This window comes from Lycium ferocissimum, chromosome 5 (assembly GCF_029784015.1).
Source record: "Lycium ferocissimum isolate CSIRO_LF1 chromosome 5, AGI_CSIRO_Lferr_CH_V1, whole genome shotgun sequence".
Classification (NCBI taxonomy): Eukaryota; Viridiplantae; Streptophyta; class Magnoliopsida; order Solanales; family Solanaceae; genus Lycium; species Lycium ferocissimum.
This window is the reverse complement of record NC_081346.1, coordinates 9,020,421-9,092,509: the sequence shown is the minus strand read 5'-3', so window position 1 is coordinate 9,092,509 and position 72,089 is coordinate 9,020,421. Positions and strand designations below refer to the sequence as shown.

The 72,089-nt window shown below is 34.1% G+C and overlaps 4 protein-coding genes across 7 annotated transcripts in view; 3 read left to right on the top strand and 1 right to left on the bottom strand.

The window, feature by feature from the left end:
* Nucleotides 1-22,743: 22,743 nt before the first annotated feature.
* LOC132055851 (uncharacterized) lies at nt 22,744-28,043 on the top strand. 4 transcript variants are annotated; one of them, XR_009414674.1, is made up of 9 exons: nt 22,744-23,051; nt 23,517-23,709; nt 24,080-24,189; nt 24,818-24,896; nt 24,979-25,046; nt 27,038-27,104; nt 27,347-27,473; nt 27,598-27,648; nt 27,751-28,043. XR_009414674.1 is itself a non-coding variant. In XM_059447853.1 (8 exons), exons 1-8 carry the CDS (start codon nt 22,812-22,814, stop codon nt 27,759-27,761), a joined length of 819 nt encoding a protein of 272 aa, XP_059303836.1. In that variant the 5' UTR covers nt 22,745-22,811; the 3' UTR covers nt 27,762-28,043. The 4 variants fall into 4 exon arrangements, 2 of the variants coding, with proteins under 2 accessions (XP_059303836.1, XP_059303835.1); XR_009414673.1 differs by having other exon boundaries at nt 27,598-28,043; XM_059447853.1 differs by lacking the exon at nt 27,347-27,473 and having other exon boundaries at nt 22,745-23,051.
* Nucleotides 28,044-29,416: 1,373 nt separating this feature from the next.
* Nucleotides 29,417-30,895, bottom strand: LOC132058168 (protein JINGUBANG-like). The gene has a single exon (XM_059450719.1). The coding sequence runs from the start codon at nt 30,605-30,607 to the stop codon at nt 29,420-29,422; it is 1,188 nt and encodes a 395-aa protein (XP_059306702.1). The 5' UTR covers nt 30,608-30,895; the 3' UTR covers nt 29,417-29,419.
* An 11,974-nt stretch (nt 30,896-42,869) lies between these two features.
* Nucleotides 42,870-53,272, top strand: LOC132055850 (alpha-N-acetylglucosaminidase-like). Its single transcript, XM_059447850.1, has 19 exons — nt 42,870-43,253; nt 43,464-43,540; nt 44,367-44,578; nt 44,671-44,792; nt 45,815-45,900; nt 46,252-46,346; nt 46,922-47,003; nt 47,225-47,331; nt 47,442-47,472; nt 48,521-48,638; nt 48,904-48,951; nt 49,185-49,295; nt 49,938-50,039; nt 50,497-50,595; nt 50,980-51,090; nt 51,958-52,202; nt 52,283-52,520; nt 52,595-52,673; nt 52,857-53,272. The coding sequence occupies exons 1-19, from the start codon at nt 43,029-43,031 to the stop codon at nt 53,111-53,113; spliced, it is 2,445 nt and encodes an 814-aa protein (XP_059303833.1). The 5' UTR covers nt 42,870-43,028; the 3' UTR covers nt 53,114-53,272.
* An 11,256-nt stretch (nt 53,273-64,528) lies between these two features.
* The window catches only part of LOC132055849 (aminoaldehyde dehydrogenase 2), a 9,339-nt gene continuing 1,778 nt past the window's right edge, over nt 64,529-72,089 (top strand). Inside the window, exons 1-10 of the mRNA XM_059447849.1 lie at nt 64,529-64,786; nt 65,087-65,220; nt 65,853-65,933; nt 66,019-66,167; nt 67,251-67,343; nt 67,424-67,547; nt 67,653-67,718; nt 67,814-67,883; nt 68,252-68,328; nt 69,959-70,072. Of these exons, the coding sequence (XP_059303832.1) occupies nt 64,669-64,786; nt 65,087-65,220; nt 65,853-65,933; nt 66,019-66,167; nt 67,251-67,343; nt 67,424-67,547; nt 67,653-67,718; nt 67,814-67,883; nt 68,252-68,328; nt 69,959-70,072 (1,026 nt within the window). The 5' untranslated portion in view covers nt 64,529-64,668. The remainder of the gene's footprint in view (nt 64,787-65,086; nt 65,221-65,852; nt 65,934-66,018; nt 66,168-67,250; nt 67,344-67,423; nt 67,548-67,652; nt 67,719-67,813; nt 67,884-68,251; nt 68,329-69,958; nt 70,073-72,089) is intronic.

Sequence of the window (72,089 nt, the reverse complement as noted above, 5' to 3'; positions counted from 1 at the left end):
AATGTGATGGAGGTGGTGAATTCATTCAGGCTGAGTTTGTCAAGCACTTGGAAAATTGTGGTATTATCAGGCATATATCTTGTCCACACACCCCAGAACAAAATGTCATATCTGAAAGAAAACACAGACATATAGTAGAGACTGGATTGACACTTTTGTTTCATGCTAGATTGCCTCAGTTTCTATGGGTTGAAGCCTTCTTGACAGCTGTGTTTTTGATAACTAGGATGTCATCTTTAGTTCTAAAGAATGAAGTTCCTTTTGTGAAGTTGCATGGTGTTGAACTGGACTATAACAAACGAAAGTCTTTGGTTGTAGGTGTTATCCTTATATAAAGGGACAAAACAAATTTTCACCTAAAACATACCCTTGTGTGTTCATTGGCTATAGCAGTCTACATAAGGGCTATAGATGCTATCATCCACAGACTAGGAAAGTCTATGTGTTTAGACATGTTATTTTTTATGAGCTTACTCTACCCTATGTTCAAACAGATCAACCAAGTGCCACAGTGTCCTTACCTCACCTAGCTACTTTCCATGAGTTCTTTAACATGCAGGAACAGGCTGAGCTTTCAGGTGATAGTAACATCTCAGGGGAAGTGTTGTTAGAATCTAATAACAATGCTGAGACAAGAGATGATGTGAGCCCTGTGGAAGAACAGCAGAAGACTAACACAAACACTGAGTTTGTGCATGAGCCTGTTCAAGCTGCTGCCCATGATGTGGAAGGAAATGTGACACAAGATAATGATCCTAACAGCAGTAAAGATGACACAAACAATGTCACAAGTGATGATAATGTTCATGCAGGTGATGTTCATACAGGTGGTAATAATGCTCATACACAAGAAAATGGTGGAACTCAAGGTCCTAACAGTGTTGCAGTACAGGATCCATAAGGCATGCAATTGGAAGTTGACCTGTCAAAATCGTTTAATGTCACTGGAGATAGTGACAATATACCTATACAAGTTCCCTCAGATCCAAGTGAAGCTGCTCAAACAGGTGAATTAGAAGCAACAAAAGGACATCACATGATGACTAGACACAAGGCAAAGAAAATGCCCATGACTCATTCATTGACTGCTGAAAAGATAGATGTGGAGCCAAAAAGTGTGAAACAAGCACTTGCTAGTCCCCAAGGTATGCAGCTATGTAAGAGGAGATTGATGCACTAAACAAGAATTAGACCTGGATTCTTGTTTCCAGAACTGCAGACATGAATATTGTTGGCTCAAGATGGGTGTTCAAGACTAAGTTGAAGTCTGATGGCACTATTGATAGATATAAAGCCAGGTTGGTTGCCAAGGGATACTCACAACTTGAAGGCATTGATTTTGAAGAAACATTTAGTCCGGTAGTCAAAGCTACAACTATAAGGGTGGTTAAATCACTGTTGCTATAAGCTTGTACTGGTCTATAAGGCAATTGGATGTTAAGAATGATTTTCTACATGGATTTCTTCAAGAAGAAATGTATATGAGTCAGCCACCAGGGTTCATTGATCCAAGATATCCAGATCATGTATGTTTCCTCAAGAAGGCATTGTATGGGCTCAAACAAGCACCTAGGCACGGTTTGACAGTTTAGTATTTACTTACTACACCTTGGTTTTAATGCGGCAAAAGGACTCATCATTGTTTGTCCTTAAGAAGAGAAGAGGTATTATCTTACTTCTTCTATATGTGGATGACATTATTATCACTGGAAGCTCAAATGAGTTCATTAGTGATATCATTTCTGGCCTTGCAAAAGAGTTTGCTATGAAAGATCTTGGACCATTACACTTCTTCTTAGGAATTGAAGTACATTATTTCAAAGGAGGGATCCATCTGAGGCAGGGGAAGTATCTTTGCGAATTGCTGAAGAAGACTAATATGGCACTTGCAAAACCAGTTGGCACACCTTTGGCACAGAAACATGGTCTATAACTAGCAACAGGAAACACAACTGATGCATCATTGTATAGGAGTATTGTAGGAAGTCTCCAATATCTGTGTCTAACTAGGCCTAATATATCACATGCAGTTAATCTAGTTAGCCAGTTTATACAGGATCCAAACACTGAACATTTTCAGGTTGTAAAGAGGATTCTTAGATAGGTAAGAGGGACATCAAACTATGGTCTGAGGTTGCTAGCTAGATCACCACTTAGATTGTATGGATTCCCAGATATGCAGTTGGGGGAGGTTGTGCAATAACAAGGAGGTCAACCACGGGTTACTCAATATATCTAGGTGCAAATTACATCTCTTGGGCCTCAGAAAGCTAAAGTTATACGAGTGTCAAGGTCCGGTCTTTGAAGCGAATATGAGCAATCGGCCTCGACGGTACCGAAATGACTTGGATAATATACATTCTTAATGATATAGGAGTGTATTTGAAGTCGGGCCAACACTATTTCGTGACAACATCAGTGCATTATACATGACGGTAGAATCGGTTTTACTTGCTAGAACTAAACATGTGGAAATGGATTATCACTTTGTGAGGAGAAAGGTAGCTAGAGGACGACTTGTGACACACTTTGTGAGAACTAAAGATCAACCGGCAGATATTCACGCTAAGGCATTGACAAAGCGAGAGTTCACAAGATTGAAGCAAGCTAGGAGTATGCATACCACCCACCGCAAGCTTGAGGGAAGTGTTACGAGATAGAAGACTAAATGCGTAGATATGGAGTCTTCCATGTATGAGATAACCTAGTTGGCTTACAATAGGTTTTTCTAGCTTAAGTGTATATGCAGTTGTATACGTGATATACAAGGTGTATTAGGAGTGTATTTCCTAGTTGTTTACTACTTAGGACTCTACAATTACTATGTGTATAAATAGAGCTAATCGTACATGATCAATTCATCAATAATACTCAACCTTCTCTCATCTCTACGGCTGTGTAATTCTACAGTATGAAGTTTGCCTACATAATAAATATCTTGAAAAGAAAAAAATGAATTAATTGAAATAATAAGTTCAAAATTGGTCATTTCATGATATTTTTTCAAAGTTATGAGTAAGGCAAGTTAAGTAGTTTGATAATCAAATTTATAATCACAATTTTAAAAGAAATGTTTGAAGATTAGCGTGAGAAAGAGACCCAAATATAATAAGTACTTTACAAACAACTTAATAGTTTAATTAAAATTTTGATACTAATAATAATACAAGTAAAATGGATTAAGACATATTTAAAATTTGAATCTCTACAGCAACAAAAAAAAAAAAAAAAGAGATATTCAACGAAGAGATATGAGGTTTGAAAATCAAATGAAAAGCTGAAGGAGGAAAAATAGATTTAAGAACTTTAATTTTATAGAATACTCCATTTGCTTCAATTTTTTGTCCAGTTTGAATTTTGCACATCTTCTAAAAATAATACTCCCTCCATCCCATTTTAAGTATTTTAGCTTGAATATGCACGGAGTTTAAGAAATAAAGAGATATTAATCAAATTTACTTGTCTTAGTTTTATCACAATACCCATATCAATCAGTGTTTAGCCTTAAGTCTTGTGAAATGATTTCAGGAATAAGTAAGTAATACTAAAGGTGAAACATGAAAAAATATATTATATTTTTCTCTTGATATACTAAAAGTGACAAGTAAAAGTCAAAAATATATTTTTAGCATAGTGGACAACTAAAAGTTACCGGATGGAGTAATATTTACAATAATATTGATTATATTTTTAATTATTGAAAATAATTTATATTAATTACAGACTATTTTTTATATTTTCAGAATACATGCTATAATCCGTTTCATCTTTTACGGTTTGATTTAAAATGAAGGGGTTTTATCATCGATGTGGGGGTGACTTTTTCCAAACCCAAGTTAAGGGTCTAATTAGTGTTTACTCTTCACTTTTGAATAAAACTTACATTGGAAACAAGCAATAGGTATAAATGAGTTACCAAAACTGGATTATGGCAATCCAATTTTGTACTCTAACCAGAGTTAAATACAGAGGAAAGAAGAAAACATGCAATCCACAAAAGCAGTGTTATCGGCTAGCCCTTCTCATACATCGGACTACGTCCTCATGGTCATTGGGGGAGCCTTGAACATAAGTTTTTGGAGGCCAGGTGATCTAAGCTGGACTAGGATTCAATGTGGAGGTCAATATCATGATGTTGTTTATTTTAATGGTCAATTTTATGCAATCGATCATTATGGCTGCGTTGTGGTTGTTTACAATGTTGCTGATCCTGAACCCTCCGAGACTCCATTAGTAGCACAGCTACCATCTGATGGTATGATGAACTGGCATTACATTGTAGAATCACTTGGATCATTGTTTGTAATTGTGAGACATTTTGAAGTGATAAACTACTTACCCCTAAATAGGGAGTACATGATTCCGCTAACACACATCCTAGATCATGATGGTGGGCAGTTACTGACTACTTATGCCGATGTCGATAGTGATACAACTTATGTCCCTAGTTATACAACTCATGTGACAAAAACTTTTCATGTTTTCAAGCTCGATATAGATGCTGGTACACTGATACAAATCCAGGACTTAGGGGACAGAGCTCTTTTTCTTGGTTCTAATGCATCTCTCTCATTACAAGCTTCTCAATTTCCTGGAATTAAGCCAAATCATATCTATTTTACGGATAACGATAATGCATCCCGCGTCTACAATGAACGTGGTGGCTTGGACATGGGTGTTTTCGATGTAGGAGATGGAAGCATCAAGGCGCACTACGAGGGTGTTTCCCTCAATCGTGTTTGTCCACCAAATTGGGTCACACCAACTCTTTAATGATTCAGACCCCGTTTTACTCTATATTATTACTTCATGTTTTTCATTGTCATAAACATCTTGTTGCGAAGTGTTGTGAAGTGCTTTTTCAAAATTTTATGTTCAGAGAATGTTTCATAATCTCCTTCTTCTATTTTTTTTTTTTTTTTGCTCTAAATCCTTGTTTCTCCTCGAGCTCCATCAGTTATCTGCTTAGGTCTATTGTGTTTTGGAAATAATGACTATTAAAAGGAGGTCCTAATTTGAGTAGAAATTGATTACTGGAATATGGTAGCAGTTTCCTTGCTGGTTTATGTTGTGAACCAAGCTAACTCCATAAGGGCCTAGGGGTAGAAGGGGTGAATGAGAATGATTCAATTAGGATATTGGCCAATTAAAATGTTGGAAAGTTTTATTTGGGATTCAGGCCCAATTAGCAACTGAATTGGTTAAATAGGACATGGGGTTAGACAGAAGAATTTATGCAAATTGTGATGTTTAGTGTTCTCTCTCATCGCTGCTCTATATCTGATTTCCTCACCCCCTTCTCTATCAGTCTAATTCTCATCTCCTTCTTCTTATCAGTTCTTTATGTCATTTCCATTGCTATTTCGTTGTAATTCTGTTTAGTAATTGCAATACTACAAGTCAGTTTCCTTGTGTGTGAACTGGTTATTTCGGGTTTGTTTCAGTTTATATTAACAGTCCTCAAAATTGAAAGACCTAGGAGATATATAAGCCAAGGCATCCAGTGTTCATGCCCGACTGACTATCCTGATCTATATATACTGCTTGAAAGCTGGTGTTATTGTTGTTATTGGTCATTGAGTATATCATTGCTTCAACTATATATGCATTAACTTACACCTCTCTGTATTGAGTTTAAGTTAGATTTTTTTCTTCATTTTTTTTTAGTTTATCATATGCTGTTTCTCTTGTTTCTTAGTTTAAAGATCCAGTTGTTATGGTGATTGGTTTGCTATAACATGTTGACTTTGTTAAAATAATTGCTCTCTCCTTTCATCTTGTTTCCCTGTTCTTGGTGAGTATCATATGTATATGTTTGGACTGTGTACAGTCTTCTAATAAAATTTTGTTATTTTTTTTGGTAAGAAGAAGCTCATGCTAGAGATTTGAGATAATCCTTGACTTGTATCATTTTTACTTCAAATCATGGTAATTGTTGTGGAATGCATCTTCTGCTTTCCGTATTTTAAATTAAGACAATATTAAGAGACATTCAAAATTGTGATTAGCTCCTAAATTCTCTAGATTATAGAAATAGAAGAAAGACCTCTTAATTGTTTAGAAGTCTTAAGCCAATTAATATACATCTTCACTTTTCCATCTGTAACTGTTGGTCTTAGTATTCTGTGCTTCTGGAAAGAATTCTGAATACTATTTAGCTTACAGTTCTCTTTGTTGTCTTCAATTTTGAAAGTCAAGCAGTGTGGTTAGCAATAGATAAGATCTTAATCACACTCTCCAGACTTTCACTTTTCTAAAGGTTTCTATTTTGCAGTCTATTGCGACTGCATTATGATCATTGATCAATCATCTGATGAACAAGGTCCTTAGAAGAAACAGATTTTCCTTTTCAGTAATGTTCCTGTCCAACCCTAGCAAATACAACTGATAAGTTTGTGACAGTAGCTGTACTTGCAGGTTCTTATTTGATAAAAGCTGTTCCGAATACGAATACTATGAATTATCAGCGTAGTGTAGAGGAAAAGGCTCTATATTGATTTACAATCATTGTTCCGTACACCTTGCTGTATTTCTTGTACTTTTGATAACTGAAATATTCATGAACATGGCCGGATAAGCGAGTTATGTGATGTGCATTAGATTTCGGTTAAAGGGGTACTACTGGAATAATTCGGATCTGGCATTGTTTGATGTTTACCTGCCTTCTTTTATCTCTGAAACAAATGCATATATGCCTTCAAATGCTATTTTCTGTCATGACCAAATACATGCAGTTTAGCCAAGTATATGCATTTGTTGAAAGTAACCAGTTTACTTTGTGATCTCGAATATTTTTGATGTTTTTGTTAGTTAAAGTTCAATGCTAATAAGCGAAGTCACATTCTAGAAGTTTTTTCTTCTGCTAATGCTATATCTGTTATATCCCGTATTTTCGCGTATTCGGAAAGTTGGAAATAATTTTGGGTTTGTAAGGAATAAGGTAATAATTGATTTTATTTAACACATGTGTTGTTTATGAAAGAATATTAATATGGAAGTGTTGAGGAAAGAAAAGAAATTGAAATTTCGGAAATTAGTTTCGGGAATTACAAAATGTGATCTATAAGTCATTGGGCTCAAAATAATGGATGAAAAATTAAGGCCCAATATATAGGGGGTGGCCGGCCATGTATGGCCAAGCCCACCAAGACCAACACATTTTTTTCCATGTGCTAAATTATTATAAGAAGTCTTTATCTATTAGAAACTTCAAGAATAAAAGAAAGAGCAAAACAAGAACAAGAGCAAAAACCTTGAAGGCCATTCGGCCATACACTCCCAAAAAAAAAATCACCCCTCAAAATCTTGGTCCAAAAATTATTATCTTGTGGTATTCCCACTAATTCAAGGGTCCTCTACAACTTGGTGTAGTTGTTTTGGAAGAAAGGGGACTTGTTTCATCAAGTTGACAATTTAGTCAAGTGAAGAAGATTGAAGAAAAAGGTAAGAATTTAATCCTTGTTATCATGCTATGATGGTTTGTTTATGTTGTAGTATGTAGAAATGAGTAGAAATGATGGAAATATGGAAGTTGGCAAAGTGGGTGTGCATGTGTGCATGTGGCCGTGTATATGCGATGTGGTATAAATAATATGATTTGAATTTTATGTTGTATCCTAGTTGTGATTATGGTGGGATTGATAATGGAAATGAAAGTTGAATGAATTTGGTTGAAGTTGGAAATATAGGTGTTGGTCGTGGGGTGTATGGAATTGGAATGGAAATGGATTAATTTTGTTTAGCATGTTAGTTGTGTTGTTGTGATCCTTATAATGTAAATGGAGGTTAAATGGCTTAAGTTGACATTGAAATGGAATGTAGGAGATTATGTCATTTTAGGATGATTTTATGATATTATGGAAATGAAGTGGTTAAGGTGCAATTATGATTATTGTTATTGATGGAATGGAATATGGAAATATGACATGAATATGTATGTTGAAGATTAGAAGTTTCGGATGAATTATGGTCTTGGCGGAAAATTTGTATATTTTGTGAATATTTTGTAAAATGATATGAGATGATTTCGGATTGTGTTGGAGTGACCTTGATTAATAAATGAATATGAGAATAATGATATTAGCTTGATATGGTGAAGTTGGAATGGAAAGTGTCGCTTAGGTAAAAAGAGGACTATTTATGCTATAGTGCGTTTTATGATAATTGTTGATGTTGTTGGATTGTTGGTTGTTGTTGATATATTGGGTCGAGCTAAGTCTCTCGGGGATGCTATATGTATAGGGGAAATCTTTGCGCGAAATTTCGGTAGACAAACATGAATTTGAGTTGAACTCTTAGAAGCCATAACTCACAATTGGTAAATATGACCATTTGTAGATTTTGGGCGAAACGGGAATCGAACTTGGACGAGCGTAAGGCGCAACTAAGGTATGTAAAGTATTGCCCTTCATTCTTTGGCATGTTCTAAACATAATAGGCTCGGATGCGAGCCTTAGATACGACCCTGTTCTTAGAAACCCGAGATTGAAATTTGCTCTATTTCATTCAGTAAGATTAAATTGGTCTTTTAATATTTCGTCGGCAAAACAACTTATATGTATGCAACTCCCACAAATGAAGTCGGAATGCCCTGAAACTCTCTTGGATGAATCCATAAGACCTATGATCCATAATTTACGTACACCACTTCGGTTCGGCCCAAGGTGGGCCCACTAAATTCTGATACTTCCTGTATGGCTTTAACTAACTCATTTCGTCCGAGATTCGCAGTAACTTTGATTATTATTTCGTTACTATATGACAAGTATTATGACTATATTTATGAGCCTTATGATATATTTTGACATCTGGAACGGTTCTGGACATGTTATTCTGATGTAATCTGTTGTGCCATCCCAAATGATCTATATGCGTGTATTATGAATATTGTCCGATTACTTTGATTTGACCTACCGTTTGACCTACTCCAGTTTCATTGAGTCTGTATAATGATCTGTATGCGTATGGTTTCTCATTAATCTGTTCGTGGACGCCTCAATGCTCTTTCACTACGCCCGGGCCAGGTTCTGTTATTCGTGCACATTCCACTGCATTGTTCACCGCGTCCCTCGGTGTGCGGGCCGGGATCTGTTTACATCTGTATGTGATCTGACGATGTGATGGTATGGGGATGGCGGCCAGGATGGCATATGATCTGTCTGTCCACCGCGTCCCGTACTAAGAGGGCCGGGATACATTACCGTGTCCCTCATCAGAGAGGGCCGGGATCTGATATGTATGTATATGCTATACGTATCTGTATATGTTTATGATTCTGCATGCATAATTCTGTCTAGTACACATCTGTATATCTGATCTGGATTAAGACTCTGTCTGTTGCACTTCTGTACGTCGATTCGGATCATGATTGATCTGTCATACTTTTGTACCTCCTCGACTCGTATTACGATTTTGTCGGCCACACTCGTACCGATCCGTGTCATGATTACATCGTCGTATTCTATACTCCGTGTCTCTCGATTCATATTACGACTACGTTGGCTATACCCCGTGCTTACTATCTATATTGCGGTTGACCGTACACTCTCGTATCGATTCGCCGGTTCGATTCTCCGTCCGCTATATTTAATCGTACGGCTCGACTATGATTATATTGGTTACATTCCTGCTTTACATACTCGGTACATTTTCCGTACTGACCCCCTGTTCTTCGGGGGCTGCGTTACATGCCCGCAGGTACAGACGCACTGCGCGATACGCCACCAGTTTAGGACCTCAGTTCTGCAGTTTGGAGTGCTCCTTGATCCGGAGCGTGTATTTTTGGTATATATCTTCCGTATTTACATATCCTGTATATATGATAACTTGGGGTACGGCGGGGCCCTGTCCCGTCATCTGATTCTGTTATGTCTGTTAGAGGCCTGTAGACATGTATGTGGGTTGTGGGTTGCTACTGTTCAGGTATATATGTACGCGTTTGTGACTCTGTCTGCTATGATAGCCTCAACGGCTTATGTGTCGGTATAAGTACGTTTATGTATCTATATTTCCGTGTGTTGTATTTAATTTGGTTTGAATTCGTGTACGTCCAATATGAATTAGCTGTTTGGTACGCCGACCCTGTTAGGTAGGTATGTACGGGTATCCAGTTAGGATACTAGTCGCGGCCCACGGGGTTGGGTCGTGACAATATCCCTTGGATTTTGAACAAGTGAGAAGAGATCAAAAGCTACTAGTTTATTCTCCATTCAACATCATGTTGACATGAGGAATATGTCGTTCATATTAGCCTTCCTAATATGTCACCTGTTTTATGATCTTTGAATATGTTTGTACCTTCATTGGAATGAATTGTCAATTCAACAATAAGCTCCCTGGATGCCCACATACCTCTGAAAAATTATGCATGTTCTAGAGTATTTGATGTAATGAGAGGCATTTGAGGTTTGCGGATATGTTTGTTTATAGAATCATCATTAGAGCTTAAAGAAACAGATTTTCAGCAGCTATTCGTGTTTTACTCATTTAAAAATAGGCCTCTTGTTCTTCTTGCACCCAGAGATTCTAGGTTCTTTTCCATAGTTTAAGTTTCTATATATATCGTCTCTGCTCATTCAGCCAAACTCGTAACTTGATACAATCAACGTAGATCATTGATAAAGTTTCTCTTTTGGTAATTTTGTGGAACTTTGCATCCTCTCTTTTTCTTGTCATCTGATATCAACAAACGGATGTATTCAGAGTGATAGATATATTTCAGAAACAGTTCTGGTTGTATATGTGAGCTCAAAGGAAAGGGGTCTCTGATTTGTGATGTAATTCAAGGATCGTGCTTGAAGAGTTAATTGGGCTTACTGGAATTTAAGTAGAGTATCATACGACATTCATATTCATATTCATAACAATATTAACCTTTTAGAAAGACCTATGTTTTCCGTAGACAGTCGACTTATTCGTGAGACGCGAATTGAGCCCAAGTGCTGGTGGATGCTTTTGAATGATAACTTTGCAAGGTAGAAATCGATCTAACATTACAATTTTTGTATACCTAGAAATAAAATCTCACACAAAAACTACTCTCCTCCTCTCTTATTACTGTAATAATTTTGAGGATGTTCGTATTTAAGTGCCAAGGTTCTGAAATGCGCTGGCCGCAGGGACATAATAGGTACAGGTTAATTCCCTCAATCAGGTCTTCATTTGGCTTCGGTTAATGCAGCAATATTGTACTACTTGTTCATTGCTACATTTTATCTCAACAACAACAACAACATACACAGTGAAATCCCACAATGTGGCGTATGGGGAGGGTAAAGGGTACACAGACCTTACCCCTACCTTCTAAGGTAGGGAAGCTGTTTCCAAAAATCCTCGGCTGCTACGTTTTATCTCAAGTTTAGAAATTTTGGAATCCCACTTCAGCGCGCAGTTCATAAACCGCTGCCATTTTTTTGCCGATTCCAGAGATTACTATGTCTGGATTTCCTTTTTCTTTTTATTTAATTGGGGACGGGTGCACCCATGAAGGGGAAAATTAACTGCACTCAGTCTTAGCTAGAAAATAGTCCCTAATGTATTAGCGTTGCTTTATTTTAGTACTTCATATATCTATCATCAACAGATACAGTTCATATATGTGAAATAAATAGATATTTATGGTTCTAGATTGAAGTAACAGATTTTTCAAAATTTGTTGTGAACTTTTTGACACTTTGGGCCACGAAATTGGAGCTCTAAAGTAGTTAAGTAATTTATGTAGAAAGATGCATGCCATTTCTTTATTAATTTGATGTAAAACATCGGAAATAAAAAATTTCACTCTGAAATAATAACGATATGTGGGGTTGGCTATATGAATCTTCATTAATCATAACTCTCTATTTAAATTTACCTTAGGTCAATATTATGCAAAATAAATTTCAAAATAAAGAGTACTAGAAATTCTTTGCATTAAAATATTCAAACCTAGGTCTGTACAGCGAAAAATGTACTATTCTACCACTAGATAACTGGTGCAGTGCATTGGATTTGACACACTGCAAATAACAAAAGTAAAGCCCGAAGAAGAGAAAAACTAGATTTGAATCATGCAGTACTTGAATGTACAATAATGTTGTAACATATGGACTACGACTCTAATCTATCTTAGGATTCAAGTACAATAATGTTGCAACATATGGTCTACAACTCTAATCTATGTTAGAATCCAAGTACAATAATGTTGTAACATATGGACTTAGACTAAAACCCTAGTCTATGTTCGAATTCAAGTGAAAACTTTAAGCATTTAAGCCAGTGCATATCGATTAGCAGCTACAAAATACGGATACTCTAAAGTATTATTTACAGTAATAGGTAAAGAGGACGTTTGTTGGCAGGGATAAGTATAAAAAACAAGATCGGAATCTGCAAAAAAAAATAATGCTTCATTCCCGTGGTTCGACGAACATGTTTGCCACAAAAAAATTCACTGAAAAGGTAGAAGAAAGTGGAATAAAAGATGGGTGGCAAAAGTAGGGGTAACTTTAACATGGGTCAAAACAGAAGTATTTTTCACCCAGCAACAAGAACCAGAAATCCTTATTCTATTGTCCTATGAAGAATTAATTTACTTATAATTAGTGCGATTTACATGCAACTATACCTTTTGGGTTTTTTGCAGTTCAAGATAGCGTTGCTTATTTTCAACATTCACATTTTATCTGCCAGTATCTCCGTTTTTTTCTCTCCAAAATTCTCTCTGTTTCCATTTTTCCCTTTAAAATACAGTAACATCGATTGAGAACAAAGAAATAAAAATCTTCAACATGAAGCAGAAAGTTGGTTTACTTGGAGTAAAAAGGTAGCCAAATCAGTATCCGATGGAATAAAATCGACTTTTTTGCAATTCAGATTTGATTTGTTTAGTTTAAAATTTAGCGCTATTAAATAATGACAATATTGCAACTATTCTCCCTACTCTTTTGAGCAATATCTGGGGTAAAAATGGGGAAAAAAAGTGTTCTAATTGTAGAAATACTTAATCTGTCACAAGTCGCAGGCAGAGGCAAATTGATAAATAAATCCATTGATTCTCTTATTTCTGTTATTACGAAGTTCAATGATTCCTTTCTCATTGTTTATTCCGAATGCTACAATCTTTATCAAAACCCAATAAAGCAAGTATGAGAGCATATTCATATACAGTCCACAAACAGCCTTTTCCGGAGTTGCCTACCATTTATTATACATAAATAATAAAATATAGTAACTCTCTTTTCAAAAATTGCAATTGCTTTTTGATATCCAGCTATATACACCTTTACTCACATCCAACATCCAATCATGTTTTTGCAAAAATATGATTCTTTTTAGTTTACCAGGGAAAGCATAAATTCAAAGTGTTGACCAGAAATTAAAATCTACCATCCTCGGTATTTTGTACCTTGTGTTGCTTGGCTTGTGCAACATTCAAATAAGTAGAGATCGATATATATGGCTTTTCTGTGCATAAAATTGTTGCAAATGGTCAATGAGCATTGAGCAGTTGTTTTATTCCCTGTCAAGAAATGTTTCCTCGTGCTGCAACTTCTAAGGAATAATTGCATAGAAATGATACATCTTGATGGTAGTGTCTAGTTAGGGTCAAAACATATAGAGAGGTAGCTAGTACCATGTGCGCTCTGATGATTTTCTATATTTGAGAATGTGGGGGCTCCATCAGGGGTTGGTTTTTTCCCTTTTTAATTATCTGGTGTTCAAAAATCAAGTAGGCGTTGGACCATAGATTTCAAACGTTTTATTTTATTTGGAATTCATGGGATTGGATTTGTGTTTGGTTATACTTTTTGCAAAGAAGATTAGGAATATTATTCATGCTTGAATGTACTTAAATACAATTTCTAAAGTGAATGAGTTTGAAAACACGTTATAAGTTGTTTTTCAAATTTGAAATACAACTTCAAGCTGGATTTGAAATATTTAAGGCCAAATACTAATTTTCAAATATAGTGAAAAATTATTCCTAAAAAAAAATGAATAAATTTTATTGTCAAATGGATCATAATACTAAGAGGATAAAGTGCTTCTTACGATTTTTTTTTTTTTTTTTTAAATTAGGACTCAAATTTGAGATTTCTAATAAGGGTAGAGAATCTCAACCACCTCACACAACGCTTGATGAATGGTGGGAGCTTGTGGATGATATATAATTTAACTTGAAATTTCATTTTACCTTTAGTGAGATGTTTCATAGCAACATAAATTAATGTATGGCTCATTCAATATAGTTGCTTATAAGTAACCACAAATTTTAAAAGTCTTAGGCATATAAGTAGTTACTATAAGTTTCAAAAGTCTATCATTTTTTTTTTATATAACTGTGGTACGCAGGGGTGAAGCTTGCATGACAAGTCGGGTTCGGAAGAACCTAACAACTTTGATCCAAAGTCATGTATTTGGTAACCATAAATTTCAAAAGTCATCTGATCTTTTTTTTTTTTTTACACATATACAATTGTGGCACGCAGGGTGAATCTTGCATGAGAAGTATGGGTTCAGAAGAACCCAGTTACTTTAATTTGATCCAAAATCTTGTATTTGTTGAGAAACCTACTCAATATATACATGTAATAAACTTTAAATTCTAAATTCGTTTTTAGTGGTGGAGTGTCTATGCCAGCTAGTGTGCACATCCCACTAAAACAATTACTACAATATAGCTTAATTATCCTTCGAATTTCATTTTTTTTAATTTCATATAACAAGCTAAATTATGTCATATAAATTGAAACGGGGAAAGTAACTAGGTTTGAGAGAGAAGGAAATTGCACGAGAGAGTATATATTATACATTGGAATTCTCTTCATGCTTGGAAAGGCAACAACAAAGAGCAATCATAATGTCTTGTAATTCCAGCTTGCTCTCTCCTCTGACTCTTCCCCACCATCATTGCACCCTCTTTTCCTGCCCTTTCTTTATCATTCACCAACCTTATCACCATGATCACTTCAAGAGCCTCATCTCATCAACACTCACAGAAGAAGACGAAGAAGAAGAAGAAGAAGAAGATTCAGATCGATATATTATCATGTTGAAGCTGATGAAGTTCATGAACAAGAGTACTTTGCCTGTTGGAAAACCCTAAGTAGTACTCTTGAATCTTAACTGATCCAGGCTCTCTCTTCTTGACGGGGAATCAAGCATCATGGTCCGATTGATAACATATGTGTGTTTCTTCAACTCCTTAAAGTAACTTATCCTTTTTTGTTTAATTTGCTTTCCAAAAATTCTCCTTCTTATTTATTATTTTTATTTTTGGGTTTGCGGTGTAGTTGTGTAGACAGCGAGAGAAAGAAAAAGCCCGTAAGCTTTTGCTGTTAGGCAAAAGCTATGGATCTCGCTGTTTCAGTAAAGCTAGTGATCATTAATGATAAGCCTTTTCTGATTTGAACTTTTAAGTGTAATCCGATGAAATTGATTTACTTAAGATTCTTTTATGAAATTGATAGCCATGGAAAAATCGTACTTATATCTGTCCACAGAAAAGAAAATACCCTCAGCAGAATTATTGGATCGGAAGAGACCTTTAGTAGATTGCTTTTAATTAGTTCCAAGCGGTGAATCACAAAGCTTGGTTTATAAAAAAGCGGGGTTCGAATTCCTCTCCATGCGATGTCATAAGTTCTCTCTTGTGTTATTTATAGATAAGAACGAATCGGATCGACTGGACTGATATGATAGATGGAATGGTAGTTTGTGTTATACTACTATTCATTTCCACAACTACCTGCCAATTACTAGGGTTTTAGTGTAATTTTTAACACGCCAAAAGCCCCGCATCCCTTCTCTTTAATTCCGTTTTATTACATATAGATCTGTTTTATAAGATTTCAGAAACCATGATAGTAAAATTAAAAATGCATGTGCTCAAACAGCAGGGATAGCTGAAATTAAGTAGCATTCATTACATGCTTTCATGTTTTATATGTAAACAAGAAAAAGTGTTATCATCATCTGGTATATACGTCCTATTTGTACTTTAATTTGTCTGTGGCGTTAGCATGACTTTATGTTAGTTCGCTGTCTATATTCTCTGATCTTTAAACGTACGTGCAGAATATTGAGTTTTCCTTTTCATGGACAGAGATTGAGAGAGAATATTTGTTTCTTTTGACTGAATATTCAGTAGTACCACCGTGACTTTCTCTTGTTATTCTTCTGTTTTCTCTACTTTAATTTTCGTTCTTCCCACAGCTTAAAATTTAAATTCATCTGCGGCCGTGGATAAGCTTCTCTTTTGTTTCTATACCTTTTCTCTTCTTTCGTTTTTTCACACGTCTCGAGAAATAATTCATCTGCAGCTATCACTAAGTTAGTTTCTCGTGTTTATTTATTTTTTATTTTTTTTGGCTTTATTACCATACCAACAAATCAAAACTTACACCTAAAAGAGTACTCATAAACTTAGCCAAATTAGCTAAGCATTAGTGAGCCTCTGAAACTAATTACATAGTGAATCAATAAGCTGAATAAACTTCCTACCCTTTTTGGAACTCCTATACATGTTTAGCCTTTCTCTAATTACTCTTTGAATCTGTTGTAGTATAAAATTGCCCTGTACCGTTTGCCCTCTAAAAATTTTGTCATTTCTTGCAATCCAGATGTGATAGATGGTAGCACCATAGATTGTAGCTAGTACCTCCTTCCTGAACTTGCTCCACCTCTTAGTCCTTATCCCCATTAAAGTTTCCCGCACATTCAGTTTCTGCACCTTGAGTCCCAGCCAGTACTGCATTTCACTCCGTACAGTCTTAGTCCAACCACAGTTAGTTTCTGGTGTTGCTGTACTCTAATTTTACTGCTTTCCCTTAATTCATGCCATTAGTAATTTAGTTCATCTTCAACCATCAAGGGAAAAAAAAAATCTATTTTTTTTAATAAAAAGTTGCATAGCAATAGACTGCTCCTATTTAATTAGTTGTAATTAGTAATTCATCTTTATAATTTGTACGCGTGAGGTAGTCTGATCCGACGTAAAACTTAAGAAATAAGAAGATTTTTGAAATTGGCGATCTTAAATATACTAATATGTGTGCGGTAATAAGAGTTTTGAAACTTGTGATCTTTATATGTCATAGCATTTGTATGGCTATAAAAACTTAGTAAAATGAGAAGTATAAAGTTAAATTATTTCCAAATATATATAAATGTGTTATTCTTTTGGAACGAACTAATAAATAAATTGTGTCTAAAATTAATGAAACTGAGAGAATAGATATAGAATAGATATATTTTTCTGTTGTGATCGAAATATTCAGGGCGTCATGCGGAGGCTAAAAATTGTAAAACCTTGAACGACGATAAATCAGACGACAACAAGAACTATACTAAAATAAGCATAATATTCTTATATTGTTTTGTCAATTGACCTACATATGAAAAGACTAATAAGAAAACACAAAAACTATTGGGAGAATAATCTCGCCCTAAACAAAACATCTCTAGAGGATTGTATTGTGGATGTTATTGTGTTTATTATGTGAGAAACGGATCTTCAATTTATAGAAGTTCGAAACTTTTCCTCCAAGAAAAGGATAGACATGGTAGAATCCTTTTCCACAAAGAAAACTTTTTCTACCAAGAAATCATTTACTTGGAGGAGAAGTTTTGAACTTCTGTAAATAGAAGATCTTTTCTTTTCATAAATAACACAATAGCATCCACAATGTAGTCGTTTAAAGAGTTTCGTTTAGGGCAAGATTTTTCTCTCAAATAGTTTTTATGCTTTTAGATTAGTTTTGTTATATGTAGATCAATTGATCAAACCGTATTAGAATATTACGAGTCTTTTAGTATGTGTTTCTTTGTTATCTGATTTATCGTGTTTAAGGTTTGCAATTGTAAGCTTCCGCATGACGCCCTATTATTTTAATCGCCAACTATTGGTATCAGCACCAATCGTTCAAAAAGGGTCGAAGACGGGTTCAAGGTAGATTCAAATCAAGCTATAAACCAATTTCACGATAATGAAGATTTTGTCCGACTGCTACATGTGGAAATGAATTTTCGACCATATTTTCAACATCCATGCTGCTGCATCTTTAAAAATAAAGCAAAAATATTTATAAACCTATTTTTAACAATGACAAGCAATGTTGAAGATTATAAGTAGAAGTCTCAAGATTGTTTTTTGCTAGAAAATTCAAGCCAACGGGAGATTTGTTAGGGTTTGTCTTGAATTTCCTAACTTACTTGGATTCTACCGTAATTGTGTTTTACTTCAAAAAGGATTTATTGGTAGAAAAAATTTCCTTTGTGAAAAAAGATTCTATCATGTCTATCCTTTTCTTGGAGGAGAAGTTTTGAACTTCTATAAATAGGAGATCTTCTCTCTTCTCATAATGTACAATAGGCTACCAGCTTTCTCCTAACTAGAGAATTTGTTCGCGTTTCGCGCGATTATACTAAAGACAACAATAAATTTAAAAATGATGCATTATTTATATCTTCTAAGGATTGGAGCAAGTTGAAAAACATATTCCCTTAAATGAGAAAAAGTTATCATTTTTTAAAAATAAACCCAAGTACCTATTTCTTCTCCTATTCTTTTTCCTTTTTCAATTTTTCTCTTCATTGTTTCTTTTTCTTTTTCATTCCTATTCCGTAATTTCCCTCTCAATTCTACACTTAATAAAAGAATAAATATCAATAAAATGTTCACGAAGTCATCAACTAAATCAACTTGAAAACAAGGAAAAAGAGGTTGTTGGAGCTTTTCATAGTTTGTACCAATAGAAATTTGCTCTCACCGCATTTTTGTATCAAATAAATGAATGTATTACTCATATCTTCCATACACGTATTTATCACTAATCATAATTAAGCAATGTTTATTTTACTCCTTTTTAAGTTCTAAGATTAAATTAATTGGTTTGACGTAAACACCCGATATACATAAGTATTTACTATTTTTAAGTTCTAAGATCAAATATTTAGTTTGAGCGACTAAAAAATATGTGAGAATATTTTGTTGAGTAGAGTTTACCTGTAAACTTTTCTATATCAGTTATAGTATCAAGAAATCATAGGCAATAAATTAAATTTGTTTGTTAACATGAAGAAATAGAAAAGATTAGTAATGGTATTCTTTACCGAGAAATTTATTCTGTAATTTGTCAGACTTGCCATATGCATTGACATACCTCCAATTCTTCCTTCTATTCCAAACTTCTGCCATGGATTATTTTTTTTTTTTCTCCATTGAACTGGAAAATATCTAGGCTTTCCCCCCTTTCCTTCTGCCATTGTAGCATACTTTACCAGTATCCAACTAATTTCACTAGGTTCCTATGATCTAGCCTTCTCTGCCATGAATTGTATTTTCCATAAAATAGGAAAATAAATCCCATCATTAACTTTATTTAATTAAACAAAAAGTCTTTAACTCGTGCATGCGTTGTTCCTTCTGTTCTTTTTTATCCTTAAACACTCATTGGCCATTCTCCAAAACGCATTGTCCTCCAGAGAGACGCTTGATGCTTTCCAAATAATGCTGGATAAAGTGAGATGAAACTTCTTTATAAGCTAAAAGGAATCCCTTAAGGTCATTTTTCCTTCCAGGTGTAAATACTGCATATGTTACAACTTTAATGAGTAATCATTAGGAACATTATGTCACTTTGTTTGCCTCCCATTATTGTAACCGTTATGTTCTTCAATTACTGTCAAACTTTTTCCAACTATTATTGATAATTAGAACATATAACTTAGTTGGAAAAAATGAAAAAAAGGAGAAAAAAGATAAATATGAATGCTATTACATAGAGAGTGTCACATCACCTTATATTTAACTTTATATTATATATAGATTTTCTTTTAAAAAAATTAAACTTATTTTTCGTTATTCTCTGTCTTCTCTTCCTTTCATCCTCAGTTTTTTTTTCTTTATCCCCTCTCTGTTTCTTCCCTTCAACTCCTCTGTCTTCCTCTCTCCCAATTAGTTCAATCGAGTTTCTCTCTCTTTGTTGTTTTTCCGCTGTAAGCTGTTGTTTCTCCTTCAAATCCTCCCTTGTTCTAAATGTTGATTCACAAGTAACAAACTTCACAAACTCTTATTAAAAAGTGATAGACTTATTTAAAGCTTTCTATTATTAAAAGCATTCAACATTAGTAAAACTTTGATTCTCAAAGTTCCATTCTAGCAACCCTAATAAGATACAATAACCCTTCACATGCTATAGACCCAAAAAAAGCCCCAACATTATTAATAAGGACTTACTGTCGAACAAGAAGTTCCCCAAAGTTCAGAATATATGAGGTGTTTAAAGAATTACTTATTACAAAGTTCATAATGTTTGAAGGTTAAAGAATTATCTAGGCAATGATATTGAAAGAATAAAGAGTAGGAACTAATTTTAGTTAGAGTAAAAATAGGACTCTACTTAATGTTAAATTAGTCTTTCGTAAATTACAGTTTCATTAGAAAAAAAGGTAAATATATTTACTTAGGACAGTTACCTTATTTACCTTTAAAATGACCTGATAGTAAAAATTTGTACACTGACACCTTCGAATCCCGCTGGTCACATTCTTTTTCTTAGAAATTGCAATTTCGGCTGTATTTCTGTGTTTTTAAATACAACGAAATACATGTATCATAAAAACAGAGTTGAGTAAATCCTTTAAATACACGAGTGAGTTGTGTATTTTATTGTATTTATATACTGATAATCCTTTTGTTTTGGTTGTATTTAAATGTGCAAGTTTCTACTGTATATAAATGCAATCAAAACAATTAATTAATATTGCCATGTCAGATTATTTTATTTTATTTTATTTTATTATGAGGCCCACGTCTACATGGCATAAAATAATTAATTAATATTGCCATGTCAGATTTTTTTGATGACATATGTAGTTGAGTGATTTTATGAGATAATAGGCCAAAGTTGAGTGATTTTATTGATATGTAGCAAAATTCAATGAATTTACTACATAATTTATCAAAGTTCAATGACCTTTTAAGATATTTACCCTCCCAATTTGATGAAATTGTACGGCTTGCCTTCAATTGGGCTGGTCTTTAAGTTTTGTCATTCAAATGGGCTGGTTTTTATTTTTCATCTTTCAAAATCGAACTTATGTCTAACGAGATATAAGTTTTTTAAGGACAAAAATCATGTAGGACATAATTTGTGGGATATTATGATGCAGAAATTTAAACTAATGATATGCAAAAAAGTTATTTGCCTTGAGGGACAAAAATCAAAGACCAGTACAAAATGAGACAAAGTTGCAAATTACCCTACCAATTTCAGATAGGGCAAAAAACATATATGTACATGGTAAGAGGGTATATTTACAGAACATGACGATATTTTTCAGTTTACAAAATATATCAATAGACTTGTTACAAAATCTATACCAATTAGGTGAATTAAAAAGAAGCAAATAAAAAACATTAAATAAGGTAAGGAAATCGTTTTACTTATTTTATCCACTTTTCTCTCTCCATTCAAAATTTCGAAATATAGTTCTCTGATTTTCTCCAACTTTTGCTTCCTTATTTCGTCCACTTTTTCTCTCCCCATTCAAAATTAAGAGATATTATTACCTAATTTTCTCCAACTTTTACTCAAAAAATTCCATTATAATCGGTAATTTTTATGTACAAAGTTCATACACCAAAAAACATATATGTATAATTTTCGTATGCAATATGTATAACTGTATAGATTCTTATAATTTTTATATATGAAATATGTATAAAAATTGTATGTATATTTTGGTTATTATAAAGTACATATAAATTGTATAAAATCTATTCAAAGTATGTATAAATTTTGAGAAAAATATGTATAATAAACTTGTAATTGATACAAACTAGATTTCATACAAAGTTCATACACCAGAAAATAAGTATATATTGATTTTTGTATGCAATATGTATAAATGTATAAATTCGTTATAATTTAGTAGCGTATAAATATGTATAAAAGTTGTATGTATATTGTGATTATGACAAAGTACATGTAAATTGTATAAAATTTGATCAAAGTATGTATAGATTATGAGAAAGTATATATGTATAATAAGTTTTTTGATGGATACAAACCAAATTCCATCCACATTTCATACAAATATTAGTTTTCAACATTTTTAAGAGTAATTGATATCGAATTTGTTCGCATTTTATACACATTGTACCGCATATATCTAAAAAATGACATATAGTAGACTCCATACACATTTCATGCATATATAAGTTTTCAATATTTTTTAAAACTACAGTTTATATAATTTATACAGATTTTCAAAACACACAATGATCATATATATCTCAAAACAATACAAATCAATTTTTATATACAATTAATACACTAGTTAGTAATCAAAAATACTTTGTAATATTGGTTTGAAAATTTATACTAGAAGAGAAGATGGATTTAAGTATTAAAATGGGTTTTGATAAATATCATAGAGGGGGAGAGAGAGAGAGAGAGAGAGAGAGAAATATTTTTAAAAAGAAGAAGAAGGTGTGTTGAATGAAGTAACTATCCTCCCTATTAATTAAGTCCACATTTAAAATCTATTGATTCTAACCCATGCCATTTTCTTCCTTAAAAAAAGTCTAAAATTGTGGGTATCCCATTAAGCCCAAATTTAATATGTTTTGTAATTTTATAAATAAGAAAAAATATCATTATATTTTGTAATATAGATTCTTAAATAAATATTATTAAGTTATTTTCCTTTGAGGATATGGCTTTTGAAGTAAAGGCCGTTAGATTAAAAGGCCCAATAGAACAACTTGAAATTGAACACATAAATTTACTCGCTCCTGTGTAGCCCCTCCTAGTGAGCGGTCGAAAATGTTACTTTGCGGAGGCCGTAGATTCAATATATTGGCGCCACCAACCCCATTCTCATTTGGGACTTTCATCAAACACCTTGCAACTCCTTCAAAATCCTCAAACCTTTCACTCACCGCAAAATCATTTACCACTAGCGCAAGCACAAATGTCTTCAGCTCTTACCGTTTTGAAGCACTAAACTCGCGTCAAAAAGAACAAGTGCATCTCTACATTGATTCCCTCCTTGAATGGAACCAGGTTCGCTCATTCTCTTCGTGTATTATGTACTTGCTTTGTCTCAATTTATGTGACACACTTTACTTTTAGAGCTTGTTTGGATTGGCCTATTTTAGGTGCTTTTAAGCACTTCTGCAATGTTTGTGTAATATGAAAAAGTACTTTTTTAAGTGCATGTTTTTAAGCCAAAATAACAAAAATAAGCCAAAAGCCATTAGTTAGGAGTTCTAACTTTATAAGCCCACCTCAACAGGCAATTTGTTGGTCCCAAAATGAATGTCACCTTTTTATAATTAGAAATAACTTAACTTTAAAATTTCTCTTTTACCCTTAATGAAATGACTTATATCCACTCAAATATTCATTTCTCAAGTTTTAAAAGTGTTCCTTTCTGCCAATTCAAATGGTGTCACATAAATTTGGAGGGAGGGAGTATATGTTTGTGTTACCAAATTATATATACTCAGATAAAGTGTTTTGTTACAGAGAATGAATCTTACTGCCGTAAAAGAGGAGAGTGAGGTTATGGAAAGGCACGTTGAAGACTCACTTTCAATCATAGAACCGATTCGGACTTCGTATGTTTCACATTGTGGAACTTCGTCTGAGAATCTCAATCTCGTTGATGTTGGAAGTGGTGCTGGACTTCCTGGAATAATTTTGGCCATTGCTTCCCCTGGTAGCTATTCACATTTTTTCTTCACAATGTCAAGGAGTAACATCTCAAAAGAAAATGCCTTTGTAGAATGTGTTGCATTTGTGTATATTCACTTATTTGGTTACTAAACAAGAAAGGAAAGAAAGAAAAGAGTAGATCATCAAATGAAGAAATAAATAATGTGAGATTTCATTTTGTTAAACGGAACAAGTTGCTTTTACTGCTTGAGTAGTTTGTTAAGAGATTGATTTACGTAGTTTCTATAAATGTTTTAAGGTTTGCTTTCAAATTCATCTCATTCTATTCTTTCCATATTTTTCTCTCTAACTTTCTTAAATTTTCAATGGATGTAGAACTTTAGTATGATAGCTCAATGAAGTTGTATGTGCAGGTTGGAAAGTGACTCTTCTTGAGTCTATGAATAAGCGTTGTTCCTTCCTGGAGCATGTGGTTAGTGAGATTGGTCTATCAAATGTTCAAGTTAAGAGAGAAAGAGCTGAGGTTAGTCAAACTCAAATCATTAGATTACATGTCTTTTTAATTATTGATTTAGTAATTGGTCAAAAATATTCTCTTAATTTAGTCAATATGTGTAAGTGACATTGTTGCAACATGAGCCGTATGCATTCCTAGCAAGGTCATGTTTATTTTGTTTTCTGAAACCAAATGGGAGTTAAGTTCCATGGCTTGGTTTAATTATTGGCATAATACCTAAACATGTCCTCAAACTTGGCCTCAGCTGGCAAATATGCCCTCCAACTTGGGTGTGCATAAGTAGGCACCTTAACTTGTCTCCACTTTGTCAGATGAACAGTCCAACTTACAAAATGATCATCTAGACACCTCCTTATGTCAAAATAATCAGTGCAGAGTCCATTCTTTTATTCAGTTGTATATGTTCCTTCGTCTAGTAAGAACATCTGATGGTTTTATCTCCTTGTGTATGATACTTCATATATCAATGTCTGGGGAGGAAAGTTCTAAATTAAAATTTGCTGCAATTTGATGCCTGCTGTTCCTCCTATTATATAGTAGTGTCGTCGTTTAGATTTTCTTCTGGTAGTACAATTTTTAAATATTCATTTAACTTGTGGACTTGATGCACATTCTTTACATTGGAATAGGACAGACGCTGGGGCAAGATGTCAACTTCAGAGAGTCTTTTGATGTTGCAGTTGCCAGAGCAGTTGCAGAAATGAGAATTTTAGGTATACACATTTTCTTTCTTCCTCTGTGTTTTATGTTCTTTAATATTCCTTGACATCGTTATCAGTTTCTGTCATCTTGCAGCTGAATATTGCCTTCCTCTAGTCCGAACTGGTGGTATCTTTCTAGCTGCAAAAGGTCATGATCCTCAGGTTTGTCTATTTTATGATTCATAGTAATCGTTTAAGTTACTTTGTAAGGCTTGGCTTTTGTGCTTTAGTTAAAATATGTGTGTGATTACTCCACTACTCTTAAGCTATGCTTAAGGTGGGAAGTAATTATCCTCACTTGTCAGATCTGATATGTTTGATTATCATAGAAACGCATGTGAGGTCTAGAAAGGTTTCCGAGGATGGACATATGAGGGATTGAGGTTCAAAGAATTTGGCTTTATCTGGAGAATCCTCGGATAAGAAAGTACTTTTTTTCTCACATATTCTGCTTTCATCAAACAAGTTGTGTCTTGTGGGCGCTCTTGTAGTTTCTATTTTTCTTTCTTATTCTACTAGTTGGTAGGTTCATTTGCGCACCTCGGCTACTCCAACCAATACCTGCTACCTCCCACTAGCACAGGTACCAACTCTCCACTCTCTCCCCACCAAGGCTTAGTCAAATGGAAAGAAATAACCTAGTGTTTTTTTTCTCTGCTAGGATTTGAACTTGAGATCTCGTGGTTCTTCTACCACTTTATTGACCAGCAAGCAAGCCACACCCTTGGGTGCTATTGGGAACATATGATTTTATCTTTCATCATCTCCATTTCATTCTATTTTCCTATAAAAAAAATTCTGCAAGGCGTTTATGTAATACCCCTCCCCAGTAAAAGTTGTTTTTTCTTAGTGGAGGGTTTTTGAACATCTTCCATGTCTCGTTGTGTTTAAATACTCTCCACTCCTTTTTGTCCTTGTTAATTATCACATATTGTTTACGTATATTATACTTTGTCTTCCTTGTTCCTCCCCTTTCTTTGTTTTTCAGCCCGCTTTTTCATGCTTTTTACGGTATTTTTCCATGTCGTTTATACTGCTTGTCCTTGTGCCGAGGGTCTACCAGAAACAGCCTCCCTACTTCCCAAGGTAGGGGTAAGGTCTGCGTACACTACCCTCCCCAGACCCCACTATGTGGGATTTCACTGGGTATGTTGTTGTGGTTGTTGTTATTGTCTTCCTTGTTCCCCCAGAAAAGGTATGTAATGTTTACTTATCAACAGAAAAAAGAAGAAGCAGGCAGACATTAATTTGTGCTAGTTCAGAAATTAAATAATTTCTTGCCGTACAGGCTCACGAAGTCAAGATTTTATGTCTTAAAAGAACCTTCGCTGCAGTTTTTAACCCAATGAACTATTTGGCATAGGGCTGCTGCTTAATACCAGATACAAGTGCTTACACAATTGAACTTATATGTTGTTTAGATTGGTTTGCCATTGTATTAGAGAATCATTTCACAGTTACATAGAAAAACGATATTTATGGATCCTTGACTATGGGGTATTCTGCAATTTTGGACATTGAATTTAGTGTTCTCATTCTTTGGTTCTTTGAATGAAAGGCATTTTGAAACATTTGTTAAATATTTTCTGAAATCCAAGCATAATCCATTCCTAATATGTCGAACCTGTTGTTTTTGGTTAATTTACAAAGCGAATGGATGTCTCTAGCCATTAGGTCGAGTTATCATGGGTTTTGATGCAATTCAGTAGTGGGATTTCATTCAATTTGAACGATTGTAGTCATATCATGCATTATATACCGAACAAAATTTGTACACGCTATATTTCACTTATCTTATGTTCAGTTTTTGCTCCAAAAGAATGAAAAGGATGAAATTTGCTTAATCCTATAACTTCGGAGAACAAATGCGCAAAAATCAATGGTCGGTCACACTACTTTTGAGGGATAAAAAAATGTTATTTATTCTTCTTAAAATCCACTTGTGGTATTCACACTGGGTATGTTGTTGTTTCTTCTTAAAACCTAGAGCAGATCTGCGGTGGCAATCTACTGAAAATGCAATATGAGTATCATTGAAGAAAGTAACTCGATATGAATTTGTAGGATGTAAGATGATTTGCATAAGATTTGAGAAGAGAAACTATTGACATATATTTGCAATAACCGCTCTCAACCTTCAAACTCATTGACAGGAGGAAGTAGATAGAGCAGAGAGAGCAATACAACTGATGGGAGCCTCTCTATTGCAAATTCGCTGTGGTATTGTTCTCTTTCACATGTCTTTCACATTGTAGTTACAAAAGGATGTGACCGCAGTTCAGATTGGTTCTAAGGTTTATGAATTTTCATGTATTATATTTGATAAAACAAACCTCTCCAAAAAATTATATAGGAACTAGATAACGGCAGATCTGCGGTGAATTATTTCCGACTTCCTGTGATTGTTGGGTTTCCAGATCCACATCGTCCTGTTTCTGAGAATTATTATTTTCAAAGTCCAGGATTGAGGTCAATGCGCTGGGCTTTCCTCAGCCTGAAGAATCAATTATAAGCAGTATCACATCTTCTTACTTGTAACTTTGAAAGTGAAGATATCAGATATCTTGCTGTTATGTCACAGTATGATAGGTCCTGCTCTTACACTTGACCTAGGTTAGCTTCCTTTGAGTAGGTCTCTAGATGAGTAGTTACATTTTACAATGTCCTCTCATTTCTTTCATTCATTCATTTGTTTGTTTATTTTGTAATGCAGTTGATTCCCACAGTAAACATGGACAGAGAACTGCCATAATTTGTTTGAAAGGTAAACCTACGCCAAAGAAATATCCTCGAGATCCAGGAACTCCAGCTAAGATTCCACTCTGAGAGAAATGTTGTCTTACCTCCTTATCTTCCAATTGTACAGTTAATGTATGATGGAGGGAAATTTGTATTTCAGTAGCCTTTCTCTCGAGTTTAGAAGCACAAACATTGTACTCATAGATTGCTGGAAGCAGTACTATTAGTACCTTGAGAAGGTACACCACACAGATTTGGCTTCAATTCTGTCCACTAAGATGAATGTATATTACATCCACACAATAGTTTTATTATTTTGTCTTCTTGCGGTTTTGAATTAAACAATTTTTGTAAATATCATTGTCTTGACTAACAAAGACCTAAATGGCCGCCACACTCACGTGCCAGTTGGTGATTCAATTTGTCATGCAATTTTTTATGCTTTGTCTTTTGTGATGTAAGCAGATAGTTTCAGTTTGACATATTCAGGATTCAGAATATTTCACAGCAAGTTACCTGATCCATGTGGCTGCGGTAATTGTGTGAAATTGAATAACTCTCAGCTAGGATTGGAATTGTGCTACTGTGGCTAAGGATATAATCTGTGATTTTGTGTACCTTGTTAGAATTTCGGTTGCATCACATAGCGGAGCATACGAAACTGTGACAGGATATTGTTGACCTTAAACAATGGATTTTACCTAACATTCTTCCCACTTGTATTAAGAAAACCTTGGTCCTTCTGCTTACCAAAAAATATAAAAAAATCTTCGCCTGTCCTGTACTAAGAATTTTATCCATAGGTAATCGTTTGTTGGCTTGGAGGAAATCTTTTTGGTTTGTTCCTGAATACAAACTAGGTAGGCGTAAGGAAGGGATTAGCGTTGTGTAGATAAGCTATTTAAGCTGGAACTAAAATAAGAGCAACATAACAATGACGCATCAATAAGATAATTAAGGTTGAAATTGTGGCAAAATGCTATTACCTACTCTGCCGTGTAGATTGAAATGGGAGAGGGTATCAATTTCCAATTAGTGAAAAGACTTGTTATTGCATGTCTTTTTCTATGGTTAAGTTAAAGCATAATCATGAATATCTTAGTCTATGCCGTACATTTGATTAAGCCATATTAAAAATATCATATTCCATGTACTTTTGGTCTGTCTGGAAACTCCAAAGTTCAACTAATCCTAGGAAAACTTAATACTAGTATAATCAGCGGCAGAATTAGACCAAAAAAAGTTATTAGTCACGGAGGAACCATTCTTTATTCCGAATAATCTCTTTATCCAACTTTCGGCACTATCTCTTACTAGGATATGCAGACTTTAGTTTTTTCCCTCAGTCCACTGCTAGGTAAACTGTGTGAAATTAATTTTCAACAGGACGAGTTTCCGGTATGTGAAAACTTAATTCGGTCCACAGCTAAAAATAATCATAATTAATACGTAGGACTTTATGAGGGGTAAGGATCAACCAAGTTGGTTCCCAGTTTAAGAAGCATAATTATTTCATAGTGATAGTCTTTTTCAATAGAATAATCCTGCAATATAATCCAACTAAAGAAGAAAAAAGTTAAAATTTGTAGATATTTTCTTCTTTTGGTCACTTGCCCAATAATCTAATTATAAAGTGCAAAATATAATTATACAGAAATATTGAACTGGCAAATATGGAACATGCGCAAGTTCATCAGACAAATCTATCAGCCAACAGATACGTATCTGGAATAAAAATCAAAGAGAAGAATCATTGAGTGTTTCAACAGCCTTAGAGAAGAGGGGGATTTAAACCTTTATAGAAGTGGAACAAAAATCTTCCAAACCTTGGTTTCACCATCTAGACTAGCAGTGTATAGGACATAACAAGAAGTTGTATCAGATGGAAGTTGTTGATCACTAGTCACAGTCAAGCACTTCACTGGTCCACTGTGTCCTTGAATAACACTAAGACAAGAGTAGCATCTCTCAACCCCTCTCCACACTCTCACTGTTTTATCTGCTGAACCACTGCACACCAAATCTGCAACCACAGCCAGACACAATATGGACTTTTTGTGACCCCTCAGTGCACCCACCAGCACCATGTCACCGCCTTCATCCTTCTCCCATACTAATATTGACCTATCACAAGCACCCGAATATAAAACAGAATGAGTACTACTTCTCCCAACTGCTAGTGCATTTACACCAGATTTGTGTTTTTCTAGTGTACAAACTAGTGAATGTTTTTTCTCTTCAAATCCCTTTCTCCAAATCTTGATTGTCTTGTCAGCTGATCCCGTAAAGACATCCCCATCATGTGATATTTCTAGAGCGTTGATAGCGTCATCATGTGCATTTGCTACTGACTCCAAGCATTTAAAATCGTTGGTTCGCCAAATTTTAAGTGTTCGATCCCATGAAACAGAGTAGAGGAACGACTCATCGTTCGAAAGGGCTAGTGCTGAGACTGTGTCAACATGATGCACCCATGTGGATTTCTTGTGGCGCCTGATCTGAACGTGGTTCTTTGGTATCATAAATTTAAGGGCTCTGTCACTAATTATTGGGAGAGTGGACAAATGAACAATTTTTGGAGTATCTGAATTATGGTTTACGATTCTCCAGACTCTGATTTTGTGATCTTGATGAGCACTAAAGACCTTATCAGCCAAAATTACTAGGGACTTCACTGCACCTTTCCCTGCTATAACTGTGTCAATTATACTAGCATCTAATGTGGAAATTAGAGCTCTTTGCTCCCACATACAAATTTCTTTATCAGAAGAGCCAGTAAAAAGGAATTTCCCTGCAAGTACAAGGGAAGATGTATAGGAATTCTCTCCCTTAACAGTGGCTATGCATTGATGGTGAGTGTCAAGATTAAGACATAAACTCTGATCATGAGATAGTGAATTGATTGAAGGAACTGAATGAAAACTTGGCTGTGAATCTAAATTTGAGCCACTGCTTGAACATGAAGTTTGGTAGTAAGGCATCATTCTTCATTCCCATGAATTTTAGGAGATGACTTTGATTTTTATGTAGGCAAGAATGGAGGTGGGCAGTGGCTGGAAAATACAAGTGGGAAGGATCTTGTGAATTGTTTGGTTGATCATAGAATAAACATTTTTGTGTCTGTCTTTCTGAGGAGTAAAGAAATTAAAACAGGCTTCTTTAATAGAAAATGGGAGCTACTGTTATTATTATTTCTTGAAAAAAGTTTTATTATGTACCTTTTGTTGATTGGGGAGTTTTTTCCGCATCAATGACACTTGAAGAATAGGTCCACCAAAAATAAACTAGACAAAATTTACTTAATTGTCTCACAAAGGTTTCAACTTGCATGAAGCAAGGTTTCTTGCAAGAACAGTGTTGGTCTATAGTATGAATTATGTAATATTAAATGGATGACCGCTTTATCTTTTCATTTTCATGATTGGCTAATTGAAAAGCTAAACCATTTATCTATTTCATTATTGCCCTGTAGTTTGGATGGTTATTAGTGTCTTTTGCACTTAGAATGCTGGAGTGTTAAAACAAGGTCAAAATGTGGACTTCCAGAATGAGGGGACCTACCATGGGTTCGTCCGAACTCAATAGCTTTAGTTTAACACTCGTCAAAATGCGGACTTCCAGAATGAGGGGTGACCTACCATATATTTTATGAGTTTGTCCGAACTCAATAGCTTTGATTTGAATCCTGTATATGTGTTAAAAAAATCAACCAAACAAGTATAAGTTATAGATTTTGATCCTAATAAATCAAATACTATGGGTTAGAATCCCGAACTCGAACTCATAATGTTCAAATCCTACTTTCGTCTTTGTCCAGAAGAACTCGAAGGTAATTTTAGTGTCTATTCAATGAAAGGGACTTAGCTAGTTGCCTTCCATTAAAAGAAAAAAAGTGATTGGTAAAGCAGCAAAGTTAGGTACTCCCATTAACCCGCCAATTATCCTTCTGTTCTCTTTTTAATTTCTTTCATCATTTAAAACAAAAAAGATGGAGAAATAACTCGCCATCTTAGTTGTCATGATAAATTATGTGAAAAGTTTTCCATAAGAGCGTTTCAGCTCAGCATCTGATTGTAATTATGGAGGACAGTTTTGCTTCTCTGGATGTGCCTTGCACTAAAATTTGCCGTTCACGTTGCCAGCTTCTCAAGCGGCACTTAAATCAGCCTGGAACATGAACCCAGCTACATTATCTTATTTTTCTAATTTTACCTTTTTGTATTAATTTAATTTCTTCCAACCATATCACATGATTTACTTATAATGCTATGTCCCAAAGATCATTTAAAAAGAAAAAGAAAGACTTGACTCAAAACTTAAAAAATTAGAGATTGAATTGGTAGTCCAATGTTGATCACTTCATTCTTGAACGCTACTTAGGTACTACTTAAAATCTCGCTAAGGGCGTTTTTGGTGTGGAGAAAAATATTTTCTCATGTTTTGTTAGTAAAAAATTTAGGGAAACATTTATTTAAGAAATGAATTAAAAATAAAGAAAATGACTTCCCTGATATGAGTAAGGAAGATATCTTGAAAGTCTACAAAGAGCTAATTAACTGAACCTAAAAGTATGACCTAGCAGTCAATAGAGTACAAACAAGAAATGCGAATTGATTATTTTTCCAATTTGTCTAAGCAAAATTATCTGATATTTATGATGAAGAGAGATAATTAGAAATGTCTAATTGTGCAAGTCGGCACCAGTATTATAGAAAGAAGAAGTCAACGAATAGCTAACTACAATGGTCATCATTGAGGGCATGGTATTGAATGTGATCCTAAAGAGATAGGACAATGAACGAAACCTACCTACCAAATTAGGTTTTGCTTAAAATAAACAAGACACTATGGGACTGTGTCTCTCCCTCAAGGACCTCAAAAGGGAAGGTACTACTATATGGATGGTAACATCATAGGGATGGATTTTGCGCAGGAGTTAAGGCTCTCATTATTGACCTGTAGCTATCAAGTGTGTACAAATTCTTGGTTAGATATTTATCGAAACACTTACAATAGGAACCTTATTGGTTCACTTGTTTAATCTTGTTGACAGGAATATAGGGAATTGATTGTTGGAATAAATTACACGCACAAAAAAAAGTCACCAATAATTTAAGTCTTTGTTCTTTGTTTTTTTTTTTTTTTTATGTTTCTTAATAAGATAAAATATGCTTTAAGATATGTACGTCATTTAGTAAATCTTTCGATTTCCTCTTGTTTTGCCTTCAATCAATAAAGAAATATAGGTTTGGAAATTAAAATATTTTTATATAGGAAATGGATTATTCATCAGTCATGGAGAATTTTAGTAGCTCAGTTGGTTGGCTACATGAACTTTCATCTTGTTAATGAGAGTTCGATTCCCCCACCTTATTTTTCCTTACCCCCATTTTTTCTAACAAAATATATATATATATATATATATATATATATTCATCAGTCCCTTCTCCTTATTCTCCTTTGCAAGCCCAACTAAAGCTAAGCTTGACCTACCTCCACAAACCCTTTTTCAGTTTAGTTTAATGTTTAGTTAAACTCATAAAAATAATTAAGGAAGTAACTTTACTATTTTTGTCCACATCTTGATCAAAATATCTAGGGAAGGTATATATTTGGGTTCTAATCCATCAAAGAAATTAAGTCTGGACTTCACGTGAGCTTCTTTTTCCAAAGAAAAGGGTTACGATTCTCTGCTTACGTGACAAACATGAAAATCGACTCATCAAAGTACTAGCATAAAAAAGTAAACTTTTGTTCAACGGTATGAATAAAAAAAAATCAGATGCAGATATCAGTGTTATTAGTATCTCAGAATTCTTACACTTCTAAAGAAACTTAAATTATGTTTATCAAGTACTTTAAAACCATTAGCTACCCAAAGTATAACAATATATTTATGTGTGTCTCTGTGTGTGTGCGCACAACCAAGGAAATATATAATCGCATATAACAGTTGCAACATGCATTTTCTGTGGTCCTTCTCTGAAAGAGCACATTCATTAGTAGTATCATTAGTGAAACCGACACTAGAAAAACATAGTAACAAAGAGCAAAATGAAATGAAAATTATAAAAAATAAATGTAAAAATAAAAAAACTGAGTATAATGTTTTTCTTCATCCTCACCATCATCTCTTTATTTCAGTTTTTTTTTAATTAATTGAATGGATGAAAAAAATTCCAAGACGTTATATATAATAATGTTATACAAGATAAATTTACAAAACAAAGGACCGTAGATAGTGATACACAAAGAATCACAAGATCAAATTTAAAAATCTATAAATATTCCAAACTAGGTATTACCGTATTAGTACGTCGTCAATCACCAATTCAATGAAGACGATTTGGTTGCTAGCTTGAAATATTTCGATGTCGTTTCTGCCTGATAAGTCATGAATCATGATAAAAACAGTATTATATTTATTTTTTTGGTATAAACTTGGATTTTTGATAGGTATTCAGGCAATTATGAAGTTCCGAGGGAAAATTAGCATAAGGTTCTAGTCCAAAGGTTCCCCAAAAAAGTCATCTGTATGATCAAACCAGTCAATATTTACTAATATCATATTGCCAACACACTAAGCGGTGTTAGTTACAAAGGAAATATTTTCCTTTCGTTACTTATTTTATAGCGCTTGTTAGGTAAATAAAAATATTATTTCAAGAGCATTTATATATAATCAGATCATATATGAGTTCGGGTGTGGGGTATTGAGAAGTGTCGATGAGACATTCAGCATAGAATGCCGCTGAAGGAACTTATTATTTAGAGAAGATATTTTTCAATACATTTTGACCAATCAAACAAGGTAAACTTTAAAATAAAAAAAATAAAAAACTCCTCCATACCAAACACAGAATCTGTCCTTGAACTGCTTTTTTATTCTTTTATCTTATCTTTAATTTCTGGTCACATGCTAATTATAAACAATTATAGCTAGGTGATACCGATGTTCAATTAACTAAATAGGAGTAGCATTCATGTATTGTCTAAGGAACCAATCTTAGGGTTAGGCTTAGCTAGCTAAATATGTAAGTGGGATTAATTTAGTACTGTATTCCACAAATTAGGCATCGCCCTAAAGTAGATTGATTCTGCAACAGTTATTTGCTTTCCCACTTCAAAACCGACTATATAAAAGTAAAAAAGAAAGAAAAGCATACAAGAAGCGCTAATTAGCTCGCAATCTCAATTCTCAGAGGTTGAGAAGAAAAATTATACTGCTTAATTACTCCATTCTAATTTAGGTGGCCCCATAATTGAGCATAGACTTAATTAATTAGTTAATTACCTTTGCACTGTCATTAAAGTTTAACTTATAATAACATGTTACTTGTCATTTTTACCTGAAATGTTAAAAGAACAAGGTAATGTAGTAATATAATAATTAACTCATTAGCTTAATAAAGAAAGGCATCAAATTATTTGCATGAACGAAGGAACAAGGTCAGGGGTATAGAGGGGAGTAGTATATTTTACAAGTTCATCTGAATTCAGTAGTTTTAGATCAAATATGATACATGTATTAAAAATTTCACTTAATAAGCATAAATAATAGATTTCAAACCAGTAATAAGCAGTGATAGAATTTTGAATCTTGAAAATGTAAAGTTAAAATCCTAAATCCGTCTCAAGGTTACATTGATCTAAACCAAAAAGGAAAAAAGAGTTCATAAAATTAACGAATCTTTGACAATTAAACAAGAAGATATAGAGGGATCGAGGTCTTGACAAGTAATCTAGCTATCAAGGGAGAGGTTGACAAATTAACTAAACCTGCCTCCCAATTTGTTTCTACTTTAGGTTGTTAGTCTTAGGTTAGGTTTCTTTCACAGTACAAAATTTTATGCATTCCTATCAGTCCCCATGGGTGGATGAATATGATTACTGGATTGGAAATTCGCCAGACACCTGGCTCTATTATTAGGTTTATGTCTCTCTCTATATAAGCATATCAAGGCCTCTTTCGTCCTTGATGTTGCTTGTGTATTGCTAAAAAATTTCGGTAGTACAAGTGGATTATACAATTGTCGGAGCAATGATCTTTTTATCACATTATTCAAATTCCCAGATGTAATTGGATGAGTTTATTAGGTTTATCTGTAAGTATAAGATAAAGAAGTCGTAATTGGATGAGTTTATTACGGTTATCTGTAAGTATAACCTAGTAATTATCATTGTTATTAGGACTCATTATACAACTATTAATTTCCTTGAAAAGAAGAGGATATTCATAATTAACTTTCAAATAACCCACTCCTGCATCTCCATTTGGATGGCGTTAGTGCGATTTTTCATGTCAATGTCTCCGTTATTTCGTCAAAGAAATGGTACCCTCTTTACTGGCATGTTTTGTGATAGCGATGCTTGCTTTTATTCAATTGCAATTACTTTTACCATCCCAAATTCAATACACGAGAAGTCCAAAAAAATCTAGTAATGCAAATTACAAAAGTATTACTTTGATTATGATTATGATTATGATTTAAATGGATCACTAATTAGTAGTGAAGCCTTTCAAAAGGAATGCCTGGTCAGAGATATCATATATGTTGAACTAAAATTAATGAGTAAACAGAGGCGTATTCGGGATTTGAAGTTTATGGATCCCTATAACAATAATCTCGACCTAATATTCAATAATGATCAGGTTCACGGTAAAATATTTATGGATACTTAATAAATTTATGAAACCACTTGTCATACACTAGAGGAAACGCCCATGAGTAAATCTATATATAACTAGGCATAGACAAGGTGATCTGACATTTCTCTATGGCCTAGAATGCTATTTATCTTTTTTCTCCTTTTTTTTAATTTTATCCCTTTTATTTTAATTTATGTGATATTTTAAAAAGTCCAAAAAAGTACCTCATTAATTTTCTAATAATTGCACGTTAACGTTCTCTACTATTATCATTAAATAGTCACATTCTTGCTTTGGCCGGTTACAATTCTAAATCTAAGCTATGGCTTTTCATTTTCCCTAATCTTAGGTGAATAAAGGTTATCTTCTGATTTTTTTTTTTTTTAAATCAATCCAATCACCCAAGAAAAGATGAAATGATTCTATTTGTCCATTCATCAGTAGTGAATTAATCAGAAGATATTTTCAGGTAAGTTTGGGATTGTATAAAAAGCTAGTGAATCGTGTCTGTGTACACTAACAAAGCACGGTTCCATTTACACATAAGACGGGGCAGACTACAACTCTTCGTGTTATTAGGTATGTTCGGAGTCTACTTTCATTTTGTGGAAGTACAAATAATTTTGTTAATGGTTTAATGCTTTTTGGGCTATCTTTGACGATGTATCTAATATATATATACACAACAATATTGGCAGATATGCTAATATGGAAGCCGGTGGAAGATCTTAAAGACTAACTGTGCTCTCAATCTAGGAAATTAAATAAGGTCACGTGTGCCATGTCAATTATTGCAGAACAAGATCGACATAGAGCAAATGAATATTTTGATACTGATGAATAACAAAACAAAAGAGTTGCTCAAGATATAATGTAAAAGCATAATATAAGAACACTTCAACATGACATACTAACTTGTAATTGCACAAAGTGTGTTAAATTGATTTCTTAAAAAGGTGATTTTTCCACCATTGCGGCAGGTTGATCATTCTTCCTTTTATGAACTGCTTGTAACTGATTTCTGCTATTTCGGATAGAAAAATAAAATATAAAATAGCTTTTGCAGGAATGTGTTTTAAATTGAAGTCCGGCTTATGAAATTGAAAAACTTGGCACCAACGTGTATAGGAAGGGAGGCTTCATCAAGAATAACAAGGTTCCAGGAGTTCATTGAATGATAGTATCTTACACATCTCCAGTTAATTTTTATGTTTTGCTTTTTCATGTTCATAAATACTACTAAATTAGTAGGGCTGCTTCATATTTGATCTAATATGCTTCTCACACTTCGTTTTGTCAATTTTTTTTTTTTTTTTTTTTGTATAGGATGTTAAAAGAATCATGACGATATGTTTGATTTGTGATTATTGTTTTGCTTTAATAAAAATTATAGCATTACTATTCAGCTAATTTTGATATTTTTATCACAAGACGTGAGCAGAAAGACATTAGTTAAACATATATGCATGAGAATGTCATTCGTACATTTTTAATTGCTCGTGGGGCTGGAGCACCAAACGAACCCACCCCAAAAGTTTCCATCATTTACGGTATTGACGAATGATCTTCTTTTTTCATAGCTGGGTGAGTCATGGTTCCTCTTTGGTTATTTTCAGTTATTGGAGACTGCATGTGGAAGCTTTATATCTACGTCGTAGGGTCAACTAACTTCTTTTTTTTTTTTTTTCCTTCCAATGAAGGATGTGGGGAAAAGTCATATCGATCACTCCAAGTTATGGTAATTTCTTCTAGAGATGGTGTCATGACAGCAAGTTTGCGCGTACTTTAATTAACTATTTTATCTAGCAGCTACTATTTGTCTATTGCCAACACAAATATCAAGATAACTTTGTTAACCAAGCTTAAATAGAACGGAAAAAAAAAGACATAATTCTTTGGCGCCGTTTGAAGTCATGAGATGAAATCATGTTTGGACATGCAATTTGAATTTCTTAAGTTGTATTTTTTTTTTTATAGATCTAGAAACCCCACAAGTTGTGAAAACTATCAAAATATTCTCAATTTTTATACAATCTTACCAAATGATGATTAAGTCATAGTTATATAACAAAATTAATAAGCTACTCAAGTGCTTTTCTAAAAAATACAACATCAATTGATCAAAATTTAGTTCAATAAAAAAGAAAATTTAACATGAATAGTAATGTAACTACTCTTTAATATAATTCTCTCACATGGTAGACATAAATAAAGGTTGGTAAATGGTTGGTGTGAGTAATTGCTAAAAATATCTACCAACTTATGGTCTTTTTTTACAAAATATAAATTTATGAGTCATGTTTTGGATTTAAAAATTTTGAAATCATGGTTTGAAACCCCAAATCATGCCTTTTTGGATGATTTGGATTTCAAATCATGGTTTGAAACCCTGAGATGAAATGCATGTCCAAACGCTAATTTCATCTCTGAAGCGATTTCAAATCGCATGTCCAAACGCCTACTTTGTCTCTAGTAAACCGTGAACTTCGATCTCAAGTGATAATGTTTTATGAGCTAGCTCTGCTTATCCCCCATATCTGTTTCAGCAGGAGTTTATGTGGTCTTCAAGAATCTTTTTTCGACCTTTGAGGTGGTCCGTCAAGTCCTCTGAACTCTAGTTTAGGATAGTCAAAATAAAGGCGGGACTTTCCTATCTTTTATTTTCCTTTTTCTTTTAAGAGATGTTGTCCTTAGATCTGATTTCTAATGAATTGAATTTGCAATCTATTTCAGTCTAACCTTCGGCTTTGGCTGATTTGCCTTTCCTAGCTAAGCTAGCAAAATGGGAACAAGTCAATCACAAATATAATGGTTTTCTTTTTTTTTTTTTGGCCGATTTGAGTGGATGAGAGAGCGGGGTTGCATTGCTTTGCTAAGCACCGAAACAAATTGTAGAAATATATCTTACTTTCCACGTCAAATAAAGATACGAAGATAGATTGAATCTGCAAAATGTATATAATTATGGTAATTGCTTCCCTACATTACATCAGGGAAAAAGGATCTGGAGAAGCACTTAACAACCAAATCAAGAATAAAGAAATCTAGCACTAGAACAACTTGAGTAATAAAGTATATTCTGGAAAAGAACCACAAAAAGGAAAGATGACGGTACTAGATCTCACTGAAACCTTAGTTCTCCCCGTGATTTCCAAATTAATGTCTACTTGTCATTGTGTGTTCTTATAGGCTGCTTCAACCCATAAAATATTTCATTAATTTTGTTGCTCAAGCATTAGTATTTTCCTCCAAAAAGTTAACAAAATCGACAGTGTAATTTAACAAGCACGAGAAAAGTGGAATAGCAGTTATATGAAGTTATCCAAGCAGAGGCCTGCTCATCATACTTATATCTAAACAAACTAGTTTCATGAGGCTCGTGCTAAGTCCAGGCCCAAACTCAAGATATAAAAATAAATATTTTAATTAGAAAAATATAATTTATGTTAGTAATAATTAAATTTCAAATAAGTATATGAAAGGAAAATTTTCATTTCACTCCTTTAATATCTTAACTTTCTTTTTAATGAAATTATTTACTTCAACTCATATGGGGAGTCAGAGTTTGAAGTTTATGAGTTATGAACTTTAATTTTTAAGTTATTTAATTCTAAATTAATAGTCTATACATATTTAATGAACTTTTAAGACAAATACAAAATTTGAACCAAAGGGCTATCGAATCCGATCAAACCCTTAGCTGACACTCTAACTCCGCCCTCCTTCAAACTCATTTTGTGTTTAAAATATTAATTTTAGTTAACCAGACAAGAGATTTTAAAGATAACACGATCTTGGCTGATAACATTGTCTTATTTTCAACACTATAGGGCATTTTGATAATTTTAGTAAAAATCTTTGTGAACACATATGAGCTCATGCATTAAAGTATAAATATAAAGTAAAAGGAATGCCTACATGTAAGTAAAAGAATATTTAGAAATTGAGATTCTCAAATTTCATAATACAGACATAAAGTAAAAGAAATGCTTACACTGTAAAAATCTATAATAAGCAACAAATGAAAAAGGAGAAAACGAGAGAACAACAAGAAGCAAAAATATCAAGCGAAGAAATGACTATTTTTTGGGTTAATAGATAACATCAATAGAAAAAAGTAAAATAGAAAATAAAGTGGAGTTGATGTGGCTGCTCCTCTCTTAAAAAGAGGTCTCGGGTTCGAGCTTGGGTATGAAAAAAATTATTGGTAGGGAGCGCTTCCCCCGATTGGGCCCTATGCGACGTAAATTCGGATTAGTCGAGCTCCAATGCAAATATCGGATACCGAATAGAAAATAAAAAATAAAAAAAGGTAAATTAGGTAGGGGTTCGATAACTTTTGAAAAATAAATCATAAGAACAAAAAGTATTTTTTTTTGACTTTATTAAATAAGTTCAGGACCGAAAAGTAATTAATTAAAAAGTTTAACATTTTATTGGAAACTTTTATGAGGATTACAAATATCCTTTGGTTGTCCCTTATACATAGTAATAATGACTCGAGCCAAGTAGTGGGCTACTATTTTCAAGCTTCGAATACAAATCATGAAGGTGACAGAGAAAAAGAAAAGAAACGCCAGTTGGGTGAATTGCAGTTTTTTTTTTTTTTGTGCTGATTGCCCTTCATTTCGGGTGGTCTTTAATTTTTTTCCTTCGTCTAATACTCTGAGGTTCTGGGTTAAAACCCCAGCTCAGTAAAAAAAAAAAAAAAAAATTCTCAAGGCAGAGTTAATTTTACCTTCAGGCTTCAGGCCAAGATTCTGCCTTAAGGCACAATTTTGTGAATCCAAACTCTACCTTGCAAATTTTTGACTGAGCGAGATTCGAATTCGAAACCAAAGAATTTTGAGCGAAGGTCAAAAATTAAAGACCACTAATTTGAGGAGCAAAAATTAAAGACCAACTCCCAACGAAGAACAATCCTGTAAATTGCCCTTGCAGTTTTAGAAGTGCATCCGTCGTTCAGTATCTGTTGGGTGACATGTGATCCAATTTAAAAAGCCCAGTTTTAAACACTTTTCGGGCCTGATAGTTTGGACTTGCAAAAGAAGACTGAGAGAAATTTATTGGGAATTTTACATAAATGACTATACTTTAGGGGTTTAAAATTTGTATTCATAAAACGGTCTAACTGTATTCATGAATACAGCGAATAAAAAAATTTCAAAAATTCTTTTCACTGTATTCAAGTCATATGTATTCAACTCAGCTGTATTTATGTCAAATGTATTCAACTCAGTTGTATTCATCTATAGCTACTTTTACATTGTATTCACTTTATTATATTTAAAAATAAGTGGTATTCAAACAACATAAATACAAAAAATATTGTATTCAACTTGTTGCATACAAATTTTTTTTAGTGAAGGCAGCAAGTAATACACTAAAAATTGAATACATAAAAACATAGATACACTAAAAATTAATAAAAACACTCAAAAAAACTGAATACAAAACAATAAAGTGAATACAATCTAAAAAATTAACCAAAACACTGTAAAATAATGAATACAAATGCTCCGATGATCCGGAGCAAACAACAGAGAGAGAGACGGTAGTCAGCAACAGCAACAACAACAACAACAACAGCCATCACTGGAGCTTACTTCTCCGGCGAACCACAACACCAACCAAATCTGGAGGATGCATAGGCGGTGGTCACGACAGAGCTTCGACGGCAATGGGAGGCATGGCGTCGCTGCTAGCAACCAGATCTGAGGGATGCATCGACAGTGGTAACGACAGAGCTCCGGCGTCGCTGCTAGCAAGGTGAAGAGAAAGTATCGGGTTTCGCCGAAGAAGATGACCGGCGGCGGTTCCGTCGGAGAATAGAGAGTGAAAGAGGAGAGAGAGTTGAGGGAGGAGAGAGAGAGAGAGGGGGGGGGGGTTGAGGGAAAACACGATACAATGAAATAAGAGGAGAATATATATGTGTGTAATTGATATACCAAATTTAGCTATAAGATGTAATTAAAGTAAAACATAGCTACTAAATATAATTACCTACTAGTGTTTGCCACACAATGTAGATTTCTCAAATTTATTTACTACTACATTGTTTATTGAAGGTAATTTAGTGAGTGTCCTTACTTTAGGGTGATCTTTAATTTTATCCTCAAAAATGATGGTCTTTAAATTTATCCTTCGGGCGAAGTGCACGTGTGTTCATGCAAAGGGCCAAATTTGAAAAATTCTGCCTTACGATTTTTTTTTTTACTAAATTGGGATTCGAACCCACAACCTTGGGGTATTAGGCGAAGGGCAAAACTTAAAGACCACCAATTGAAAGGACAAAAATTAAAGACCAACCCAAATGAAGGACAATCCGCGCAAAAAAAAAAAAGTTTATTCAATCAGACGGCTACAGAATAAAACTTCCTGAAAATAGCAAAAAGTTCTACTACAATTTTGCAGGCAAAGGACTAAATTGATCATTTAAAAATACATTATGAATTATTTTTATTATATTTATACATTAAAAACCAAATAAACCAAAGCCCATACTGGTGATCACTTTCGTACTTGACCTTTGGCGCTTGTTTAAAAACGGGAATTACTAGTATCTTTCATCACGCCCTATGGATTTGATAAATAAATAAAAAGGAATCTATCATTGTATACTGGTTTGGCCTGCAAAATTTGTCTTCAACTTCCACTCCATTGATACACTTCCTTGTCACTACAAATCAACATGTCTCTCATTTCCACTATTATAAACCTCTTATTCATCCATCACTTCAATTCAGCAACTCGCAATGGATATTTCCATGATCCCCTCTTTAATTTTCGTGTTCTTCTGCGCTTTCTTCTTTTATGTGGCTAATTCTTCGACCCTCGGAGTCAATTACATTTCGCCACTTGTTGAAATTCAGGATAGGGAAAGGGCACCTTCTTCAGTCCAATTAACTGCCGCCTATGGTGTTCTAAATCGTTTAATTCCCTCTCATTTTTCCAGCTTTGACTTCCACATCATTCCCAAGGTGCTTTTATAAACTCTTACTCCCGTCATTTCAATTTATTTATCTTACTTTCCTTTTTAATTCATTTACTATAAAAGAATGTTTCCTCCGCAATTCTTTAATTTCAACATTACACCTGTCACGTTTGAAAGACATTTTATATATATTTAGTTTAAGGTCACATATATTCAATTTGCTTTAGTTGGTGACTAAGAAAATTTATTCCTGTAGGAACATTGCGGTGGGGAATTTTGCTTCAACATAAGCAACCACCCTGGTTCGGCTCGAGACAATTCTCCTGAAATTCTGTAAGTTACATACTATTTTATTTATGTTGCCAATTACAGTGGTTTACGATAATATCATGTCGTTATCCTTTAAATACCGATGGTTTAGTGCTTCTTTTACCTTCCCCTTACATAAGAATTCACGTGCCAGTTATTTTCAGTGTCTGGAGAACAATGAACTAGTTCTCGACTTCTCGTAATCTATTTGGCTGTATAAAAATACGATATACAGTAACTAGTAGTATGATAATATGTCCCAGCATTCTGTATTCCTGGTCAAGATAACTTGTCAAAGCTCTTCATTGACTTCTGACAAACAGTTAGATGCGTAAGAATCTATTATGCATTTGGTATGGAGGAAATATTTTCCATTTATTCTGCGGAATACTTGAAAAATGTTTTACCTTGCGAAATCATTGTTCCAACAGTAGGAAAATACAATATATGATATCGTTTCCTTTTAGCTCTTCATTCACAATTGTATATTGAGGATCAGTATATTTGTCTTCTGTTTATGTCTTCGCCTGTTTATTATTCTATGTCATAAAAGTGATGATAATTGAATTAACTCTTGTCTTAACATGGATGTGTTATGCGTGAGTATGGTGTGTAGAGTGCTCTATGAGCTCATTTTGTGCTGAACATATATTATTATTGCTGCTCAGCCATTGTATTTCTGTTATGTCTTCAGCAGAACATCTATAATAATACCATAACAACACAAAAAGAAATACTTTTTCTCCAGTTTGGTTAGACTTAACAAGTATTAATCTCCTTTTTACATATTTACTGCTAACAATAGGAAATTGTGGATCTCTATTATTAAATCTATCTGGATATTACACAGAATAAGTGGAACTACAGCAGTAGAGATATTGTCAGGTCTTCATTGGTACTTGAAATATTGGTGTGAAGCACATATATCATGGAGCAAAACAGGTGGAGCACAATTAGCTTCTGTACCTAACCCTGGCTCGCTCCCTCCTGTTCAAGATGCAGGAGTAGTGGTAACGAGACCTGTTCCCTGGAGCTATTACCAAAATGCTGTCACATCGAGCTGTAAACCAACTTTTCTTTTATTTTTTAGACACTTCTTGAGTCCTCTCGCAGACCAAGAGGTTTTCTTATTTTTTGTTGATTGTTTGTTCTAGATACATTTGCCTGGTGGGATTGGGAAAGGTGGGAAAAAGAGATTGATTGGATGGCTCTCCAGGGGATCAATTTGCCATTGGCTTTTACTGGGCAAGAAGCTATATGGCAAAAAGTCTTCAAGGTATTTTCCTTTGACTCTATGTCTCAGTTGAAGGTTCCTACTTCTTACTGATTTATGTTGAATAGGATTGACAGTCTTTCATTTCACTACATTATTTCAAACTGGGAAAAAACATTAGTTAATAGTAATATGTTTCCTGTTACAATTTCTTAAGAAGGTGTTTTTTCTAAACCCATTGGAGACTATTTAGCACATTCCAAAAGGACTTGGAGAATTGTTATTACTAATTTAGGAGTATCGATTTATGGTTGTAGATCAAACAAACAAAAAGGAAAGAGGAGAGTCAGTTATAGTTAACAATTTTGTTAGAAATCTAAAGGTGCAGATGCCTAGTGAATGGTTCAACTCAAAATGTTTGATACAGAGAAATTGAAATGTTGCTTAGGTTGACTTGGTGAATTATCTGACTTTTTGAATCAGCCATGAAATTAGCTATTAGTATGTAATTAAATATTTATCTTTGGACATATATCTATGTCTACTGAAAAAACACGAAGGGTAATTGATCAAATTCATGGACGTTCCTATGAGGAAACGCTTATGATACTAGAACTCACACGCTATCGATCATGTTATCCCATTTTGAAATTGGGTATGCAGCAGCAAATGCTAGTTATAACATGGGTTCCAGCGAAGCCAATTTATTCATAGTAAAGCCGAAGTTAGTACTGATGAAGGGCAAATCCAATTCTTGACAGTCTTATATCAGGCAAGATGCTACTATTAATTATATGAAAACTAATTATAGTCTGCACTTTTACCATGTCTCTGGATGTGGACTCTTAAAACTAATAAATGCTCCATTTTGACTTTCAAGATACTCCTTCAACTTTAACTCTTCTGGATATATTCATCGTCGTGCATGCTGAAACTTCTGAACTTGAGTATAACATTAAGCTTCTTTCTTGATGTAACATTGGTCTTAAGTGTCAATTATCAGAAAAAACATAGGTCTTAGTGTGTCGTTTATTTGGTTCATTTTGCGCATTTATATTTTTGACAAATGGTTTGTATTTGTGCAGCACTTCAACATTAGCAAGTCACATCTGGATGATTTCTTTGGAGGTCCAGCATTTCTTGCATGGTCACGTATGGGAAACCTACATCGGTGAGCTTCTAGTAATTGACCTATCTATACTATTTTTGACAAATGAGTTCTTTCTGCATCATGCATTGTAAATACTTGAAGATTTTATCATAAAATTTTATCTCATCGAAAATTGAACATTTGTATTGCCCATAATAAGTCACAGGATATTTATGGTGTTATGTTTACATTTTTAGTTCATTCAGGAACTAGTTTCTGCTGTTTCGTGAACTTATTTAGCACTGCAAATCAGCTTATAATATATCTTTTTGGCATTTAACTTTGTTTGATAACTGTCACTTTTCTCATCAGCAATTTGGCATGTGCGTTCTTGCTACTATGCTATTCTTTAATTTTCATATATAATGACAGATGGGGTGGTCCACTGCCACAAAGTTGGCTAGATCAGCAACTCATTCTGCAGAAGAAAATTCTTGCCAGAATGCATGAACTAGGGATGACTCCAGGTACAGCTATAGTTTTGAATCTTTCTTAAACCCTCCTGCTTTTCCTAACTGAGAATTCATAGCCCAAGACCTTATTACTCAAGCTGCATTTTATCCCCAGTTCACCAGTATACTGCAGGATTCATCATGACAGATGCTTTTGCTCTTTCATTAAGCAATTTTACTGATTGGGTTTAAGGTTTGTTTCAAAAGATAATTTGTGCGGATAGGATAGCCTGATTCAAGCATCTAAGTTGTACATAGCTCTGATGTAGTGACATGGCTTTTACTTTTTATCAAAAATGAAAACATGAGAATGAAAGCCAGCTATAAGGCTTCTTTTATTGTATAAAGAAGTTAAGCTTTCATAAAACAATTTTATGCTTCATGTGGATTATGCTTTACATATATTATATTATATATGATCTGGTAACCTGTTTCTTTACTTAATTCCTAACACTTCCCCGAATGTTTAAAACAAATTAAGGTATTGCTAAAAACTTTACCGCTTCTATTAATCATATATAGTGTGTGCTGGACTCCTATGTTTTGTTGCCTTGGTAAACTAATGTTGAGTTGATTTTGTGATCTTTCAGTTCTTCCAGCCTTTTCTGGAAATGTTCCGGCAGCACTGAAGAGCGTATTTCCATCAGCAAAGATAAATCGTCTGGGGAACTGGTATATTGCACATCTAATTTAGCACAAAGTAGTAGATTGGTGATTTAGAAAGGCTAACACATCCTTACTATTATCTTTCCTTTATTTCCTTTCAATCTCTCCTTTAAGCAATATTGACCTGACCATGCACCTGGGCTGCCGATGAAAATTAAGTGCAATTTTCTTAAGCATAATCCTACAATTTTCTGCTATTTATTTACAGTTAAATTTTTGGGTTTCAGGTTTACTGTGAACAGTGATCCAAGATGGTGTTGCACCTATCTTCTTGATGCAACAGATCCTTTGTTTGTTGAAATTGGAAAAGCATTTATTGAGCAACAGCTAAAAGGTATGGTAATAGAAATGTCTGTCACCATCAAACCAACCACCATTTCATTTTGATGATTTAATTGTTTCTGTTCTATTTTTTTCTTGTTTGTGCCAAACTATGATGGTCAGAATATGGAAGGAGTAGCCACATATATAACTGGTAAGTTGTTATAATTCCATTCTTGTCAAGTAGAAAGATTGATTTACTATCAGTGATGTCGAGTTATATTGTTGTCCCACATGGGCTGTGTAAGGGACACCAAAGCGGCCATCGCCTCAAGGTTTTAGGTTGAATCCTCGGACTCCTTCATGAGGGAGAAGTAAAAGATTCATTCAGAAAGTTTATATTAGTCAGAAACTGTACTGGGGGTAGTTTTGCTCACTTCAATAATAGTTACGAGACAGATTTCCATATGCTAATATCTTGTTGTAGCACAGAGATCAGTAGGTTGCTAATACAGTAATCAGAAAGCTGTAACTGTACAAATTAATTCTGGACACTGATTGATTACTTTAACTAGCGATTTTTTATGATATTAGATTTTCTACATTCCATGTTCTTCAGCAATTTTCTACTGCATCACTCGAAAATATATTTCTGATATACTGACTAAAAGGATCCATTTTTACCTCCCAGTTCCTCTGATACCCAATGAAAGGAATAAATGGAAAGCGAAACTGACAGGGAGACAGAGAGAGTGAGGTGCCAGAAAATGAGGCCACAGAAGATTTTCTGTGTTTCGCTCTGGGGTTCAGGTTGGGAAGGGGAATCATAACACCAACTTCACTCCTTGCTTTTTTGTATTTTGTAGTTTGGAATCAATTAGGTTATTGTACTATGTGTGTACCAAAACCATGACTTTGGTTCACACTCCTTAATGCCAAAATTTTACTTCTACTATGTCATGTAATATTGAGAACTAGTCGCCATAGATTGGTCATTTTCCATGATCATTCACACCTTCAAATATTCAGAACCTGTTAAACTCTCTACATGTCAGCATACTATTTCTTCATCTCCATTTTGGAGAGTCTTCTTAGTTCTTTCAGTAGACATGATCTCCAACTTTGCGGCATCTTTCGTTCATAACCAAAGGATGACATACTTGCACTAGAGCTGTTCTGTGTAAGTCATCATGTGGCAATAGCCTACCTTTGTTGCCTTGTCCAATATTGTCTTATGCCAGTTGGAAAATGTCATATTGCAGTGATACCTTTGATGAGAACACACCGCCTGTTGATGAAACGGATTATATCTCTTCGTTGGGTGCCACAATTTTTGAAGGAATGCGAAGTGGTGATCGTGATGCGGTTTGGCTAATGCAGGTGAAAAGGCTTAACTTGTTGCATCTCTTTGCAGCAGACTGTCTGATGATTTGAAAATATCTAACTTTTATGCCTACTGGTATCTCAAACTCATATTCAGTTAATCTTGTTTACTTCTTCATATGAGTATTAATTTAGTATCCTGGGTTCACTTTGACTTGAATCATTAAATTCTTATAGTCTACTCCTCACATGGAGCACAGTTTGTTATTTTTTATCTTCTTCTTTCTTCTTTATAGCCAATCATTTTCCTTCTGTTTTCCAGGGATGGCTTTTCACATATGATCCTTTCTGGAGACCTCCACAGATGAAGGTTGCCCATCTTAGTCTCTAGTTCCCTCTTTTTCAATATGATAATGTTCATGCTGATTACTTCATCAAATGTTCATGCTGATTAACTGAAGCATATTTCATATCGTCATTAGCTGTTTGATATTGAGGCATGGTAGTATGAAGCTTTGGATAAATTATAGAATGCATAATGCCTCCAAAGTTTTGCTCTTTGTGTCACTTGAAGTATTAATTATTCACACGCTCTATTTTCAGGCACTTCTACATTCTGTTCCTCTGGGCAGGTTGATCGTGCTTGATTTGTATGCTGAAGTAAAACCTATATGGGCTACTTCAAAGCAGTTTTATGGCACCCCATATATCTGGAAAGTAACAATGCTATTTTTCTGTTGTGTATTGGATGCAGTTTTCAATGTCATCAAGTTCTAGATAGTCATTCCAATAGTTAGCATGCTATTTGCTCAATTCATCTGTTTCATCTCACTTGGAATTAATCTTAAGGTGGGTTTTTTTCGGCTGGATATGCCATTTACTTATGGAATGACTTGAAAGGGTGTTAGTTTGGATATAGTAGAATTTAATTGGTTTGCTTAACCTATACATTCTGGACTGATGCTCGGAAAGTAGTTAATTAGACTTATTTCTACATGCATAAGGAATATGGTAGGTCATACTAAACTGCTTTCAACAATAAGCATGGCTAACCTTCATTCTAAGAGCATTAGAAAGCATCCAACCTCGGCCATGAGATCCCTAGGAATTCAGCTGGTGTGCAAGAATCTCAGAAAACAGGTTTCTGGAATAAGTGGACAGTAATTTTCACATGTCTTGAAAGCAGTTCATGGCCTTCTTACTCATTCTAGAGATGATATACTGAATTTTCTGACTTTCTGAGGTTGGAGTATTTCACCAGCATTAGCTCAGCATTTTTTAGCTCTAGCCACCTGAATTTTGTCTTTTAAAATTAACTTGGTTTGCATTGACATTTTTCTTTTCAATGTTCGCAGGTGTATGCTGCACAATTTTGCTGGGAACACTGAAATGTATGGAGTTCTTGATGCAGTGGGATCAGGACCTGTTGAAGCTCGTACAAGTGATAACTCAACCATGGCAAGTTTGATTTTTCTCGTATTAGGTTTTCATTCTGTTTATAACCGTGCACACAATACATAATTATAAGGAGGTTGCCAGCATTTTCGGATCCTTGATATCATAAACTGTTAGGATCTTTGAGCAATGTGCCTGGGTTACTTCCAATGCTTCTGTCCAATTCCATCATTATCTTGCCAAAATAATTTTGAAAGGATTTCGAAATATAACTCTCTGGTGGTGCTTCCTTGCTCATAGGTTTAGAGATTACAGGGTTGCTTAGGTGGTCTGAGTATATTTTTACCAGATTGTTTGTTGCGTTGGTGGTCTTGGATTTGGATCTATAATACTAATCTATTAGGATCTTGTTTCATACCATTAAACTTTGTCATGTATCTTATTTCTTTTGTTCCTTTCTCCGTTTCTTACTAAAAAAATTCATGCATCTCACTCTTTTAACTTTTTAACTTGCCTAAAGGTTGGTGTTGGGATGTCAATGGAGGGCATTGAACAGAACCCCGTGGTGTACGATTTTATGTCTGAAATGGCTTTTCAGCATAACCCAGTTGATGTCAAGGTAAGGGAAGGGTTTTATATATAACCCTGGAGTTTAGTAAATTAGACCCTCCACTCTGAATGTTCTATTAGCATTTCCTTTCAATTGTCAGTTTTAACAATTGTATGGTAAAAGAACTTTGTTAGCTAAAAGAAAGTGTTGTAAGTCGAAGCACCAAAATCCATCGCTCTTAACTTTATAACCTTTCTCCTCTCACTTATTCAGTTTGAATAAGTAAAAGATAAATCCTAGAGCTGAAAGATAAAGCAGATTCTAGAGCTGAAAGATAAAGCAATTCAAACAGCATGTTTTGTGTGAATTGCCTTCTGTATAGTATTGTTTTTGAAATGGTAATTGTTGTTGCATGTGCAACACCTAATAAGTTGATTAAACAATGTCTTGTAGGTTTGGATAGATCTATACTCCGCAAGACGCTATGGGAGATTTGTTCAAACCGTGCAAGATGCCTGGAATATTTTGTATCACACCATCTATAATTGCACCGATGGTGCTTATGTAAGTAACCTGTTTATTGCTGCCTTGTTCTTCCAGTGAGAGGTGCTTATATAAGTAACTTCTTTATCTTTGCCTTGTCCTTCCACTGAGAGGTGTTCTAATTAGGTGTCATAGTAAAGAACCTAATGGAAGCATCGTTTGCACTTGAAATATGATATCATCTCCTTTATAACTGATATAATTAGGTGGGGTATTTCAAATATGCTACTCTGGATGTATGGTCACAATTTAGCGATTGGAAGGAAATTGGTTTAGACAGATTATTCATGACAAGTGTGTGAAGAACAATTAGGATGGTGCAAGTTGCTAATGGAGAAAAGGAAGAGTAATGTCATGTCAAAAACGATAGAATCTCCTAAGCACAGTACTCTTGTCTAACTCTAATTGTCTGCAAACTGGTAGTTTGATGGAGATAAATCAAGTCAGGTTGTTCCATTTTGTATGTGGGGACTATTTCCAAGACAACATGGTTATAGTTGCTCTTTTAATGTATTCCTAGTGTATTGCCTCATTTCAGTATTGAAATTCTAACAAAATTGGTGCTCTCGGAAATGCAAAGTTACCATCTAGGAAAGTAAACTGGTTTGTTTATTGTCGTTTTCATACTATTGTCGTCCATCACTAAATTAGTGCATTTGTTGGAACTTTTTTGGTACATAACATGCTAAATATGATTATAAACGTGCATGCAAATTTGTGCACTCACATGCTATATTGCCTCATTTCACTCTTGGCTTTTCGCTGCCAAGACAAGAACATGCATCAATCTCCAGAATACGAGAATGTTTTTAGCATCATGCATTCGTTGCCTATATGCTACACGGTTACTTGTTTACTTTGATCATTTCCTTTGTGATTCTGGTGCAGGACAAAAATAGAGATGTTATTGTTGCATTTCCAGATGTTGATCCAAAGTCCATTTCAACACCACAAATAGTACTAAATGATATCCATGAACAATATGGAAAAGGATATTTAACAAGAGCTGTTTTGGAAGAAGCAAGTGATTCCTATGATAAACCTCATCTTTGGTATTCAACGTCAGAAGTTATACATGCACTAAAACTTTTCCTAGATAGTGGAAATCAACTATCTGACAGTCGTACTTACAGGTCTAATATTCTAGTCTTAAGTTTCCTTCTTTGTGTCTTTTTTTTACTTAGATGATAGTTGTCCCTTTCACTCTTCTCAGGTATGACCTCATAGACCTGACAAGACAAGCTTTGGCAAAGTATGCAAATGAATTATTCTTAGATGTTATACAATCATATGAATTGGGTAATTTGCACAATGTTGCACGCCTTAGCCAAAAGTTTCTAGGCCTTGTGGAAGATATGGATATGCTTTTGGGATGCCATGATGGATTCCTTCTAGGACCTTGGATACAGAGTGCAAAGAAGCTTGCTCAAGATGAAGATCAGGAAAGACAGGTAGAGGTCTTTAACTTAAACACCTTTCATGCATAAACCAGGACGATCTTTTAACTTCAATGGACAATTTGCAGTTTGAATGGAACGCAAGAACTCAGATTACTATGTGGTTCGATAACACTGAGGTGGAAGCTAGTTTGCTTCGTGACTATGGTATGCAAAATAACCAAGCCTGTCTTATCTTACATATCCATGTTAGTCTTTGGGGAAGTTTATTATTTGGAACCATAAATGGCACATCCCAAGCTTTGACCTACTAAGGTCTTAACTTTTGGAGGAATGAACTTTGTTATACACGGTTTTTGTCTACTCATTTTTCGTCCTCCTTTTCAATAGGTAATAAGTATTGGAGTGGGCTATTACGAGATTACTATGGTCCTCGTGCAGCAATTTATTTTAAGTATCTGATAGAAAGTTTAGAAGAAGGCAATGGCTTCAACTTGAGAGCTTGGAGGAGGGACTGGATCAAGCTTACAAATAGTTGGCAAAGTAGCAGAAATGTTTTCCCTGTCAAAAGTACAGGAGATGCCCTTAATGTATCACAGTGGCTTTTTGAGAAATACTTGCAAGATTTGGGATCACACGACCACTAAGCTTCCTAATGGATATTGTAATATAGATGTCCCCTGCTCTCAATATATCCCATTTCGGTTTCTGCAAGAAAAATATTCATCATTATTGATCGCTGTGCTACTCCAATGTCAAGCAATTGTAGTTCTGACGAATGAAATGAAAGCCTCTCTTTAATTTCATATATGCATTTACCAAGTCCCAAATACGAAAAAAGAAGGAAAAGCAAAGACGTCAAAATTTGCAGAAAAAGTTATTACTTCAGTTTTTTGTGGTTTACTAATACCAGCGCTGCATTTCAACGTTTTATTTGGTGATCAACTTAATTAATCATTTTGTCGAAAATTCAAATAAGATGGCTGGCTTTGTTGGTAGAATTGACTAGAGATTAAAATAAGTAGCGAAATTGAAAGAAAAATAAAAACGAGGAGCAACAGATTTCCTCGACTTAGAACAAGAACAACGTCATTGGACGGAAATGTCAAATGACGGGAAAAATAAGAAAAAGCAGTAAAGGAAATTTAACACGAAAGATTCGCACGTGCCTGCAGATCGTATGTATTCGTTCGGCCAAAAAGGCGTAGGCTTTTTGAATCAGTTTGTTACGGTCAAAAATACATATTGTCATCACTCTACATTCTAGGTGCTTTGTTGCTGACTAGCTCCACGCCTTGTCTATTTACCACACTGTCCTAACATATTTAGTCATGCCTTAATAATACATAAAGCAAAATTATGATATATTTATGCTGTCTAAAATGGATACAGTTTCACTCTGATAAATACAGAAAAAGAATTATACATTTATTTTAAATATATTGTTATGCTTTGGAGTATTATTTTAGCTTTTTTCTTGGTCTGCGAGACGAACCATTTTATCAGTATAATTGATGTCAAGTAGAAATACAGTGATACATGTTGTGAGGCATCCTAACAAATCGCTAAATTAAATTATTCATATGTACTTTCTATAGTTGGCAGGGAGAATTTGGTACTTGTAATGGAATTAATTTATAACACTTGGACCTTAGCTACTTATAGAACATCCCCACTTTCGCATAGGCTGTTAACTACAATATTATTATATCTACTCTCTTTTCTGCCGAAATTTCTGATTCCTTGTGGACCTTTTCCTCTTACTCTCTCTTTTTCTCAGAATTATATTTCATTTTTTATCACAGAAGAAACTAAACAAAAAGGATATGGAGAGGAAAAGTGCATATGAGAATTCAACATGGGCTGATCAGTGGGACTACAATACAGAACCATATACCAAAGAGACCAAAAAAAGCAATTCCTTGGGTGGCAGCGTAGGAGTGGCAAAGAAGGTGGGAGATAAAACAAAGGCAGTGGCTTCAACTAGCATGAAGAAGGTGAAAGAAGGTACTTCCTCTGGTTTTCAGTGGATTAAAGACAAGTGCCAAAAGACCGCCCAAAAGAACTGATTTAATATTATTACTACCATTTATAGATATAATATAGTTTCAATTCATTTTTCAGTTCAGTTCAGTTCAATATATGGATCGATCATCTGTACATGACTGACGATACATAGATTTCATGCAGAGACTATTCATTTTCTTACACTGCCATGTATCAGTCTAATAAATTTGAGATGATTTATTGTTAACCAAGTTTCTTCATGATCCCTTTTTCCAATGTTCTGATTTGACTAATGCCGAATATGAAGGAAGACTGATTCTTCTTCTTGGAGAGACAATAGGAAAAAAGAGAGGCTAGATCTTTTGGACAATATTCAAGATTTAGCTAGTGTCAGTACAACAACAACATACCCAGTATAATTCCACAAGGTGAAGTCTGGAAAAGGTAGAGTGTCTGTGACTTAACCCCACCTTGGGAGGTAAGGGGTTGTTTCCGATAGACCCTTGGCTCAAGAGAAGGTGTCAAGACAACCATAATAATAGGCACTAATAGCAACATATAATAAGATAAATGAAGTTAAAGAAAGAAAGAAACAAGCAAGCTATATTAGAGATCTAAAAAGTAAGCGAACGAACAAAGATAATAATACTCCTAGTGCTAGTATGATCTTATAATTATATGTATATATATTTTAATTTTTTTCAGATATCATTTCATTTTTATTTTATTTTTAACAAAAGATACTGAACTCCATGAATCCGTTGATTGTTCTGTAGATCCGCTACATGTTGATGTTAGTAGCGCTTTTTGTTTGAACGGTTGATTTCCATCAAGTCATCATATATTAAAGGGAAAAGGATCAAATATCTTTCCTCTACTTTAGTTTAATGGTTAAATATATCCTCCGTTAGTCAAAGTAGATAAATATGCCCCTTCCGTTAAGAAAGTAAACAAATATACCCCTCAGTTGATAAAATCCCCAATTCCATCATTAATTACCCGATTTAACTTAAAAAAAACCGTGCCCGACCCGCCCCGACCGGCAAATTAAATTCTTCTCACCCAAATATACCCACCACCACTACAACCGACCCAATACAACAACCACCACCACTGCCACCACTGAATGTGTAAAATGAGAACAACCATTTGTTTGAGAGTTGACTTAAAATACATTCAAAATAGAGTTATTCTCCTTTAAAATCTAAAAAGAATGTATAGAAAACCAGTCACAATAAAGAAGAAAGAATCTATCAACCCCAAATTGACGAAATCGAATTGCATGAAATTCTTCTGTAATATTCTCCTTTCTCTTTCTTTTACCTTTTTCTGTTTTTTCTTTAATCTTTTTATTTCTTTTTTTATTTTGTACTTCCTTTTCTGTTTCCGAGAAAAACGCCAGGACTTCTTTTCATTTTTTCTTTAACTTTTCAATAACTAAGGTCTAAGGTGGATAAAAAAAGAGAATGAAGGAAAAATAGTGGTAGAGAAGCTTACCATTGTTGCCGGAACTGTTTGGTGGATAAGGGGGAAGGGGGAGTGCTAAACAGTGGTGGCGGTGGTGGTGGTGGAAGTGGTGGTGGTTGTTGTGTTGGGTCGGTTGTAGTGGTAGTGAGTGTATTTGGGTGGAAAGAATTTAATTTGCGGGTCGGGGCGGGTCGGGCATGAGTTTTTTTAAGTTAAATCGGGTAATTAATGGTGGAATTGAGGATTTTGTCAACTGAGGGGTATATTTGTTTACTTTCTTAACGGAAGGGGTATATTTATCTACTTTGACTAACGGAAGGGGTATATTTATCTACTTTAACTAACGGAGGGTATATTTAACCATTAAACTAAAGTAGAGGGGTATATTTGACCCTTTTCCCCATATTAAAAGGAGAACAAGAGAAAAAAAAAATTGGTCCACGCTTGGATAGAATGATAGCCCCTATTTTTTCTGCAACATGCATCTCATCCAATAACTGAAAATTCATATTGTCAATATTAATAGTATAGTCAACATTCTTAAGGAGTTCATGCCCCCGTTATATGTTACTTACGAGTGTTAAAGGCAGAAGTTCTTAATTGTAGTTGAGAAGTGTGGAACAATAACATGTAGCTTTTGTCTTATGTTTTGGTGGTACTAACACGTAATATGCCTAATAAAATAGAAGTTGTTATCTTAAACAGACACTTGAAATTCTTGAAAATAGCTACTCCATTAATTTAAATTTATAAATATTAATATATATCAATTAAAAATTCAAATAAAGGAATAAGAAAAGATAACCTAAACCTTTTAATTATGGACTTCATTTTAGGCCCAACTCCAAATGCCATCTTCGACGAGCATTAACTCAAGGGATTTTTACAGGGTCATTTGCATTTGGCTGTATTTTGTGCCGGTTTTTAATTTTTATCCCTCAATGCAAACAACTTTTTGGCAGGGTATGAGTTTTTATTTTAGTATCATAATATCCCAGAAGTTATGCCCCAAGTCTTAAAGAACTTATGCCCCCACTTGGCATAAATTTGATTTTGGAGGGAGAATTGGATTTTGCTCTTTTACAAACTTTTTTTTAGTTTTATGACCTGTTTACAAGAGATCTTCATTTTTTACACATAAAAGATATGAAAAAAACACAGAAGAGATTTGAAAAAACCATTTTCTTGTACTCAAATTGTAAGAGGGTAAGAGATCTCAAATTATATCTTTTGTGTATATATATATATATATATCTATTGTATATTTAGCTAGCGAATATAATTATTTTCGGCCCATCCATCAAATGTGTATAAATTCCATCAATCACTTTTTCTAAAACTGAAGTATTTAAAAACGCTTCATTTGTTTTGTATTTTCTCCAATGTTGAATAACTTGCTATATCTGCCCAAATAATTTATCACTGACTAATATTAACAGAAACTTTCCTACAGTTTCAATACTTTGTGTCTCCTAATCGTGCATATATTTCTTACTTGGTTATTAGTTGGACCCAAATTGATGCGCGCTTTATGTCTTAGAATTTGAATTTCTTGTGACTTACAAGTTGCAAAATCAATACACATTGCAGAGTTTCTGAGGAGTGAGAGATGGATCATGTTCCTACATAAAATGCAATTAAACATTCAGTCAAATATCTTTTTCCTTTTTCTTTTTTTTTTTAATTTTTTTTTTATAGCCATTAGAAGGAAAAATGGACGAATTAGAGAAGTAAACATTAGAACGAAAATGTCATTTATTATGACTTATGAGAGCCTAAAGCTTTGACACTAGTAGTAGCCAAAAAAGGAGAGAGATATTGTCAAATGGGCTTTGCTCAAACAACACTATAGCACCCATTTGTCTCTTTTCCATCAATTTCATCTTGAAAAATAGTGGATGTTGAAGTTTCAGATTTCGTAAGTTAAATTTCAACATGCTATCCTATATGAAATTTCAGGATAATAACTATTCTTCCATTATAAAGATTGAAAAGTAGTTGTTTGTAATTTTTTTCCTAATAATACTACTATTAACATAGAGTTCCGGTTCCTTTTCTTGTAATGCAGAATATGAACCCTTTTTTCTTGATTCTGAAAGAGTTGAATTGTTCATAATACGGTGAATTGAATATGGAACTGAAAATCGAAGAAGTTCATACTTCTAGCAAAAGGAGAACAACTAAATTAAACCAAATATAATGTAGTAAATCGAATCGAACCGAATTCTGACAAACACTCCTTCTAGATTTGAAACTCGAGTTGACCAATATACGGATCATTTGATTTTGTAGTCCTTTTTAAATCTATTTTTAATTTTATATTAAAAATAAATTTTACAAGAAATTTTTATTTTATACATAAGAGATCTTAAAATAACACTTATAAAAGTTGCTTTATTCAATCCAAAATATAGAAAGGCTATGTTCTCCCATTTTCCCCAAAATAGCTAGGAACTAATAATGTGTTAAATTATTTTACGTTTCTGAGGATTATGTTATGAAATATACTAACGCCATTTATTTTCTCTCCGTGCAAGTTACGGCACCTATACACGCAAAATGCGCAGGAGTACATATAGATGTGAGATCCATAAGCAATAAAGTACTACTCCGTCCCAAAATAATTGTCCTAGTTTGATTTAACACGAAATTTAAGAAAAAAATTTAAATGTGTGGTCCAAAATAAATCATAGATATTTTTGTGGCCGTAAATCATCTCATAAAGTTAAATTGTTTCTCAATATAGAAATATGTCAATTTTTTTGGGACAAACTAATAAGGAAAGTAGAACAATCTTTTTGGAACAGAGAGAGTAGTATATACTAACAAAAAAAAGGCTTAATGCATATGCGCCCCCTTACAATTGCTTCTTCTTTTTTCCACTTTGGCACCTCAAATAAGTGTTGTTCCTGTTGAACATCTGAACTTGGCTTCAAGTGTGTCTATCAAACACAATCCGACTTACACAACATATTTGGTGAGTTAATTTTATTTTTTTACTCAAGATGATTTACACAAGACCCGACAAATCACAAAATTTAAATTTAAAATAACTGAAAATCAAAACATATTTTACAAAGAGAATGAAGAATTCACATATGAATACACCATCAACATAGCATTATCTTTATCAAAATAGTCAAATTCCATACATATATTAGCTTAACTTTCAAGGATAGATCATGTGAGATGCTATGTAAGTCGGATTGTGTTTCATAGACACATTTGAGGTCAAATTTAGGGATTCAATAGAAACAATACTCAATTGAGGTGCCATGAAAAAAAGAGACAAGTTTAAGGGCCGCATATGCATTAAGCAAAAAAAAAAAAAGGTACCCCATAAATCTTTTTCCACGGCCACCGTCCACCATAACGTGAAAGCTCGAAAGTGATGGCAAATTATCCCCTTATCGTGAAACTTCGTCAGCAACGCTCAGAGTCCGAAACTTTTTTAATCAAAAAAAAAAAAAATTGGAACCAAACTAACCCATTAAAAAAAAAAAAAAAAGAACCAAAGTAGGCTTCACGCACAGAAAGGACCAAATTTGAGTTTGGTCCTTTCACGCACAGATTTTGTGCTCTGTGCGTGAAATAGGGTGCCTTTTTTTTCCTTTTTTTTTTTAAGCTATCAAAATCACGTTTTTCCCATACTTTGGGCAAAGATTAGTCATGTTTCAAAACCCCAAAATATCAATATGTTATATAGAACTTAATATATTTTTTTTTGCGTACAATAACGTTGGCTCATTACATCAAGTATACCTAAACGTTTGGATCGTCTTTTTAGGGGTTGTAAAGTGCCCCGAAGTAAGTTTTGTTTGCTTGGAAATTTGTCATCTTTGTTCTTTGAAAATCAAACTCAAAATTAAGCTTTTTTCCGTACTTTAACCGAAGATTAGTCATGTTTCAAAATACCGGAATATAAATATTTCATATAGAAGAACTTCATATGTTTTTTAGCGTAAAATAATGTCGGCTCATTACATCAAGTATACATATATGTTTGAATCGTCGTTTTAGGGGTTGTAAAGTACCTCGAAGTAAGTTTGGAAACTTGTTATCTTTAAGTTTTTTTTTTTTTTCGTGCTTTGACTGAAGATTAGTCACATTTTAAATCATTGGAATATAAATATTTTATATAGAACTTAATATTTTTTTTAGCGTACAATAATATCGGCTCATTACATCAGGTATACATATGCCTCTTCACTCACGTAAATAAAAAATAAGGACATGAGCATAGGTAGAAAACTAGTTGTAAATTGTTGAAACTTTAAATGGTCATAACTTTGCGCTCGGATGTCCGATTTACGCGATTTTTTTTTTTTACCCAGGGTATTTTTTTGATATCTAGGCGGTTTGGCCGAGTCGATTTTTCAAAAAAAGCCCGTTATCCCATTCAATTTGAATTTTGCCCCAAATTTGTGCAAAAATTTCATTCTTCTCTAGTAAAAATCTAATGATAAAAAATCTATTTCGAGATGCTAATCCCGTGGTAATGATGTTTTGAATGTCAATTTCGAGGTTCGAAATTCAATTTATGAAAACGAGTTAGATAGCATTAGTGAACAATATAAAAAACAAAAAGTGTCTACTTTGTGACATTCACCAATTTGGCTTGGTGGTTTAGCCTCTCCTTTTTACTCACTTCTTTTTTATGCCAACAACATGGGATCAAACCTTGGTGGAAGCATTGAATGAGATATATTATCCTTGGTTGAACTCTCAGTATTGGATGAATTATTTTTTAATATAATATTTTTATTTATTTCAAAACACTTAAATCAAAACCCTATAAAATATGACACTTAGATCTAAAGATGACAAGTTTCCAAGCAAACAAAACTTACTTCGTGACACTTTACAACCCCTAAAACGACGATCCAAACATTTAGGTATACTTGATGTAATGAGCCGACGTTATTGTACGCAAAAAAATATATTAAGTTTTATATAACATATTGATATTTCGGGATTTTAAAACATGACTAATCTTTGCCCAAAGTATGAAAAAAAAGTGATTTTGATAGCTTAAAAAAAGAAAAGAAAAAAAAAGGCACCCTGTTTCAAGCACAGAATCTATGCGTGAAAGGACCAAACTCAAAAAGTTACAGTTTGGTCCTTTCAAGTATAGATTCTATGCGTAAAATCTACTTTTGTTCTTTTTTTTTTTTAACGGATTAGTTTGGTTCCAAAATTTTTTTTTTGGGTTAAAAAAGTTTCGGACCCCAATGCTCAGGATTTTCGCTTATTTGCTTGACGTCCATTTATCGACATTATCTTCCTTTTTCTCTCTCTCTCTCTTTGTCTACACTATTTCAACACGATTTTTTTTACCATTTAGATCTAATCTACAACTTCACTTCCCCTTCTATTTTTTTCTTCATTTCTAGTCTATTGATGCTAAACAAAAATGAGATACTGTACTATCTTTTGTCAAGAAGTTCAATGAAACTTTTCACAAACAAATGCCGCTTCATCATTTGTCCTATGCACGTTTAATTTGGAAGGTCAGATGTTTACACCAAACCAGTGTAATTTACCATGGTTAAGTGATTTAGTAAAGTGAATACATGCATTAGTTAATCATGGTTAAGTGATAGTTGTATGTATTCAAACATGATGCATTCAGTGGTTTGGTGTAAACACCCGATGCGACTAAGTTTTTATTAACTTGGAAGGTGTTAATATTCTTTTTATCCCTGATAATCTTATCTTAATAAATTTATGATATGAGTATTATTCGGAAAACATTAGATGACAGATTTAGCTTCCCCAATCCATTAATAAATTTAAGTTATCTGTACGCTTCGCAATTGATGCTAATCACGTGTCGCCCACCAAATCACGTAACATTGCCGATTTTGCTGTTTGTATAAGAATTTTTTAATAAAACTAGTAACGCGAGGCCCGTGCTAAGTCCGGACCCAAACTCAAAATATAAAAATAATAATTTTTTTCTTCAAAAGATGCTTATTTATTAATTCTTGAAAATAGATCTAATTATATGAGAATCAACTTATTTCAGAATGAATAACATATAATCTCGTACAATCACTAATTTCAGAATGATTTTAATCTCTTTTCCTTTTCGTCTTCTTTATTTCCCAATACAATTGAAAATTTAAAAGAAAAATTAAAGGCTCTCGTCTTCTTCAAAAGATGCTTATTTATTAATTTTTGAAAATATTCTTTACACTCTAGGGTAATCTAATAAAAGTTATTGCACTAATCTTTTTTATAAACAAGATTTAATGCAAATTCTACGTAAAGAAAGAATTGTTCTGTGTTATAAAAAATAACTCATGCATGCAAAGGAATTAAGTTTAAACCAAAACCAGAATTACAATATATATTTTCTATAATGACACTCATCCATGAAAAATATCCGAAGTGATTTCAAATATTATGTACACTTATTTTGAACCAAAATAAAAAAGCTAAATAGATTTTTTTTTATTTTTACCGGATGGACTAATTTTAATTAGACCCATAAAAAGTAGATTTTGATATTCTTTCGAGAAAAACTTGAAATGAGGTACATCAAGAAATTAGTGGTAGATAAAATAAACACTTTAAAAACATATAAAGGATCAATCTCACATATAATTAAAATTTCAAATCAGTAATAAGTTTCGATATGTAAAAAGTAAACTTCATTTTACACCTTTAACATTTTAACTCTCATTGTTGATGGAATTATTTACTTCAAACTCAGTTATATTTATCTTAAACTCATTTAATAAGGTTTTAATAAAGTACTTTATTTTCACATGTAATTAGCTAAAAAGTTATATTTTCATCTTCTAGAATCATCTAAATAACACAGTAAACTTTTCAATAACTTCAACTTGACAGTAATATTTATAGCCTTAGTTTAAAGTCTTTACACAGATTAACCTAATGAAATTATAAGGATATTAATAAATAATAATTCAATTATAATAATAAAGTAAGAAAATATTAAAATTATACCTCAAAAATAATTCTAGAACAGATCTAAGCACATATGACCTCACTACAGAAGATTTTGGAGGTTTAAAACAAAGAGATAAAAAAGTATGGAGAGAAACATATGACGCGGGACATATGTAAATGTAAAGTAAGACCTAATAAATGCTTCAGTTGGAAAAATAATTGACTCCAAAATTGTGTAAATTTTATCAAAATGTATGAGGAAAAATAATAATCTAAAAGGTACTTCATCCGCTCTATATTATATGGTGTTTTTAGATTGGACATACCTCTTAAAAAATTCACGTACCCCTAAAAAGTAAGATGTGTTTTCACTAAATTACTCTTCATTAAATAATCCCTATGTCTCAATTAATGTGACACAAGTCGAATTTAGAGAGTTAAACTTCGGACATACAATCTTTAAATTTTTTTGAGAAATAATTTACATATTTAGAAACTACATAAAAAGTACTACAATCATAATAATTAATAATAAAATATTTAAAGAGTGTGCGAATAAAACCATAATCAAAGATTTTTTTGTTTGACTCTCGAGATCCGAACTGTATTACATAAATTGAAACAGAGAGAGTAGTACCTATTTAATCATGATTTCTTGATTTGCAAAAACCCACTTATATTAACATAAAAGTAAATTTAGGGGCGTGGGGTGGGAATATCATCATTATTATGTAAAAAATATTTATTTTAGACTAAATATAAAAATTAAAAATACCAAAAAAAAAAATATCTAATAAAGGGCCAATTACAAAAGGGCCCATGCAGGAGTAGTATCCAGAAAATGAACAGTGGCAGCAAAACCAATTGTTACAGCAGCCACGTATAATTCACTACGAATTGGATTTTTTTACAATATTCCAACTTATCCAGAAATGAACGGTGGCAGCAAAATCAATTGTTGCAGCAGCCACGTGTAATTCACCACCAATTGGATTTTTTTACAATATTCCAACTTAGTCCCTGTGAGGACGACCAAAAAAGGAGATCCCTCTAATATTAAGTAGTTATAATAACTAGATAGACTAGATGATGAAAGTCTGTGCCAGCACGGGCCCAACATAAAAAATAGTATTAGACTTTTTTTTTAATATGTCTAAAAAAAAAGATATATTTTTATGTTTAGAAATCATTTAACTTAAAACTTTCACTTTTACCTTTAATGAAATGATTTAAATTCACACAAATATTTATGACTTATTTTAAATCACAAGTTTCAAATATCTTTCTTTTCTTTTTTAAACTTCATGTCTAGACAAACTATGTCACGTAAATTAGGACAGTGAGAGTACCTTTTAATAATATAATTATGAAATTTTTATTATAGAAAGTATTATAATTCAATTAATTAAAAATATCAATAAATTATTTTACTTAGTCCACTTCTTTCATATATGACTTTCCTGGTTTGATTCTCCAATTGAAACATTTGAAATACACCTTATCCTACCGAGTTTCATGCCATCTTCTCTTTCTACTCAGCAATACTGAAAAACATTTTTATGCGTTAGCATTTATTGTAGTCTTAAATTTTTAAGTACAGATCAACTTCATCATTTTAAGAAGATATGTGTATACGTTTGTCGACCGTTTATATTTCGTTTTCTTGACGTGGACAGCCGACACCTGTCCAGTGGCCTTTGCTCACTGAATTCTTTCCAGATTTTCATCAGCTATAAAGTGCGATCAGCACTGCATATTTCCACTCTTATTAGTAGCCACACACATAAAGTAGTAAGTAAAGTGATCAAGCATGGCAATTCCTAATATACGGATCCCTTGTAGGCAGTTGTTCATCGATGGTGAATGGAGAGAACCCGTTAAGAAGAATCGGTTACCTATCATCAATCCCGCCACTGAAGAAACTATCGGTATTTGAATTTTATTGCTTTCATTTCAAAGATCTTGCAATCTAAGCCCTTTTGATAACTTTCAAAAAACCTATTTCAGAATATATCTTAGAAATAAGTTCGTGCCTAACTTTTTTTGAAGATTTGCGAGTGTTTTTATGGTTGTAAGTAAAATCTTTTCTATAATAACCCTCAAACTACTTCAGAAATAAGTAAGATTTACTAGTGAGTTAAAACGTTTTCTGGATTTCCTTTTTGCAAGATATTTCACAAACGAACCCCTGGAAATGAATGTGTTTTGTGATGTTGTTGGATTTTCAGGGGATATTCCGGCAGCTACATCGGAGGATGTAGACATCGCCGTCAAAGCAGCAAGGAATGCGCTACGTCGAGATGACTGGGGTTCTACAACTGGAGCACAGCGCGCTAAATATCTTCGTGCTATTGCTGCTAAGGTTTGTCTGTTTGTTTGCTAAGTTTTCCATATCTCTATTACGTAGCAGGTTTGATTCTCTTTCACAAATATAATAAGTATTGCTTTCATGGGCTTGACTTGCAATTTTTTAATTGTATATTAGTGCAATGAAGTGTTAATTTCCTATCTTCCAAGACCATACGATTGTGAGCTCCGTTAACCAAATGTTTGTTCGCTCGATTTGTGTTTAGTGCCATTAGCAAGTTAAATCTATTTGAATAACATCTGCAAATCTTATTCTCTTTGAATGATAGTAAATTATTTTGGTTATCAACTGAACTGCAGCTCGATTATGCCAGTTTTACTGCCTTTCGCCTTAGATTCTGAACATTACGAATTCGATGGTTGTGATACAGTGAGTAGCAGATAGCAGATTCCAGTTTGATTAAATTATGTTGTAGTGTATGAATTGCCGCTGCATATATAGCATTTATCTTAATTCTTGGTGGCTATGTTGTTCGGACTCTTCAAAAATGCCGATGTGTGCGTGTCGGATCCTCCAAAAGTAGTATATTTTTGAAGGATCCGTCTCAGCCAGATATTGCTATGACTATTCATGATTATTCTTTTATGTTTAAATGATTCAGTTGCTGTTGTTTACATTTACTGTAGGTACTGGAGAAAAAGCCTGAACTAGCTACACTTGAGACGATTGATAATGGAAAACCCTGGTTTGAGGCTGCCGCTGATATGGTATGTTCTTGCTTTATGTGATAAACATAGTTTTATTTGTTGCAAAATACATCATTTTACTTATGTGCTCTTTCTTATCTTCCAGGATGATGTCGCAGCGTGTTTTGAGTACTATGCAGATCTCGCAGAAGCTTTGGATTCCAAAAAGAAGACTGAAGTTAAACTTCATTTGGATGCATTCAAGACCCATGTTTATAGAGAGCCTCTTGGTGTTGTGGGGTTGATTACTCCATGGTACACCACCTATCATTAGTGATTTATGCCCTTATTATCTCTTTCAACCCAGTCGGAAATATGATATTCTTCTTTTCCCAACCAAGTTGATATAATAGGCGACCAACTTCTGCATTGTACATACAGTTTATGTATGTGTGGCTGCTATGTTGTTATGAGCATTTATGAAAAATGAATGACTGTTGTATATTGAGCTAAAATTTGAGCTTTTTGATTAATTAAGATAGCCTTTTGATGAACTCCCGTCTCCAAAAGTTGGTGAAAAGAAAATAGTTTGCCTCACTAAGGCAGTTATCAACTAGTTCAGCGGTCTTTAATAGACAAAGTTGGATGCTACCCTCACACATGAGCGTCAAGAATGATAATCAATTGGACTCTTGAGAACTATATTTACAAATTGGATAGTGACAACATACACATTTCAGGTTCTTCAAAAGACAAAAGGTGAAATGTTATTGAGATGAAAGCCTTTGGAATGTTGATATTCTAGGAGTCTTAAGTTATTTAGGTGCCTTAAAAAAGTAGGAGACTCGAGTGTCTCCTGGGCATTTCCTTGTTTGTTGACTTCAAACAAGTTGCATCTTCCCTGAACTTGTGAATTTTGTGGTGGGTTTGTTAAAACAAGGCCCTCTTTGCATCTTCATTCATTGCCAGGATAAGGGCTTGCAGCTTATTGCCTTTTTTCAAGGCAAAGACCCTGGCCAGAAGGTGAAAGGTGAAACTATGTTGCCCTATTGGGACTCTGCCTTGACCTAGCTGCCTCAAGGTAATCAGGAATGCTTGTGAAAGTTGAATTGGGTGTTGACAGAGAGAGAGAGAGAGAGAGAGAGGGGGGGGGGGGGGGGTGCAACTTATAGAGAATCTCTTTCTCTTTTCTTTCTTATTTTACCGTTCATTCCTGTAAGGCGAGAAACCACAGGATTTACAGTGCTAGAGATTCCTAAAAAGATAGTAACTTTTTTTGCGAGCAAGGGAGAATAGAAATCAATCTTTTGGAGCATTGTGAATTTCATTAGATTTATCGTGTTTGGTGAGAGAGAAAAGATTTAGGTGGTTGACTTATGAGCTTGTTTCATAATGAAGGAATTATCCTCTATTGATGAGCACATGGAAAGTTGCTCCTGCCCTAGCTGCTGGTTGTGCAGCAGTACTTAAGCCGTCTGAAATGGCATCTATGTGAGTCCTTATCTTTTCTCTTCATTATCCATATTATTAGTCCACATCATTTACATATTTACTCTTTTTTTCAACTTCAGTACCTCTTTGGAGTTGGGTGAAATCTGTAGAGAGGTGGGTCTTCCTCCTGGCGCCCTTAACATACTAAGTGGATTGGGACATGAAGCTGGTTCTCCTTTGGTTTCACATCCTGATGTTGATAAGGTTTGGATTGTTCTTTTAGGTGTATCTACGTTTATTGATCGGTGCCCGCAATTAGTGCTATGTAATTTCATGTGGTGAATGCATTTTACTTCTTTGGGTGAGCAGATTTCATTTACTGGAAGTGGCCCCACAGGGTTCAGGATCATGACCGCTGCAGCTCAACTTGTTAAAGTATGTTTCCATCTGAATAATCATTTAGGTTCCTATTGGCAAAACTGATATGCTGGTTGGTTCAACATAACTAAGCCTCTCTATTTCATTTGCAGCCAGTTACTCTTGAGCTTGGTGGAAAAAGTCCAATAGTCGTGTTTGATGACATTCATGACCTTGATATAGGTTTGCTCTTTTAGACCCTATATGATAACTCCCTTCTAAAAAATATTATCTTTTCCTGACATATCTGGAATTTTCTATCACATACTTAACAAATTGATAATTTTGGGAAAGGAGGAAATCCATCATTTCAATATTTTTTTATTTCAGAGGAACATTATCAATATATATATATATTGGAGTGGTCACTAACACATTACAAGTCGATGGTCTATCCTCGGAGTTATGTGTTAAATACATAATAATTACCTAAACTGTTGGAATTGAAATCTTAATATTAATTTCTAGGCCCTCATGTTGATGTCATCTTTGCGCAGCATTTCGGAAATTGATTTAGCTCCTGAATTTAAGTGTCCTCATTGTTTATACAGCTGTTGAGTGGACTCTTTTTGGCTGCTTTTGGACAAACGGTCAAATTTGCAGTGCAACATCACGTCTTATATTGCAGGTAACAAGCTAAATGTTGGACAAGGCCATGTATTTAGTCAATTTTCAATTTTATGGTTAACTTAGTAACTTTGACTCGACCCTGTTTACCATTATCTAGAAAGTACAAATATACCCATTTGGTCCTGTATCCTTTGTTGGCAACCGGCAATTCCTTAAAAATACAAGAGGATATGGGGGTATCTTAAGGAACAAATAATTAGTTTAAGTTGTATTCTTAACACTATATTGGGGTCACTCGGTTTTTTTTTTCTGGCTGTTCATGATGAAGTTTTCTTCTGGTTTATAATTGCATGGGAGGATAGAAAGTGCTTTTTCCCGCAGTAGGGTAGGGAGAGATTCTTTCTCTTTACTAGAGCCAAGACTGTACGAGGAGAGAAAGACTTAAGTCGACTCAAGTGGAAATAATCAGACTGCTTCCATACAGACTTAACTGGAGGTGCGTGCTCAATTGGGGAGCAGCCAATAAAAGGTCTTTTGGATCCAAAATGGCACGGCTGGCTGTCGGAGAAGCACTCACAAATCTTGTTTGGGCGAAAGTTACCTCTCTTTCTGATGTGACACTTTCTCCCTATTTTGATAGTTTGCTAATGGTACCTGAGCCAAACATAATATGTGTCTCTGAAAATCTAAGCATGTCATGTCAGTTCTTGGACATGGGAGGCTCAAGGTCCGTGATAATGATGACATAATACTTCAAAAATGACCATTTCACAAAACAAATGATGCTGTAATAGTACTTCATGTTAGTGATAAAATAACTAAGTAATTCATAGAGCACACGTACTTTCTATATCATATTCATGTCTTGGATTTAAATAACTGCTTGATTCGTGGAATCATTTAGCTTACTTTTTTGTCGTCAATCAGGATTCCACAATATGTGGAGAGCCATTCCAGATAGCGCGGGGCCAGATTTTTTCTCATTCCTTTGAATAGAAGAGGCTCTTAGTTTTAATTGGTTATAAAGAGAGAGAATACAAGCTCTTAAGTGGTACTGAGAGAATGGATCACTACTTCTTTATTGCTCTACCATTCGGTATAGGATGAGCGACCTGCTTAATTCAGTTTTTTGGAAGCAAGTCGATATCCTACCAGAGTTCTTGTAAGTTGGAACAGGAAAGGGATCATCCTAATTGTTGATTGAGCACACTAGCTTATCGGAGAAAAGGATAAAACAGCCTGCATCCCTTATCATACACTACAAAGATTAGATTGTTAAATTTTAGTTTCAATTTGGAGATTGATTAATTTAACCTAAGATTATTTTTTTAACTGAACGCAAAGTATTCTGTAACAAAATATATTTTAGAATTCAAAAATTTCCCAAGAAAAATAAAAAGAAGAAAAAAAGTCATAGTCTTAGCGGAAGTTCTTTTGGCTCTCAAATAGTAAGCGGGTCATTTTCAATTGGCATGTCCTTTTTAATAAAGGAGCAGGATGATCTGCTCTCTTATGAAATCAGGCAAGAGAGGGTGAGACTTCAAATCTTTTCTTTTATATGCCACCTTATCATAAATGGGAAAACGATACTATTACAAAGTCCCTTTGATGTATCCTTTAATGCTAGCGCCCTTTCTATTATCGTCTAACATTAGAGCTCTTGGTGAAACCAAATTCTGAATTTGCAGGAAACAATTGCTTCAAAATTTTTGGACAGACTTCTGGAGTGGACGAAAAACATCAAAATCTCAGATCCCCTGGAAGAAGACTGCAAGCTTGGTCCTGTCATTAGTCGTGGACAGGTAAAAAAATTATGCCAAAAAACTAGTAGAGGATGCTGCTTTATCTATATTGAAATGTGCTGCTTCTTGGAGAAAACATTATGTGTTGCCTTGAATAGATGTCACTGTAGCTTATAAAGTGAAGGACTCATGAGAATTTATGTTTGTTCCCTGCTCCAGTGTGACTTACTCGCGGAAGTGTCTTCTGGATAAGATACAGTGAATATGATAAGTTTGGGGGATATGGAACATAAAGTCATAACAGACTGAAACTGAAGGTACAGGAATAGTGTGCCATGCCATCAGGTAGTGTTGGGAAGCAGATTTCTTGCATAAGTAGAAGAGACTTGTGGATTAGTAAGTAATAGCATTAGGTTGGAAGGTGAACAGGAATAGTGTGCCATACCATCAGGTAGTGTTGGGAAGCAGATTTCTTGCATAAGTAGAAGAGACTTGTGGATTAGTAAGTAATAGCATTAGGTTGGAAGGTGAACAACTTGAATAGGTTTAAAAGTCTACTAGTTAAAAAAAAAAAAAAAAAAAAAGAAGAAGAAAAGAAAAGAAAAGAAAAAAGTCTACTCATTTTCTTCAAGCTTGTAGACACTCTTTTGGAAATTAATTACCCTTTGGGTTGACCTTGACTCTGCTATAAGATTTTTCTCTCAGATAACAAGTGGTATTTTACAATCAAAACGCATGCTGCCAGACTTCTTTCTGTATGTGATGTATCGTAATTTTTTCATATTAGATGCTTGAACTCCAGCTATCGGTCTCTCTCTTTCTCATTCCTTCATATCTTAGTTTGTTACCTATTGATGTTGTCTTGTTTAAAGGACTGGTGTGGGGAGGATAAAACTCAGGAAAAGAATGAAATAATGGTGACGGCTCCCGGAAATTTGTCCAGTTAACATGCAGCATGGTTTTGTACTTGCAGTAATTTTTTTTTGAAACTGAAAAATGAGAAGAAAAAGTAAATTTAAAACTTTTTCCACAACCACATTTATAATTTGGTCGATAGATATGTCCGAGACTTTGTAGAGGCTATTTCACTGAATGAAGAAGGTTTTGTATTGCATATTCTTCAAGTTTTAAGGAAATAAAAGAAGGTAAAAGAAAGTGCCTATGGACGGTCAAGTGCTGTTTAGATGATTTAACAACAGTACTTAACAAAAAACACAAGCTACACTGAAAAGCCACCACATTCATATCTTCTCTTGAGTTCATTTGGGAAGACTATCCCCTTGTGGCTGATATTCATTGGAAAACTTTTGGTTTGAACCCTGAGACCTCAATGAAGTGGGTTGAGGACCATGAGGTCTCAGGTTCAAACACCAACTGAGGTGAAAACACGTGGTGATTTTTTCCCATCGTCCAACCCTTGGTGAACAGAGTTATCCGGTATTATCCTTCTTAAGAAAAGGAAGAGTTACTCGGTACCCAGTTAATAACAAATGCTCCAATATACCTTAACCACCTCCCCCCAACACACAGAGACTTATTACTTGACCAGGACAATAGAATAGGATAAGCTCTAGATGATGAAAAAATAAACAAATTCTCTAAGGTTTTTACTTGTACTGATGAGACATTCTTCTGGTTTGAAACTTTGGTGTTTGCTACTTGATTCAGTGATCATATCTAAATGCAGCAGGAAACATAAAAGTGTTTGTCATTGTTTAATGTCACCTCTAGTTTATCAAAATGCAAGGGACCTCAGTCTGAGAAATTACAATTTTTTCCTAACTTTTGTAGCTAATACTGTTAATTTGAAGTTCAATTCACACCATTGTTGTTTATCTATTCTGACCAAAGAAATCTGATTAGTTCTGTCCGTAATTGCATAACTATGGGTTAGAAAATTATATGTTTGGTGTATATCCTGTAGAATGTTCTTTACATTAGATACTAATTGACTAGTGACTACTGCCAGTATTAACGGCGGAGAATGCTGTCGATATCCATCTGGTCTACCCTAGTTTAATCGATGTTATTTTGAAAGAACTATTGATGTGAGATATCATTTCTTTCAGAACTGTTG

What these genes read in the sequence shown, in the direction of transcription:
- LOC132055851 (XM_059447852.1), top strand. Translation starts at nt 22,812, where the DNA reads ATGTTACTTTGCGGAGGCCGTAGATTCAATATATTGGCGCCACCAACC. An exon ending in CCCTCCTTGAATGGAACCAG is followed by an intron (nt 23,052 to 23,516) that starts GTTCGCTCATTC and finishes GTTTTGTTACAG; the next exon opens with AGAATGAATCTTACTGCCGT. An exon ending in TCTATTGCAAATTCGCTGTG is followed by an intron (nt 27,105 to 27,597) that starts GTATTGTTCTCT and finishes TTTGTAATGCAG; the next exon opens with TTGATTCCCACAGTAAACAT.
- LOC132058168 (XM_059450719.1), bottom strand. Translation starts at nt 30,607, where the DNA reads ATGATGCCTTACTACCAAACTTCATGTTCAAGCAGTGGCTCAAATTTA.
- LOC132055850 (XM_059447850.1), top strand. Translation starts at nt 43,029, where the DNA reads ATGGATATTTCCATGATCCCCTCTTTAATTTTCGTGTTCTTCTGCGCT. An exon ending in AAATGCTGTCACATCGAGCT is followed by an intron (nt 44,579 to 44,670) that starts GTAAACCAACTT and finishes TGTTTGTTCTAG; the next exon opens with ATACATTTGCCTGGTGGGAT. An exon ending in TGAACTAGGGATGACTCCAG is followed by an intron (nt 46,347 to 46,921) that starts GTACAGCTATAG and finishes GTGATCTTTCAG; the next exon opens with TTCTTCCAGCCTTTTCTGGA.